At 40.7% G+C, this 72089-nt stretch overlaps 2 protein-coding genes across 2 annotated transcripts in view; one reads left to right on the top strand and one right to left on the bottom strand.

Annotated features, from left to right (window-relative positions):
• Positions 1-30451: 30451 nt before the first annotated feature.
• On the bottom strand, positions 30452-68627 carry LOC117519071 (cytochrome P450 2J6-like). Its single transcript, XM_034180375.1, is given in 10 exon segments — positions 30452-31812; positions 40169-40310; positions 55674-55836; positions 55838-55856; positions 56062-56200; positions 58357-58533; positions 59048-59208; positions 60627-60776; positions 60860-61022; positions 68363-68627. Coding segments are annotated over 10 exon segments (1491 nt in total). The 5' UTR covers positions 68564-68627; the 3' UTR covers positions 30452-31636.
• Positions 68628-71764: 3137 nt separating this feature from the next.
• The window catches only part of LOC117518148 (cytochrome P450 2J2-like), a 13896-nt gene continuing 13571 nt past the window's right edge, over positions 71765-72089 (top strand). Inside the window, exon 1 of the mRNA XM_034179208.1 lies at positions 71765-72021. Within this exon, the coding sequence (XP_034035099.1) occupies positions 71839-72021 (183 nt within the window). The 5' untranslated portion in view covers positions 71765-71838. The remainder of the gene's footprint in view (positions 72022-72089) is intronic.

Genomic DNA, 72089 nt, shown 5'->3' with positions numbered 1-72089 from the left:
TATAATATATATAATATATATATTTAATATTATATATTAATTTTCCGAACGGTGTCCACCTGGAGGTCTCTCACAGTTTCTGGAAAAAAGTGATGCAGCAAAGCTCCAAATTGTTCAGACATTTATTCGCAATAAAATTCTGATGAGAGGGGTGGACCACTGCTCACAGAAAGCCTGCTCACAGGCGAATGATGCAACCGACAGGCGTGAAAAAACCCACGCATGCGCACGAAGGTTCAAGTTTGTCTGATGCAATCACACATGATTCAAATCCATATGGTTTTTGAAAAAAATAAAAAGGTCCGATAAAAAGGTCTCACAGACCTCGTATATATATATATATATATATATATATATATATATATATATATATATATATATATATATATATATATATATATATATATATATATATATTGTATATATTTATGAGTTCAATGGTACAAATATTTCATGAAGTGAAAGCTGGAACCATTCAACGAGGCAAAGCCGAGTTTAATGGTTTGTTCCAACTTTCACCGAATTAAATATTCATTCCATTGAAAGAATGTAAAAACATTCATTATTTGTTTTATATGACGGCTAAAATAGATCCTTGTCATTTGATATTTTATTAATTTAGAAAGAACAGAACAGGGACTTACATTTTGGTGTTCCTCTGTAACATGTAGTCCAGTGATGCTGTGCACTGACTTTGGACTTCCATTAAAAAAATGACTTTGTGTAGTTCCTCAGTCCAGCCAAAAATCACATCAGCGTTTCATGTGAATAGGTCTTCATGCATCCAAGATGGCTTACAGCGGAGTGGAGTTTGTGTGTGTATGTTACAAGCAGCGTCAGTTAGCTCAATCAAATCATCATGTCGTTGTCCCCTGCGCGTGCACACACACACATGTAACCAGGTTGGTCGACAGCTTACATCCTCAGTGCAGCGAAAAAAAAAAATCACATCAGAAATTAGTCCAGCTTTTCTTCTTTCTTCCTGCCAACAGCCTCCAGACAGCACAGTGGATTTATTTTGTGTGTGTGTTGTGCGTGCACACGCGTGTTGTGTGCGTGCGTGATCACATGTGTGCACGTGCATGTGTGTGCAGAGTGCAATGTTACCAAACGTACGGAACCAAATTTGCACTCTAAATGCAATGCAACACAAATGGGATGAATTAATTCATCTCATGTGACATACAAAGCACCAATTAAATTACAAGGATCCACTCAGCTGTTATATAATATGTTCTGGACTTACTTGACCCCATATGGAGCCATCCAGGTAAACAGCTTCAGATATACTTCAACACAGTCTGCAAGTTATGGTCACTGTAATCAAATCGTTTGCCCATCACCAGCTGGCAAATTATGTTGGATACAGCTTTGCTGAAGAAGCGTACGGAGTTGAAAGGTTTTCCTGCAGAACACAATGCCATTGTTTAAACAACACTGTATTACTGAGAATATGTGGTGATTGATCCTATGAGGCCACAATCCTATGTTGTGGTCATTCTAAAGCAATGTTTTCCTTCTCTATCTCCTCTTGCAGGTATCGGACCTCCTCACAGATACTCTGCTCCAGGATGTTCTTGCCCAGACCAAAGTTACGCAAAGTTGACAAGGCAAAACGACGCTGCTTCTTCCATTTTTCACCTTTGCTCAGGAACAGACCACCTCAGAACAAATATAGGTTAGTTAAAAAAAAAGTTAATTTCCACAGGGAGCTTATTTCTGTACAGCGTGACATAGAGATAAATAATGTTTTCCACCTGTATTTCCTTTGAAAAACCTGTCAGCTATTGAACTGTATATGGTCGATCGAATAGACAGAACACAGACAGTATAAATTTTTTTTTCGTAATATAATACATAGTAAACAGTGTCAGCAGCACGACCAATAGTACTGCAGCAATCGCCAAGTGGTATAAATTTAATAATAAGATAATGGAAGGTCTGACTAAAATTACCAGCGCCCCACAAAACCATAAAAAAATTCAAAAGTAAACATGTATATGAAAATACCATCCATCGAGCTATCGCATTCTCTCTCTCTGTATAACACACACACACGTATATGTAAGACTTTGCATGTAATACTTAGTTCTATTTTGTCTTCCCTGAGACCATTCCAACAATCCATGGACACTGTGCACCTTTTAAGTCCTTTAAAGGTGAGCAGCTGATTTTATAGAACACTGATGGACTTTGGGCACACATGAGTGTGTCATTCCCCCCCTTGGCTATTCCTGTTTTCTTATCTGCACACTCCTGTACGTGTCTCTCTACTTTCTCTACTTGTAATAATACCTTTTAACAGAAGTTTTTAACATACTCGAACTGCCAGACCTCTGATCTCTCCAAGACACGTGTTCCAAATGCAGCTGTGCTGCACACCTTGTATTAGAAGTTGCATTTCTATCAGCTCATGAGATCATGACAGAATTAGGCATCGGTAATGCATCATCATGTTGTGAGTGGTCGGCACAATTTATTTATTTATTTTTTCCTGCATGTGCTGGCCAAAATTAACGTAACGTAAAATAGAGAAAATGTTTTACTTACTAGGCTATAAATACACTGAATACAATTAATAAAAAAAAAACTTTGACTGAAAAAACAAACAACAACAAAAAAACAAACAAAATGCGCATGCGCAGTTGCATGTCGAGCGAATTACATCATCTCCCAATGTGCAGTTGCGCGAGGCACATCATCTCAATGGGTGACGTCTTCAAGTCCAGGGTAGAGTGATGTGCGCATGCGCATGCATGCGCAGTAGCGCAACGCACCTCATCTCGAAGTTCACCTCATCTTGACGGGACACCGGGTCTCTTCAAGGAGCAGCGATACCCAACTCCACTCTGAGCCTGATAATGATAATCCACACCTCCTCAGCAAAATAAAGGACAGAGGGTTTTTTTTTTTTAGATTATGTCTCTCACAGTGGACATGCACCTAAGATGAAAATTTCAGACCTCTCCATGATTTCTAAGTGGGAGAACTTGCATATATAGGGGAGCTAAACCTTGAGGTTCCTCCAGGAGTTTGTGTGTCCTTATTTATTTGTAGTTTGATCCACTGGCAATCTACCAAAGGGGTTTGTTCCAGCTGCACAGAAAAGTACCCCTTCATGAATTCTTCATTAACCTCTGGGTGTTATTGAGGAAGGTTCATCATTTCTGCATAAAAGCCAGGCAGGTATCTTGCATAATTCACCCTATTGTATGCAAAACACCATGGACTCAATACCACGCATTGCATTCAGGTGCAGTGGCCAGTTGCCCTCCATTGATGCACAGAGGAGTCCAAGCAAAATGTCCTCCATGAATTCCACATACGACATCCAGTAGCTTGACAAGTCTCGATTATTGTAGTGTAGATGTTCTGGGAAGGCATTCCAGAGTTTTTCCATTGCTTCAAACTCTTGACTATGGAGAACTCTTTCAAGGCTCTGGTTTGTTGTGTTATCAACAAGCTCACTGATAACTTCCTTTGCCTCTTTTAAATTCTTGGGATTACCTTCAAAATTCTTGCTTCATTGTGAATGGAGTGAACCCTGTAAATACAGATGTACTACACACCTTCTAGAGGTGGAAATGCACACCAGAAATGCATGCCCCACTGGAAAAAGAGAATATTTTTCTGGTTGAATGTTCCAGCAGGTCAGCTTACTTTTTGTCTCTGTTAACCGAAACCTGCTGTTGCTCAATACAATTTTCAGTTCCATTCAATTTCAATTTATTTAATTTTTTCAGTGCCAAATCACAACAAAACTGCCTTAAGGTGCTTCAACGAGTAAGGTCTAACCTTATCATAGAGCAAGCACACAATTGACAGTGGTAAATAAAAACTCTGATGATGGTGAGGAAGAGACCTCAAGCAGACCAGACTCATTGGGGTAACCCACTGCTTAGGCCATTCTAACAGATACAAGGTTTTTACAAAGGTTTTACCAAGCTGAAGAAACAGGAAACAGAAAAACCAGAATAGCATCAAAACAAAGTGCATTATTGAAATGACATCATTGGCAGGGGTCGTTCAAAAACAGACTGCAATGTGCTGCATCAGCTTCAGCTAGGGCATCTTGTGGTCAATCCACCGCCCTGTGGTGCACAGCCATCAGCCTTGCTCAATGTCATCAGTGCCACGGACATAAATAAAAAGAGCAGAATCAGTCAGCCGGAAATAACTACATCTAAGGTATGAGTTCACCAGCAGTAAATTGACATGAATAGATGAAGTGAGGCCGAGATTTGTTCCCTTGCTAATAAGATGAATTAAAAGGATAGAAAGTAGGGGTGAGTGAGTACACCACTATCTGTAAGTGTATCTGTATCTGTTCAACCATCTAAATTATCTGTATCCGTATCTGTACTCGTAGTGGGCAGGGAGAATAGCTGTGTCTTCCATCTGGACTTGAATGTTTCTACAGAATCTGACTGTTTTGTCTCCATAGGGAGATCATTCCACAAAAAGAGAAGGCTCTGAGGCCTGCAGACTTTTTATTCACCCTAGAGAAATAAAGTGTTCCTGCGCCCCCAGAATGCATAGTCTGGGCCACTACATAGGGTGTAAGTAGGTCAACTAAGTAGGGAGGTGCTAGTCTGTGAATCTAATATATAAAGCTGACTATGTGTGTGTACGTGTTGGCTATGCACAGCCACAGTAATGAAGCAATCAACACCAAACTTGGAGTGGTGACTGGGGGCACCAAGTGGGAGGTCACTGGGTCCCTTACGTTGAAAGTCTATGTGTGCAAACACACACACACACACACACGGTCAGCCTTATATATTACATCGTGACCCTCTCACTGGAGCCCTTATTTTAGCAGTTCACGTGGTACTCAGGTCAGGTAGCAAGCATTACACTTTACTTACTATGTAGTAGCGGCTGGCTAGGGTGCACTTTAATTACAATCTGAATGGGTCAGTGCGTGCTGCGTGTGAGGTAAGGCAGTGGCTGTTTCAGTTTAAAATGTACCTGCTGTGTACGGCGTGCCAGAGTATTGCAGTGATATGACATGCTATCACCTATTATCATCATTCACTTGAGTCTCATGAATGTCACAAATTGCTCTATGAAAATTAATGATGATACACACAATGCAGTGCAACTTACTACACTTTAAAGTTACATGAAATATACAGTGATATCCCAGACAGCAAATAGATCCGGGCCGGATGTAGTCCAACATCTGGTACCAATCCTGAAAACAGATCCGGTCCAGACAGTTTTTGCACCCTGGCCCAGATCCGGCACGGCTCCGCTTTACAGTTCTGGAACAGATCTGAACTGGGTCCGCAAAACACCAACCGTTTCCTGGACTTATAAAACTTGACTGTTGTAAAGAAACAAAGTGCTTTGCAATAAGCATTTAAAAAAAGCCTCAGTGACGCTGTGATGCGGTCCATATCTGCCCCAGATCTGTGCCAGATATGGACCGCATCACAGCACCGTGGCAGGAACATGGGGCATAATGATAAGCAATTTTATCTGCACTCGGTAGAAACTATCCATTAGCAGTTGTAAACTCTGCACTCTGTAATCGTGATCGTCACTGAGGCTTTTTTTTAAATGCTTATTGCAAAGCGGTTTGTTTCTTTACGACAATCAAGTTTTATAAGTCCAGGAACACTGATCTGTGTGTTATAGATACAAATCAGTTTCCTCGGATCCACGGAACTTACCCCTGTAAAACTTGTTCTGCCACGGTGCTGTGATGCGGTCCACATCTGCCCCAGATCCGTGCCAGATATGGTCTGTAAATGATTGGTATTTTGCGAATCCAGGTCAGATCTGGTCCGGATCTGTTCCAGAACTGTAAAGTGGAGCCATGCCGGATCTGGGACAGGGTGCAAAAACTGTCTGGACCGGATCTGTTTTCAGGATTGGTACCAGATGTTGGACTACAACCGGCCCGGATCTATTTGCTGTCTGGGATGGCTCAAATTAATCTTTATTATCTGTGCATAGAACGTGTAACGAATAGCTCAGCTAGTCTAATATGTAAAGCTGACTCTGTGTGTGTGTGTTCGTGTGTTCACTATGCACAGCCACAGTAATTAAGCAATCCACACCAAACTTGCTATGGTGACTGGGGGCACCAAGGGGGAGGTCACTGGGGCCCTTAGGTTGAATGAGTACGTGCGTGAACACACACATGCACGCACAAACAAACACACACACATGTATACAAATCAAACTGTATGAAAAAGTGGCATGGATGAACTTCAGGCAGATTACAATAGCCAGACAAGGGAAGTTTTGAGGCAGCCTGCTGTAAGGAAATAGAACCAAATATTAAGCATTACAAAGCAAAAGGCTTTGTAATGCTTCAGAAATGCAGTCAGACAAGTTATACAGATACATATAGATGTCTTTTTTTTTCCTTTATATAGCGCCAAATCACAACAGAGTTGCCCCAAGGCGCTTCACACAGGTAAGTTCTAACCTTACAAACCCCCAGAGCAACAGTGGTAAGGAAAAACTCCCTCTGAGGAAGAAACCTCAAGCAGACCAGACTCAAAGGGGTGACCCTCTGCTTGGGCCATGCTACAAACATAAATTACAGAAACAATTCACAGAACAATTCACGGATGAATATACAAGAATTGCTGTTGGTGCACAGGACAGGAGGGTCGCCATCACAAACACAACTGCCATCTCTGGATGGAGCTGCACCTTAAACAGAGAAAAAACAGAATCAGGCATCAGAAAGACAAAAAATACTGTATAATTTGCCAGCATTAATCAACAAGAAAAACAAAAGAAATACTAAGGTGATCGCCAGCTGCTAGCCCTAAGCTTCATTAAAAGACCCAGAATTTAGGTAAAGTTGAGGCCGCGGCCTGCTCCAATTACTAATAACATGAATTAAAAGACTAAAAAGCGTAAAACAAAACTGTACCAGTATGCTAGCCATATGAAAGGGAAAACAAGTGTGTCTTAAGTCTGGACTTGAAAGTCTCCACAGAATCTGATTGTTTTATTGATGCAGGGAGATCATTCCACAGAACAGGGGCACAATAAGAGATAGCTCTGTGACCCGCAGACTTCTTATTCACCCTAGGGACACAAAGTAGTCCTGCACCCTGAGAATGTAAAGCCCAGGCCGGTACGTAAGGTTTAATTAGGTCAGCTAGGTAGGGAGATGCCAATCCATGAATAATTTTATAGGTTAGTAGCAGAACCTTAAAATCTGATCTCACTGGGACAGGAAGCCAGTGAAGAGACGCCAAAATGGGTGTAATGTGGTCAAACTTTCTGCTTCTGGCTGCAGTATTTTGAACCAATTGGAGAGCCCTAATGCTAGACTGCGGTAAACCAGAAAATAGAACATCGCAGTAGTCCAATCTAGAAGAGATAAACGCATGGATCAGGGTCTCAGCATCAGCCATACACAAGATGGGACGAATCTTCACTATACTTCACAGGTGGAAGAAAGCAGTCCGAGTAATGTTTCTAATATGGAGGCCAAAGGACAACAAAGGATCAAAAAATTACCCCAAGGTTCCTCATTTTGTCAGTGTGATGTATGACACACATGCCTAGGCTGAGTGTTAACTGGTCAAATTGATGCCGATGTCTCACTGGACCAAGAACCATCATTTCAGTCTTATCAGAGTTTAAAAGTAGGAAGTTTCTAGACATCCAACTTCTCACTGCTGCAAGGCAATCTTGTAAGGATTTTATGTGAACGAGATTACCAGCAGTTATCGGCATATATAACTGAGTATCATCTGCATAGCAGTGAAAGGTAATCCCAAAATGCCGCAATATGTGCCCAAGGGGTGCTATATAAAGGGAGAAAAGCAGGGGGCCTAAGACAGACCCCTGTGGAACCCCAAATTTCATGTCACTAAGGTTAGAGGTAGTGTTACTGTACAAAACACCATGAGAACGACTGGTCAAGTATGACGTCAGCCATGCAAGGGCACTTCTAGTAATCCCAAAATGATTTTCCAGCCTATCAAGTAGAATATGATGATCCACTGCAGCACTGAGATCTAACAGCAACAGAACCGTAGTAGTGTCCAAATCCATTGTAAGCATTCAGCTATGTGCTAGCAGTGGTGGGCACAGATAACCAAAAAATTAACTTCGATAACAGATAATAAGATAACTTAAAAGTTATCTTTGATAAAGATAAACCGATAAACCACCCAAAAATGTATCGAAAGTTACAGATAATCGATAACCGATAAATTCCGGTGTTGTCTATGGGATATTTGCAGTTACTAAAGAGCTGAAATTGATTTTTAACATGATCGCTTCTGAAAGCATCAAAAGCGGTAAAAGACCTAAAGAATAAGCAAGAATATTTGACCATGCTGCTCCCTGCAGGAAGCAGCTCAGACAAGTCCTGAGCACCCATGAAATCAACTCTTTACTAATTATAATCATTTTTCTTTCAACATTCTGCCCCTGCTGGAAGCTCTTGTTTACAACAGCACTCCCCCCCACAGAGACACACCAAGAGCAGTCATAAGGCCAGCTTCCTATCAATTTCAACACTCCGGTCAGGTGGAGGTCTTGAAAAATAAAGTCATACTAACTTATGTTTTTTCTGAAAATACTGATAGAATAACTCCATTAATGTCAATTCTGTCATTTGTACAAAGTTAAAATATAACATATATCTTTTAATGTTGAATAAGGCACTAATTCTGAGGTTTTGTAACAAACACAGACCGCAAAGCATTCTGGGTAAAAGTGCTAAACAGTGATTGGTTCAGTAATCCATTATGTAAACCAACACGTTAATGTGATGTGTGTCATGTGTTGGTTTAAAGATAAATGTGCTTTTGTAAAATATTCCATTTTTATTTGTAAAAACAGGCATTTTTACGGAGCCCTGGAAGTGTCATCGCAATTGCATGTTTTAAAACTTTTATGATGTTGGAAAATGTGCACTCAATATTAGTAAGTATGTAAGTAAATTTATTTATATAGTGCCTTTCACAGACATAAGGCCATGTACACACGTTGTGTACATGGCCTTATGCCACAGGCCTTTAAGGTGGCAGTAATTAAACCATTACTTTAAAAGCCATCACTTGACCCAGCTATCTTAGCTAATTATAGGCCAATTTCCAACCTTCCTTTTCTCTCAAAGATTCTTGAGAGGGTAGTTGTAAAACAGCTAACTGATCACCTGCAGAGGAATGGTCTATTTGAAGAGTTTCAGTCAGGTTTTAGAATTCATCATAGTACAGAAACAGCATTAGTGAAGGTTACAAATGATCTTCTTATGGCTTCGGACAGTGGACTTATCTCTGTGCTTGTTCTGTTGGACCTCAGTGCTGCTTTTGATACTGTTGACCATAAAATTTTATTACAGAGATTAGAGCATGTCATAGGTATTAAAGGCACTGAGCTGCGGTGGTTTGAATCATATTTGTCTAATAGATTACAGTTTGTTCATGTAAATGGGGAATCTTCTTCACAGACTAAAGTTAATTATGGAGTTCCACAAGGTTCTGTGCTAGGACCAATTTTATTCACTTTATACATGCTTCCCTTAGGCAGTATTATTAGACGGTATTGCTTACATTTTCATTGTTACGCAGATGATACCCAGCTTTATCTATCCATGAAGCCAGAGGATACACACCAATTAGCTAAACTGCAGGATTGTCTTACAGACATAAAGACATGGATGACCTCTAATTTCCTGCTTTTAAACTCAGATAAAACTGAAGTTATTGTACTTGGCCCTACAAATCTTAGAAGCATGGTGTCTAACCAGATCGTTACTCTGGATGGCATTTCCCTGATCTCTAGTAATACTGTGAGAAATCTTGGAGTCATTTTTGATCAGGATATGTCATTCAAAGCGCATATTAAACAAATATGTAGGACTGCCTTTTTGCATTTACGCAATATCTCTAAAATCAGAAAGGTCTTGTCTCAGAGTGATGCTGAAAAACTAATTCATGCATTTATTTCCTCTAGGCTGGACTATTGTAATTCATTATTATCAGGTTGTCCTAAAAGTTCCCTAAAAAGCCTTCAGTTGGTTCAGAATGCTGCAGCTAGAGTACTGACGGGGACTAGCAGGAGAGAGCATATCTCACCCGTGTTGGCCTCTCTTCATTGGCTTCCTGTTAATTCTAGAATAGAATTTAAAATTCTTCTTCTTACTTATAAGGTTTTGAATAATCAGGTCCCATCTTATCTTAGGGACCTCGTAGTACCATATCACCCCAATAGAGCGCTTCGTTCTCAGACTGCAGGCTTACTTGTAGTCCCTAGGGTTTGTAAGAGTAGAATGGGAGGCAGAGCCTTCAGCTTTCAGGCTCCTCTCCTGTGGAACCAGCTCCCAATTCAGATCAGGGAGACAGATACCCTCTCTACTTTTAAGATTAGGCTTAAAACTTTCCTTTTCGCTAAGGCTTATAGTTAGGGCTGGATCGGGTGACCCTGGACCATCCCTTGGTTATGCTGCTTTAGACGTAGATTGTGGGGGGGTTCCCATGATGCACTGTTTCTTTCTCTTTTTGCTCCGTATGCATCACTCTGCATTTAATCATTAGTGATCGATCTCTGCCCCCCTTCACGGCATGTCTTTTTCCTGTTTTTTTCCCTCAGCCCCAACCAGTCTCAGCAGAAGACTGCCCCTCCCTGAGCCTGGTTCTGCTGGAGGTTTCTTCCTGTTAAAAGGGAGTTTTTCCTTCCCACTGTTGCCAAGTGCTTGCTCATAGGGGGTCGTTTTGACCGTTGGGGTTTTTCATAATTATTGTATGGCCTTGCCTTACAATATGGAGCGCCTTGGGGCAACTGTTTGTTGTGATTTGGCGCTATATAAGAAAAAAGTTGAGTTGATTGATTGTTGGGTATTTGTAAAACCGAATATCTTACCCTTTCAGTTTGGGGAAAAAACTTCATCCACACTACGTCGTTTAAAAAAAAAATCCATCCACATCGAACCGTATAAATGTGTTGTAATTAGTCTGCCAAACCTTTGGGTGGCGGTACTTATTAAAATTCTATCCAATCAGGAGCCTTATTCTCTTGTCGTCACTTCCACAAAAACTAAAAACATGGTGCCAACCTCGTTCGTGTGGACCGATAAGGAGTCGGAATTACTTCTAACCGTAGTTTTAGAATACAAAGTTAACAAATATATACACAGAAAAAGCGCCTGGACAATAGACAATACCAACACTTTGAGAGCAGCCATGTACCCAGATGTTTAATAATGCCATGAACACTCCTGGCCAGTAGATGGCAGTAGCGGCCTTGAAAAAATGTCAAACAAAATTCCAGATAATCCGTGTCTGCTACATTTAAGATGCGTGGAATTTAACAAACGCAAATACACTAATGTCTATAAACCCAGAGAATATATTCACGAGAGTTTTAGACACTAGAGTTTAATGCTGTTATCTGTGGACCCTGAACAGAGTGTCTGAAATGCATTTGTCCTGTCATGAACGTCTGAGATTACCTTATGCTACCCATAATGCATTGCTGCCTGGCACAGCATGTGCTCACAAAACCTTAAAAATTAGCACATTACTTTAAAACGAAAACATATATCTGATATTTTCACTTTATAAACTTCAGACATGACAATAATTTAAAATAACTTGTCTAAAATGAGTGGTTAAAATTTGAACTATAAGTTAAACATGTATGCCTCTGGATGACTTGGTGACATTGCGATTATATTAGTATGGTGTTAAAGGAAATGACTTTTTTTTTGTTCACCAGTTCTCCTTTGCTTACAGATGATAGAGTGGTTTCTGTTTGCAGATGGTAGAACAACATGCTTATTAGAAAACTTTTAACAGGTAGGTCTCAACAGTTTTAAAAATGTTTTTCACTGTTCAGCTTAGTTTAGTACGTTATCGGTCTAAAAGGTATCGAATGGTAATTCATCGGAAGATAATTAGTCCGATGATGGTTTTTAAATGTATCTAAAAAGATAATCCGATAATGAAAACATTATCTTTGATAATTATCTGTTATCAGATTATCGGAAGTGTGCCCACCACTGTGTGCTAGCAACCATAGAAAAACAGCAGAGTGCTTACATATACGCAGGACGCGTTATGAATGTCATATTTGCGTCATTATTGGCACATTCCTGACATTCTCAACGTGACACATCTGAATAGGTTTCTTAATAGTGCGTAATATTCATGGAGCATGTTTTTGGCTGTTAAAAAATCTTCCACGAATGTCACGCACCACCCTCATTTTGCTTCATGTCGTGGAGGTCGCAACTGAGCATGTTAATCTGTCTTGATCCTTAATAGAGCGTGACAGCATTCTTCTCTGACGTGCGCACAATTAAGCCCTGCTGCACCGCATTCAGCTTCATTGCTGCAGTATGCTGAAGAAGGACAGTGACGCCAAGTTGTCTAAAAGTTTCATTCCAATGCTCATCAGTAAGCTCCTGCAGGTGTTCCACCTGCTGCTGCTGTGCCTGATGTTTGGGAAAACAAGCGGGATGAGAGCTGTGTGGAGGCACACATCTGGCTTTCTCCATCTCCTCCTCCTCTCTGCTCCACTCCATGGCACAGAGCTCAACTATAGCATGCATTCACAAAGTTCTTCTGTTGTGGATTTTGAGGAGCAAACTGGAGCGATCTGAAATGTTCAGCAGCTGATGGATGAATATGGGTATGTGTGTGTAGAGACAATTCGCCTGATTCACAACATGACAGAACGTAATGATGTGCTGTTACGTGCAATAGCACCGAACAGTGCACAACAGCACAGAATATTATTCTTGACCATGCGTAATGGTTCCTGATAATTCGCCAGCAACACGTCATTAATCATAATGCATGGTAACAGGTTGCAGCAGTTCCTGATGACACCTGACGCCTCTGCCTCAAATCATCACATTCGTGATCAGCAGCCAAGAATATATACTTCGTGGCATTCGTGACTTGTCGTCATTATGTGTAAACGCAGCATTACCTGGAGGGCATTTTCATCCTGGCCTGTGATTTTAATCATGCGAACTTACAGACCGTGTTACCCAGATTTCACTAGCATGTTAAATGTGTAACTCCAAGGAAGAATACACTGGACTGCATCTACTCTAACATCACAAAGGGATACAGATCCTCTGCTCTCGCACATCTGGGCCAATCTGATCATCTGTTGCTACTCCTGATTCCCGCATATCAACCTTTTGTTAAAAGGCAGAAACCTACCATCAGAACTGTTAAGAGGTGGCCTATGGACGCATCTATGCAGCTACAGGACTGTTTTGAACAGACTAACTGGTCTCTGCTTTTTAATGACGACATAAATGACTATACCTTCACTGTGCTGTTATATCAGAACCTGTGCTGAAAATATTGCCATCAATACATGCATCCGGACATTCCCTGACAGGAAACCCTGGATAAGTATGGAGGTCCAGGTTCTACTGCGAGAGCATGATGCAGCTTTTAAATCAGGTGACACAGTATTGTACAGCTCAGCCAGGCACAATTTGAAAAAAGGCATTAGGAAGGCTAAAGCTGTATATAAGGCAAAGATTGAAGACCACTTTATCAACAGAGATCCAACATGCGTGTCGCTGGGCATCCAGCAGATCAAAAATCACAGAGGCAGCTGTGAACCACCTGCGGACATCAATGTCTCCCTGGCTGAGGAGCTCAATCACTTTTATGCCCGTTTTTAAACAAAAGGGCTTAATAACGGGGCTATTCCCCACCCCTCTGCTGACACAGGCTATCCACTCACTGTTTCGGCAAAGGAGCTGAGACACATCTTTAAGTCTGTGAACACCAGAAAGGCAGAGGGACCTGCTGGAATTCCAGTGAGGGTGGTCAAAGACTGCGCCCACCAGCTGGCAGATGTCTTTGTGGATATTTTTAATAGCTCTCTGTCCAAAGCTACCGTACGGACTTGTTTCAAAACAGCCACCATCATTCTAGTGCCCAAGCAAAGCAACATCAACACCCTGAATGACTACAGACCTGTGGCGCTTACTCTTATTGTGGTGAACTGCTTTGCGAGGCTGGTGATGAAGCATTTGAAATATGTCCTTCCACCCAATCTGGACCAGCATCAATATGCCTACAGGGCAAATAGATACACAGAGGATGCTATCATCACGCCTCTCCACACAGCTTTGATGCACAAGTGGGAGAATGCTATTTATAGATTACAGCTCTGCATTCAACATGATTATACCCAGTAAGTCTCCCCCTCTAACTGCCACCTTATCGTGGTGGGGGAGTTTGCGTACCCGGATGACCCTAGGAGCTATGTTGTCCCCTGGTAGGGTCTCCCAAGGCAAACAGGTCCTAGGTGATGGGTCAGACTAAGGGCAGTTCAGAATCTCCCATGGCCAGTACAAAATCAAGGACTGAGATGTTGCCCGGTATGGTGGAGCCGGAGCCCCACCCTGGAGCCAGATATGGGGTTGGGGCTCGCGCACGAGCGCCTGGTGGTCGGGCCTTAGCCCACAGGGCCTGGCCGGGCTCAGCCCGAAAGAGCGACGTGGGCCCGCCCTCCTGTGGGTTCACCACCTGCAGAGGGGGCCATGGGGGCCGGGTACAGAGAGGATTGGGTGGCAGTTGTGGGCCGGTGGTCTGGTGGTCCGGTCCACGCTCATAGTCCCTGGCTGTTGGGATGTGGAATGTCACCTCGCTGGGGGGAAAGGAGCCTGAGCTTGTGCAGGAGGTTGAGAGATACTGACTAGAGATAGTTGAGCTCACCTCCATGTACAGCTTGGGCTCTGGGACCCAACTCCTGGAGAGGGGTTGGACGCTCCACTTTTCTGGTGTTGCCCACGGGGAGAGGCAGAGAGCTAGGGTAGCATTGCTTATTGCTCCCCAGCTCAGTTGCCATGTGTTGGAGTTCACTCCGGTGAACGAGAGGGTCGCATCCCTATGCCTTTGGGTCGGAGACAGGTCTCTCACTGTTGTCTCGGCCTACGGCCTGAGTGGCAGTGCAGAGTACCTGACCTTCTTGGAGTCTCTGGGAGGGGTACTAGATAGTGCTCAGACTGGGGACTCCATTCTTCTCCTGGGAGATTTCAACGCCCATGTGGGTGGCGACAGTGAGACCTGGAGGGGGGGTGATTGGGAAGCACGGCCTTCCTGATCTGAACCCGAGTGGTGTTCAGTTGTTGGACTTCTGTGCTAGTCACAGTTTGTCCATCACAAACACCATGTTTGAGCACAAGGGTGTCCATAAGTGCACGTGGCACCAGGACACCCTGAGCCGGAGGTCGATGATCGACTTCGCAGTCATATCATCTGACCTTCGGCCATGTTTCTCAGACACTCGGGTGAAGAGAGGGGCTGAACTGTTGACCGATCACCACCTGGTTGTGAGTTGGATCCGCTGGGAGGGGTGGAAGCCGGTCAGACCTGGCAGGCCCAAACATATCATGAGGGTCTGCTGGGAACAACTGGCAGAACCCTGTGTCAGCGAGGTCTTCAACTCCCACCTCCGGGAGAGCTTCTCCCAGATCCCAGGGGAGGTTGGAGACATAGAGTCCGAGTGGACCATGTTCTCCACCTCCATTGTCGATGCGGCCGCTCATAGCTGTGGTCACAAGGTCTCTGGTGCCTGTTGTGGCGGCAATCCCTGAACCCAGTAGGGAATGCCAGAAGTAAGGGATGCTGTCAAGCTGAAGAAGGAGTCCTACTTGTCTTTGTTGGTAAATGGGACCCCAGAGGCAGCTAACAGGTACCGGCAGGCCAAGCATGTTGCAGCCCGTGGGGTCACAGAGGGAAAAAAACCCAGGTCTGGGAGGAGTTCGGGAAGGCCATGGAGGAGGACTACTGGTCGGCCTTGAAGAAATTCTGGCAAACCGTCCGATGCCTCAGGAGGCTGAAGCAGCTCTCCACTGGCACTGTCCAATGGTGCGGGTGGGGAGCTGTTGGCCCTGACTTGGGATGTTGTCGGGCGGTAGAAGGAATACTTCGAGGATCTCCTCAATCCCATCATCATGCCTTCCAGGGAAGAAGCGGAGACTGGGGACGCGTGGGTGGACTCGTCCATCACCCAGACCAAAGTCACCGAGGTGGTTAGAAAGCTCCTCGGTCGCAAGGCTCCTGGGGTGGATGGAATCTGTCCTGAGTGCCTTGGGTCTCTGGATGTTGTGGGACTTTCTTGGTTGACACGCCTCTGCAACATCGCATGGCGGTCGGGGACAGTGCCTCTGGATTGGCAGACCGGGGTGGTGGTTCCTCTGTTTAAGAAGGGGGACCAGAGGGTGTGTTCCAACTACAGGGGGATCACACTCCTGAGCCTCCCTGGTAAGGTCTGTTCCAGAGTACTGGAGAGGAGAATTCGACCGATAGTCGAACCTCGGATTTAGGAGGAGCAGTGTGTTTTTTGTCCTGGTCGCGGCACACTGAACCAGCTCTACACACTCCATTGGGTCCTTGAGGGTTCATGGGAGTTCGCCCAACCAGTCCACGTGCTTTGTGGATCTGGAGAAGGCGTTCGACCGTGTCCCTCTGGGGCACCCTGTGGGGGGTGCTCTGGGAGTACGGGGTCCGGGGTCCTTTGCTAAGGGCTATCCAGTCCCTGTACGACCACAGCAGGAGCTTGGTTCGCATTGCCTGTCGTAAGTCAAACCTGTTTCCAGTGCACGTTGGCCTCCGCCAGGGCTGCCCTTTGTCACCGGTTCTGTTCATTATGTTTATGGACAGAATTTGTAGGTGCAGCCAGGGTGTAGAGGGGGTATTTGGAATATGGAAAGGGGTAGTTTGGATAAAAGGCCCCTTTAATTTGATAACAGTCAAGGATTTGAGAGAATTGCATTGGCCCAAAAGACTTCGAACCCTAATAAGACGACGAGTGAAAAAAATTACAAGCAAGAGTTGTACGAATGGATATGACTCCAACTGGAAAGAGTCCGGTAAGCTGGTACAAAGAAGTGGATGTACCAGCTGTCACAGAAGAAAAGATTGAAGAAAGTGATTTCTCTGAAGCAGGGAAAGAAAAATTGAGGGAAATTATCTCCAAAGCTAAAGTAGCACGATTTAAAAATGATTGTGGAGATTTGGGGGCTAAACACATTCATGTCATCGAAGGAGGAGTACATCCACCGGTGCGACAATATCCCTTGAACCCTGGAGCGGTTGAGGAAATGGATAAAATAGTGAAAGAATTGGAAGCTTTGGGGATCATTCGAGTGGAATTGAATCCGATCACTAACAGCCCCATCCAAGCAGTTAAGAAGCCAGAGTTGGCAGGAGGAGGCTGGAGACCAGTAATCAACTTCAAGGCTCTCAATCGAGATTAGCAAAACAGTCACAAGGGAAAACAGCATTCACACATAAGGGGAAAAGTTATGTGTGGCAACAACTCCCGCAGGGATACAGAAATTCACCAAATGTGTTCCAAGCAGCAGTAATGGAAATATTGAAAGATCTGGGAGTAACAGTCTACATCGATGATGTGTTTATCGCAGATGATGATGAAAAAGAACACCTAATGCGGCTGCAAAAGGTGATACAGAAGCTCACAGAAGCTGGATTAAAACTCAACCTGAAGAAATGTCAGTTTGGACAATTCAAGGTTAACTATTTGGGATTCCATGTATCATCAGACCTGGGACTCTCAGAAGTATACCGAGAAAAATTGAGTCAGATTAAACCACCTCAATCTGAGAATGACCTACAGAAAATATTGGGATTGTGTAACTATGTGAGAGATCACGTTCCACACTATCAGAGATACGCAAAGCCCCTTTATGCTCGTCTCAAGAAGAAACCTAATGGACAAGAGCAAAAGCAATGGATTTGGACAGCTACAGATCAGGATTGCTTGGAAAAGCTAAAGAAAGCCATTCAAGACGCTGACTACTCGTCTGCTAGCCGAAATAAGCTGTGAAGAAGAGGATTCGGTGGTAAAAGTGAGCAACGAAGGAGGGGGTATGGTAACATTGTGGAGCTATACTCTGTCTTCGATTGAGAGAAAATATCCACTGGAAGAAAAAGAACTGGCAGTCCTGGCTAGATATTGGAGTGCATTAAAAGAACTTGCACAAGGTCAGGGAATAAAAGTTATCACTCAAAGCCAAGTTCACCGGTTCCTAAGGAAAGGAACTATTGAGAGTACTAAAGCCACAAATGCCAGATGGGGAAGGTGGGAGGACATCCTGCTAGACCCTGAGCTGGAAACTGGGCCAAAACAGTCGGCGACAAAAAAGTTGCCAAAGGAGAGGCAACTCCCTATGGAGCCATATGACTGGACTATGTACACTGATGGGTCGAAGAAGGGTACAGACAATATAGCTTATTGGGGCTATATTCTGAAGTATCAAGAAAAGGAGAAATATCGTCGAAAAGGTCAAACGCCAGGGAGTGCCCAAGCTGGAGAAGTTACAGCAATACTGGAAGGACTCTTGGAGTTAACCAAGAGGAAAGTAAAAAGGGCTAAAGTGGTTACAGACAGTCATTACTGCGCACAAGCCCTGAAAGAGGACTTATCCATTTGGGAAGAAAATGGATTTGAGGGAGCTAAGGGGAAGCCTGTAGCTCATATGGATTTGTGGAGGAAAATAGCCGAGTTGAGGCTAACAATGGACTTAGATGTAGTACATCAGAAGGCCCATGTAAAAGAAGGAGCACACTGGAGCGGGAACGAAGAAGTGGACTGCTATGTGCAGCTGAGAAAAGTCGTCGTTGTCGGGATCGAGAAGTGGGAACAGACACCCAAGGGAAGGGTAGTTCCAAAAGAGTCCGTGAAAGAAGTGGTGCTGGCCGTACATGAAGCGCTTGGCCATGCAGGCACCATTCCCACACGGAAGGAGCTGGAGAAGCTGCAACTTTGGATTCCGAGAAACCAAGTCTGCCGAGTCCTCAAAGACTGTGAAGTATGTGGTCGATACAATGCAGGACGACGAGGACAAAGGGTAGATGGTTTCACCATAAAGAGTACTGTTCCATGGGGATCAGTATGCATGGATGTTGCCGGGCCCATGGGGGTGACCGGTAAGAAAGGAGAAAAATATCTGTTGGTGCTTGTGGACTCTATGTCGAGCTATGTGACTGTTAAGCCAGGGTGTAGAGGGGGTATTTTTGGGAACCACAGAATCTCATTTCTGCTTTTTGCGGACGATGTGGTTCTTTTGGCTTCGTCAAATCAGGACCTTCAGCGTGCACTGGGGTGGTTTGCAGCCGAGTGTGAAGTGTCCGGGATGAAAATCAGTACCTCGAAATCCAAGGCCATGGTTCTCAACTGGAAAAATGTGCCTTGCCTTCTTCAAGTCGGTGGAGTGTCCTTGCCTCAAGTGGAGGAGTTTAAGTATCTCGGGGTCTTGCTCACGAGTGAGGGACGTATGGTGCGTGAGATTGACAGACGGATCGGTGCAGCATCTGCAGTGATGCGGTCGCTGTATCGGACCGTCGTGGTGAAGAGAGAACTGAGTAGGGGGGCAAAGCTCTCGATTTACCGATCGATCTACGTTCCGACCCTTACCTATGGTCATGAGATTTGGCTCATGACCGAAAGAACGAGACTGCAAGTACAAGTAGCCGAAATGAGTTTCCTCCGCAGGGTGGCTGGGCGCTCCCTTAGAGATAGGGTGAGGAGCTCAGTCACTCGGAAGGAGCTTGGCGTTTTGTAAGAGTTTTGGAGCTTGGAGTTTTGTAAGAGTTTGGTGAGAGTTTTGTAATACAGGACGTTCTTGGATTTAAGCGGGAATTTAAGAAGTGGACACTGGTTTATTATAAAACTAGACAAAGAAATGCAGAGAAAAACTACAGTACCCAGAATTCTTGGGGGTGGAGCTTTTAACAATTTAAAAGCATGCGCTTTTAAAGGGTTTGTGACGAGTCCACGTCACAAACCCTGATGTGGACCCTTGTGACGTGGACTCGAGTCACACTTAAGTTGCACAAACAGTGACTTCAGACTTGACCTCAAAGACTTGAAACTTGACTTGGAGTCGAGGTTTGAAACTCTTGAATAAACCCTTTATATAGCACCCCTTGGGTATATATTGCGGCGTTTTGGGATTGCCTTTCACTGCTATGCTGATGATACTCAGTAATACATGCCGATAACTGCTGGTAATCTCGTTCACATAAAATCCTTAGAAGATTGCCTTGCATCAGTGAGAAGTTGGATGTCTAGAAACTTCCTACTTTTAAACTCTGATAAGACTGAAATGATGGTTCTTGGTCCAGTGAGACATCAGCATCAATTTGACCAGTTAACAGTTAGCCTAGGCTTGTGTGTCATACATCACACTGACACTGAAGTGAGGAACCTTGGTGTAGTTTTTGATCCTACATTGTCCTTTGACCCTCCACATTAGAAATACGTATTACTAGGACTGCTTTCTTTCACTTGCGAAATATAGCGAAGATTCATCCCATCTTGTGTATGGCTGATGCTGAGACCCTGATCCATGCATTTATCTCTTCTAGATTGGACTACTGCAATGTTCTATTTTCTGGTTTACCGCAGTCCAGCATTAGGGCTCTCCAATTGGTCCAAAATGCTGCAGCCAGTCTTTTGACATGAAGCAGAACGTTCGACCAAATTACACCCATTTTGGCATCCGTTCACTGGCTTCCTGTCCCAGTGAGATCAGATTTTAAGGTTCTGCTACTAGTCTATAAAACTATTCACAGACTGGCATCTCCCTACCTAGCTGACCTAATTAAACCTTACGTACCGGCCCGGGCTTTGCGTTCTCAGGGTGCAGGACTACTTTGTGTCCCTAGGGTGAATGTGAAGTCTGCAGGTCACAGAGCCTTCTCTTATCGTGCCCCGTTCTGTGGAATGATCTCAATGCGTCAATAAAACAGTCGGATTCTATAGAGACTTTCAAGTCCAGACTTAAGACGCACTTATTTTCCCTTTCATATGGCTAGCATACTGGTATAATTTTGTTTTACGCTTTTTACTCTTTTAATTAATTTTATTAGGAAACAGAGCATGCCGCGGCCTCAACGTTACATAAATTCAGGGTCTTTTAGTGAAGCTTAGGGCTAGTGGCCGGCAATCACCTTAGTATTTCCTGTTTTTCTTGTTGTTTAATGCTGGCAAATTATACTGTATTTCTTATCTTTCTGATGCCTGATTCAGTTTTTTTCTCTCTGTTTAAGTTTCTGTGTAGGCTCTCAGTTGTCCAGGTGGTTTCCATAGTAGAGAAGCTTGAATCTTCGACTGGACTGGGTTGCTTGACGTGAGGACGTTTCGCTGCAAATCACAGAAGCTTCCTCAGCTAAAATTCTTGCTCTGGTAGTCTGACTTCTGTCTTGACTCTTGTAGAGAATCTCTTCTCTACAGAAACAGGAACAGGAGAAGAACCTTGAAGTCAGGCACCAACAAAATATCACAAAGCCACATGATCAAATGGCCCACAATCTGCAGCAGGTCCATCTGAAAACTATTTCTCTTCAGGAGCTTCTCTGCTTTTGCATAATTTAATTATTTTGTGGACACACCCAGTGCTTGTGTTGTCAGAGGTCACCAGAGGAACAAACAGCCAGCCAGAATACAACCCTGCCCCTAACACAAACATCGAGTTTGTGCTAAGGTAAATAATTAATTACTTATACAACATAGTAATAATGGATATGTCTGAGTTGATTTATTTTGGTAAAATAATGAATTGTATATTTGCTATATATACAAATACTGTCATGCCCCGCCCAGTTCCAGGCTTCAGCCCTTATTTTTCCTCTTTATTTGGTTCCGTTCCTTTTGCCCCAGCCTTGTTTTATTAATTGCCTTATTCATCATGTGTTTATTCTATGTTCTATTTTTGCTTTGGCACATTCTTCTGTTACTTTTATACTTCAGCCATGTTCCAGTTCCATTCTAGTTTTGTTCTATCAGTCTGACAGACATCAAAGCGTCAAGACAGAAAACTTAATGCAATATGTCTCAAAAATCGAAAATGCACAACAAAACAAATGAGGAACGAATGGGAGGAAACTGGAGTCAACGTCTGTGACCGAACTGTAAGAAACTGCCTAAAGGAAATGGGATTTACATACAGAAAAGCTAAACGAAAGCCATCATTAACACTTAAACAGAAAAAAACAAGGTTACAATGGGCTAAGGAAAAGCAATCGTGGACTGTGGATGACTGGATGAAAGTCATATTCAGTGATGAATCTTGAATCTGCATTGGGCAAGGTGATGATGCTGGAACTTTTGTTTGGTGCCTTTCCAATGAGATTTATAAAGATGACTGCCTGAAGAGAACATGTAAATTTCCACAGTCATTGATGATATGGGGCTGCATGTCAGGTAAAGGCACTGGGGAGATGGCTGTCATTACATCATCATTAAATGCACAAGTTTACGTTGATATTTTGGACACTTTTCTTATCCCATCAATTGAAAGGATGTTTGGGGATGATGAAATCATTTTTCAAGATGATAATGCATCTTGCCATAGAGCAAAAACTGTGAAAACATTCCTTGCAAAAAGACACATAGGGTCAATGTCATGGCCTGCAAATAGTCCGGATCTTAATCCAATTGAAAATCTTTGGTGAAAGTTGAAGAAAATGGTCCATGACAAGGCTCCAACCTGCAAAGCTGATCTGGCAACAGCAATCAGAGAAAGTTGGAGCCAGATTGATGAAGAGTACTGTTTGTCACTCATTAAGTCCATGCCTCAGAGACTGCAAGCTGTTATAAAAGCCAGAGGTGGTGCAACAAAATACTAGTGATGTGTTGGAGCGTTCTTTTGTTTTTCATGATTCCATATTTTTTTCCTCAGAATTGAGTGATTCCATATTTTTTCCCTCTGCTTGGTCTAAAAAAGTAACCGTTACTGACTGCCACAATTTTTTTTCTTGATTTCTTATAGTGTTTCTTAAAGCCAGAAAGTTGCCATTTGAAATTACTTTAGTTTTGTGTCATGTCTGTGATCTGCTTTTTTTCTACAAAATTAAACAACTGAATGAACATCCTCCGAGGCCGGTGATTCCATAATTTTTGCCAGGGGTTGTACACTTGGCAACTCAACAGCCTCACATCGCCCTCTGCTGGACTCTTATGAGCATAACACCCAAGGACTTATTATATAGACACACAAACATAATAAATCTACGCTACCACATCTCCTCCCCCTGATGTTAACAACTTATATCTGTTCACAAGTAATTATTACTTTTTATAATAACTTATTTTTAATAACATTAAGTATGTTTGATTTAGTTACTGTGCACATTTTTTTTTAAGTATTTTTGATTTTGTAGTTACTACACAATTTGTACTCTTTATATGTTGGGTGTAGGGGGGCCTCTAAGTCCATTTTGCTTGGGGCCCCCAAATCTCTTGAAACAGCCCTGAGGAGGATGTTTGGTGCCATAAATCTCCCAAATAAAATGTGTATCAGGCTGGATGGTCTGGAATTGCAGGACACAAATGCTCGGTCAGACAAACAGCTCTGGTTTTTAGAAGGTTTTACTATTGAGGATAGCTGTGGTCGGTACACAAGTAAGCAGTCCAGAAAAAGCAGCAGTACAAAAAACATCAGGCAAACAGGCGTGGTTGAAGCAACAGGCTGGAGGTCAGGTACACACAAAGAGGCAGGTAGGACTATGGAACGCATGAACAGAGCTGGAATGAAGGCACAAGGCACGACAAACTGGTGGGGAACAAACACACCCAGTGAGCTTAAATAACTGCAGGTGGTAATCAGCAAATCAGGAACAGGTGTGCATGGAAAGCACCAGAACTAGGGCATGGCCAGAGAGAGAGAGACACCCATCACCAAGATCCAAGGGAGAGAGACAAGAGAAAGAAAGACAGGTAGACCCAAGCAGAAAAACACCAGCAAGAGAAGAAACCAACCAAAGCCAATGAAATGCAAAAATAAGAAACAGAACAAAAGAACAAAATAAAACAGAACACCTAGCAAAACTCAAACCTTGACAATGTGTGGCTCTTTCACGGTATTGTGTGCTTTTATTCCAACATCACAGAACACAGCTCAGACATTTTTGTCAGGAAATGATGGACATGAATTATGTGCACTGCGTGAAGGCACCTCTGTGAAAATTTGCAATTGATTTTTCTCACCACCAGATGGCGGACCGTGGCCTGTTGATGTTTGCACTGGGGACATAATAAGATTCCTACAAAATTCTAAACATTCTTCTGGTTGGTTTACATACTGACAGGTGTTATATGAGACAACCTAACTGTGACTGCTGTCAGGATTGTGGATTTTGGTATGTTTTGATGTAATTTTGTCTGTTACTTTTCTGTTTGGGTTTTGTATTCCTGCTTTCTCTTGTCTGTCACTTGGGTTTTGAGAATTTTGCTAATTTATATATATTTAAAAACTAAGAAATCATCATAAGTATTCACAGCCTTTGCCATGAAGCTTAAAATTGAGCTCAGGTGCATCCTGTTTCGACTGATCATCTTTGAGATGTTTCTACAGCCTGATTGGAGTCCACCTGGAGTTTGCCAAAAGGCACTTGAAGGACTCTCAGACCATAAGAAACAAAATTCTCTGGTCTGATAAGACAAAGATAGAACTAATGGTTCCAGGCACCATCCTTACAGTGAAGCATGGTGTTGGCAGCACAACCCAGTCTCACAGAAAGTCGTGAGTCAGCAGCACAAAATATACATTAATCTATTGGTTTGTGCTATTGTGATGAAAACACCTCATTTGGCTGCACACAATTAAAGGTGAAGCGGGGGGTCAGGGTGGTTATGCTTAGGGTGGGGGGGGAAGGAGTAGGATTAGGTTATGGTGAAGGTTAGGGTTGTGGGTAGGATTAGGGTTAGTAATAGTGAGTTAAAGAAAAACTCACAAAAATTTGACTAATTTTGTGACCGGAGGACGAAAAACAAAACTGCTGTGGGGATGTTTTTAAGCAGCAGGAACTGGGAGACTCATCAGGATTGAGAAAAAGATGAATGCAGCAATTTACAGAGACATCCTGGATGAAAACCTGCTCCAGAGCGCTCTTGACCTCAGACTGGGGCAACAGTTCATCTTTCAGCAGGACAATGACCCAAAGCACACAGCCAAGATATCAAAGGAGTGGCTTCAGAACAACTCTGTGAATGTCCTCGAGTGGCCCAGCCAGAGGTCAGACCTGAATCTGATTGAACATCTCTGGAGAGATCTGAAAATGGCTGTGCACCAACGCTCCCCATCCAACCTGAGGGAACTTGAGAGGTGCTGCAAAGAGAAATGGGCAAAGCTGCCCAAAGATGGGTGCACGAAGCGTGAGGCATCATATTCAAGAAAACTTGAGGCTGCCAAAGGTGCATCAACAAAGTATTGAGCAAAGGGTGTGAATGAATGAATGAATGAATGAAAACTGTTTATTTCGAACATTTGATACAACAACAATTACAAGATAGATCAGTAAAGACAACAACAAAAAAGTTCCTACTGTGTACCCAACATGTCCGAAAAGGGGTAGGGTGAAGCATCAGCTTATTTATCCCTACCCCTTCTTCCACACAACCAGTAATACCCTTTGCCACATATACACATAGATTCCTACACACCTAAACCGATATCAATATATATATATATACATATATATACACATACATATATACATACACACATCAACATACATACACATATACACATATATATACACAAACATAAATATACACCTACAAATACCTACTTACATACAAAATACTATATATTTACAAGCCGAAGCAAAAAACAAAAACACCCTAACCCTCATTACCCTTCCTCCTCCCTATACCCAGAAAAAAACATATTTTTGTACCGCTGTTTGAACTGGTTCATGCTTGGACATTGCTTGAGCCCCACTCCCAATCTGTTCCACATCCTCACCCCACAGACAGAAATACAGAAACCTTTTAATGTTGTTCGTGCCCACTGATGCTTTAAATTAAATTTCCCCCTCAGACTGTAATCCCCTGATCTGTTAAAAAACATATTTTTAATATTTGCTGGAAGTAAATTGTTTATTGCTTTATACACAATTTGTACTGTTTGAAAATGAATCAAGTCTGTGAATTTTAAGAATTTGGATTGTAAAAATAGTGGATTTGTATGATCTCTATAGCCAGTATTATGAATAATTCTTATAGCTCTTTTCTGCATTACTGATAGTGATTGTGTTGTACCTTTATAAGTATTACCCCATACCTCTGCACAGTACTGTAAATATGGTAAAACCAGTGAGCAGTAAAGAATGCGGAGTGAGTTGTGGTCCAGAATATGTTTCGCTTTGTTTAGAACTGAAATGCTTCTTGACAGTTTACTTTGTATATGTTTTATATGAGTCTTCCAGTTTATCTTATCATCTATTATCACCCCCAGAAACTTATTTTCATGTACCCTTTCAATATCTACCCCCTCGACTTGTAACTGAACCTGTATGTCTGTATTACAATAGCCAAATAACATGTATTTTGTTTTACTTAAGTTTAATGATAATTTGTTTCTGTCAAACCATATTTTCAATTTTCCCATTTCTATACTGATCCTCCTCAGTAACTCCTGCAAATCCCCCCCTGAACAAAAAATGCTTGTGTCATCTGCAAATAATACTAATTTTAATATTTTGGAAACATTGACAATATCATTTATATAAATTAGAAACAGTTTTGGACCCAATACTGACCCCTGTGGGACGCCACAAGCATTGTCCAAGCATGATGATGTATATTCCCCCAACTTCACAAACTGTTTTCTGTTACTTAGGTAGCTTCTCACCCAGTGCAACACCAACCCCCTAATCCCATACTGTTCAAGTTTATTGATTAATATGTCATGATTAATTGTATCAAAAGCCTTTTTAAGGTCTATAAATATTCCAACTGAATGTAATTTGTGGTCTATGGCGTTTGTAATCTCCTCAACTGATTCTATTAATGCAAGTGATGTTGAACTATGTGCTCTGAATCCATATTGACTATCAGTAAGTAATTTATGTTTATTTATGAATTTGTCTAATCTATTATTGAATAACTTTTCTAATAATTTGGAAAATTGTGGAAGCAAAGAAACAGGTCTATAATTTGTGAAGTGGTGTCTATCCCCAGTCTTATACAGCGGCACAACCTTAGCTATTTTCATTTGATTGGGAAATTTACCGGTTTGAAATGATAAGTTACAGATGTATGTTAATGGTTCTACAATCCATTCAATGACCTGTTTTACCACCACCATATCAATTTCATTTAAATCGGTAGATGTTTTATATTTACAATTATTCACAATGTCTATAATTTCTTTTCCATCCACTGCTGTGAGGAACATTGAACAGGGATTTCTTTCTATGAGATTATTATCCCAATCCTCAGGTTGGGAATCGGGAATTTTTTCTGCCAAGCTTGGTCCAATATTTACAAAAAAATTATTAAAACAGTTGACTACCTCATCCTTATTTTCCTTCTTGACATTATTATCAATTAAATACTGAGGGTAACTCTGTTTTTTATTACCATTTTTGATAATGCTATTTAATATATCCCATATTCCTTTAATATTGTTTTTGTTATTATATAATATGTTACTATAATATTCCTTCCTACATACCCGTATAATATTAGTTAATCTATTTTTGTATTTCTTATATCTATTTTCTGCCTCTTTAGTCTTTAGTTTTATGAATTCTCTATACAGTGTATTTTTCTTATTACATGCATTTCGTAACCCTTTCGTCATCCATGGTCGAGCTTGGATTTTTTGTTTTCTGTAGTCTTGTTTAATTGGACAATTTTTATCATATAATGATGTAAATATTTGTAAAAAAGTTTCATATGCACTATCAACATCACTTTCACTGCATACCTTTTCCCAGTTTTGCTCCTGTAAATCCTTCTTTAGTGTGTTCATGTTTTCCTCTGTCCACACTCGCCTGTATTTTATTTTCTCCTCTGGCTGATTCCGCCGATGGTTTCTATTATAAATGATGAAAACTGGTAAATGATCACTAATGTCATTGATTAATAATCCACTCACAGTGTTATTCTCAATATCATTGCTGAATATATTATCAATTAAGGTGGCACTATGGGATGTAATTCTGCTTGGCCTGGTGATTTTTGGATATAAACTCATACTGTACATTATACTGATAAATTCATCTGTTATTTTATGCTTATTTGGATTGAGCAGATCAATATTTAAGTCACCACAAATGAACACAGTTTTTTGATTAGTTTTTGAGAACATTTTTCCCATACAGTCAGTGAATGTTTCAATACTAGATCCTGGTGCTCTATATATACAGCTGACTAATACATTTTTGCTTTTTTCTTCACATATTTCAATAGTTATACATTCTAATAAGTTATCAATCACAGTTGTCATATTGTCTACTATTTTATAATCCATGTTCTTATCCACATACACAGCCACTCCTCCTCCACTCTTATTCTTTCTGTTTACACAATTAAATTCATATCCATCCAGTTCAAAATCCATTCCTTTATCTTCATTGATCCATGTTTCTGATATAGCAATTATGTTAAATATTTTTTTAAACTGACTTAAATATTCTTTAATGTTGTTAAAGTTTGCATATAGACTTCTGCTGTTGAAATGGATTATTGATAATTTGTTATCCGTTTTAATGATCCGATTAAACTGTTCATCTGTATAATAGCAACAACTGTCATTGATATTTGAGAAGAAATTATTGTCCGGGTCTATATCGTGCTCCAAGTCCAGTACATTGTGGTCTGTGTATTTAAATGTTCTCAGTTCTACTTTTCCATGATCAGCAATCCTTTGAGTTATATCCTTCTTGTCTCCAGATGTAGATGAATAGGTAGTAGATGAATAGGTTCCTCTGGTCTGTGTCATGGTGTTGTGATGTGTTTGTGTCCTCATACCTTATTGGTCATATTTGTCCAGATCCTCGCTTTAAGAAACACTATTGTTCATATTTGTCCAGCTCCTCGATGTTCCTTATTGCCATGACTTTTGCTTGTTCTGGTGATCTGTTCAGTTTGATGAATATTTTACAGTTTGAAGTCCATGTGTGCTGGATTTTTCCCTGTTTCTTTAAGAAGTGTGCTTTCCTGGCGATGTCGGCATTCCGTTTGGTGAGATGTTCATTGATGAATACGTTTGTCCCTTTCAGTTTTCTTCCTTGTTTTAACAGTGCTGTTTTGTGTTTTCTGATGATGAATCTCATGATGACGGTTCGTTTATCACCGTCATTTCTCCGGGGCAGAGGGTGGCACGCTTCAATGTTATTTAAATCCATTTCTATACCTTTAGATAGGAGGAAATCAGCAACCTGTTTTTCCACAGAGCTGACCTCCTGTTCACTGGGCTCCCCTCCGCTCTCATCTGTTACCGCCCGTGCGTAGGACCGTGGTTTGATATGAAGACCTGTGATGATGACGTCGTTAATTCTGGTGTACTGCTCCAATTCAGCCACTCTATTTTCCAGCTGCACCAGATGCCGGTCTTTCTCGGCGTTCTGGAGCCGTAATGCCTTCACCTCCTCCACCAGATCCATGATTGATTTCTGTTGCTGCTTCACAACAGAGATCTCCTCTGATAGAAAGTCCAGAGATTTTTTAATATCGTCACCTTCCTCCGCTGTCAGAACCTTCTTAGGCCCCATGGTCGGCTTATGAGCAGCTTGTCGATCGCCGATGTTAACAGCCTGCGTTGTTTGTCACCGGGATGGATCTGCACTGCGCTGGTGCCGCGCGGCCTCGGTGTTTCCGCGCTGATGGATCCGCGGTGGCTGCACGAGGCCTCGGGGAAGCGGTACTCGTGACGCGCGGCTTTAATGACGCAGCGCGCGGCCTCAGTGAATTCACCACGTTGGGCCTCGGACGTTGCTGCTGTCCAGTCGCGGGGCTAAGTTGCCGGTTGAGGTGGTATTCCCACTGTCCGGGTTGGCAAACACCGGCGTGGCAGATGGCAACTACAAACACCACCTCTGAAAACTCAGGTACAAACTTTTTGCAGCTCGCTCTGACGACACGCAGCTCTGACTGACTGTGACTGACGCAGCTCTGTTCACAGCTGACTGTCCAAAGATGGGAACACCTATGTATGAGTCATTTCTTATTTTTTTATTTTTGTAAAATTATCAAAAAAACCTTTTTCATGTTGTCATTGTCATTATTTAGAATAAGGCTGTAACATAACAAAATGTGGACAAAGTGAAGCACTGTGAATACTTCCCAGATGTACTGCATAAGTTTATTCAGATGTATACACATAGACTGTCTTTGCTGATTGTTTCTTTGTCCAAGGCCAGAAATGTCACTCACTCACTCAGTAATAAAGAACTGAATGGCGTGCGAGTCCAGAATGTTTTTAGAACCTTATACCTCAAAAAAGAACTCAGCCCTTTTATTTCCTGTTATATACATATTTTTAAATGTTAATTTACAGTCTTAATGTATTTATTAAATTGTTTGTTCTTGTTATCATATACACTATAATTATTTTATTCATACTTCTATTTTGTCATTTAATTTTTAAGTGGACCACAAAGTAAATAAGTGTTTTCACTTTCTTGTGTCATCCATGCATTTTTAACGTATTTACAATTATATTATGTACTTACATTGAACTTAAAATCACTCACCAAACTCACGTTTTTAATATAAAGATGACTTACTGCCCCCTGCTGGAATGGTGTGAGTTAAGAAAGTAGTTAACAACAGGTACACACGCACAGCTGCTGTAAGCAGGTGGTAATAGCAACATGAGACTCATCTAAACTAACTAAACCAATTGAGCTACAAAAACACAATAAATCAATGACACTAACAGCACGTTTAAACTAACATAAACCATAATAACAATATTTACAAAAATATGTACATTTTACAGTGTAAACCTGTTGTAATTTTATTGTCTATTTAGAAGACAAAATCTCTGCAAAACAGTCACCTTATGTTTAAATATCCTCATAATGTAGTTTAAGATTAAACAGACACATCACCTCTTTTTTCAAACCCTTAATTATTAGTGTTTTGCCGTACGTATATGTGAAAATTCTAATCTGTAAAGTCAAAATGTATTGTGCAGTTTTTGGTGTTACGGTTTTTCTGTGTTTAAACTACAGTCATTGTAAATTCCACAATGTTATATGATTATTTTAACATACGAGTATTTGTACTGTTAAATTCACAGTTCAGTTTCCTTCCACATTTTACACATTGTTGTTGTAAATTAAACACTACTCCATTGTTTTCCTTTTTGCAGGTTTTTTTATGTCGTGATTGGTAAGGTTGGTAAGGTTAGGCCTTACTTGTGTGAAGCACCTTGAGGCAACTTTTTTTGTGATTTGGCGCTATATAAAAGAAAATAAATAAAAACATTTTGATTGCAAATTAACACTAGAAAAATTCTATGTATAAGCTCTTTTGTGTGTTAAATTAAGGCTGTTGAAAGCCTCAGTTTAACACTATTTGTGTTAAAGGCACACTTGTACAATAATTATGCTGTTGAATCAGCATCCTGATATGCCACACCTGTGAGGTGGGATGGATTATCTTGGCAAAGGAGAAGCGCTCCCTAACACACATTTAGACCGATTTGTGAAGGATATTTGAGAGGAATCCAGAGGTCTTTTTTGTATGTAGAAAATGTTTTAGATCTTTGTGTTAAGTTCATGAAAAATGGGAGCAAAAACAAAAGTGTTGCGTTTATATTTTTCTTCAGAGTAATTTAACACTGAAAAGACTGGATACATATAGACAGGTGTTAATTTAACACTGGGGATTTTGCTGTGTTGCTTTAGCGCAGTGTGGCACAGAGGCGGTAAGGTTTGGGGCAGAGAGTTACTCCTAAATTGTAGTCCAGGCTGGGCTCCTCTCCCGCAGGTGCAAAGAACAAGAACCTCTGGAGGAGGGAGGTAAAGAAGAGGAATAACTCCATCTTAGCCAGCTGTTCTCCAAGACACACACGTTTGCCTGAGGACACACAAAATAAATCATGAAATGGACCGCAGGACCACCTGGAGCTGACAGTAACATATTGGCAAATATCTTCTCTTAGTTCTGTGACCAATCAATCATAACAAGACATATTACTTGTGGTTCGGCCAACACATATTTTTGGCCAGTGACAGTGTTTTGTCTATTTTAGGTCTCTGTCATGTCAAAGTAAAATAAAAACGAAACAATGAGTATTTTCTAGTGCTTTAATATTTTCTTTTTTTGTGCTTTATCTCTGCAGTACTAGTTACGTGCATATACACTCACCGGCCACTTTATTAGGTACACATTGTTAGTACTAGGTTTGACTCCCTTTTTTGCCTTTAGAACTGCCTTAATTGTTCGAGGCATACATTCAACAAGTTGTTGTTGGAAACAGTCCTCAGAGATGTTGGTCCATATCCGTCACACAGTCGCCCATCGAACCAGTCTGCCTTTTCTCCTCTGGCCTCTGACATCAACAAGGCATTTTTGTCCACACAATTGCCACTTACTGGATATTTTCTCTTTTTTGGACCATTCTATGTAAACCCTAGAGGTGATTGTGGATGATAATCCCAGTAGATCAGCAGTTTCTGAAATATTCAGGCCAGCCTGTCTGGCATCCGCTTTCTTTCCCATTCTGGTGTTCAGTTTGAACTTCAGCAAATCATCTTCACCACGTGAAATTGTTGCCATGTTGTTGGATTAGCTATTTGTATTAAGCTATTAAACAGGTGTACCTAATAAAGTGGCCGTTGAGTGGTAATAAATCATTTGCTATTGAGTACCAAAGTGATCAGACTTTTTACTGAAGAGCTCTAAAGGTCTGTTGACATGTTATTGACAAATATGATGTCTTAAGAAAAAGTCCAATGAGCCTCCCTTTGAAAAAAGACTTTGGACCACAATTGGTGCATGCATTCATATGGTGCGCTACCACTGTGTGATATTTCATTGGAATACATAAAACAGTTGAACGAGAGTTCAAAGACTCTCTCTCTCTCTCTCTCTCTCTCTCTCTCTCACACACACACACACACACACACACACACACACACACACACACACACACACACACACACACACACACACACACACACAGGTGAGAAGTGGACATCCTACTTAGCCTTTTCTGGTTCCTGGGGACTTCAACACTGAAGTGCCTGTGTGCTGGATCATGCCAAGAGACATTCACCCCATAACCGTATTATATCATAGCTGATATTCCCTCATGATGCAAGTGATACGCCTAATCTTAGTATCCCTAAGTGACAGCAGGACCTAAGGATCGTCCAAAGCGACAAAGTGCCAAGAAATATCCAGTAGACACCTTAAGTCACTGGTTAGTGTTCTTTTCTCACAACGATACACAAAGACAGAAAGCAGCAGGACCCTAAAGACTTGGACCTGCATTCTCCTCCAAACCTATTGCCATCACTAAACAACTCTGTCAAGTGATCTCAAGATTCCACAAGCTGTTCCCCAGCATCAATCAAGCTCAATGGTCGAGGACCCAGAGACATGAATGACTCTACAGAGACAAGAGAAACTCTCAACCAGTTTGACATTTTCACTGAATACAGATACACTTCTGATGGAAGACTCCAGGAGGTCATAGAATATCTGGATCTTAAGCTGGGTTTACTTTACAGATTTGCACAAATATTTGTCAATATTTTCAGAATGACAGCGTTTGTAGTAAGTGATAGAATGAGACTGCTCGGTTATTCTAGCAAGGCTACTGTGAGACTTGTCAATCAAATAGTCGTTGTGACTGAACAATAAGTCTCACCAAATGCTGCAGTTTTTTCTTTTTATCCAATATTGTAACAAGGTCATCTTTTGTAACAATGAATAAGACCAGCTTCTTAAGCAGGGTACACACTGATTCTGTAAAGATAACAGCATTGTTTGCAAAGTTGCAGTCAGTAAACCTTTCCTCACTGGTTTCTGCAGCCCTGCCTAACACCCAGTCCATGCAAGCATTAAATAGTCACAACACATTCCTAATACCCCTGCACACTAGAGCACGAATGGCATGAATGCTGTACAAACTGACATTCGAACACCATTCATACAATTCCTGCTGCATTTGAACTGCACTCGAATACCTCGTACAGCATTCCTACAGCAGTCGGCACATTCGTGTGTTGGTCATGCCGGAAAACATCTGAATGGCAGTGGAGTTGCACTCACACTGCATTCTTACTACCATAGGAATGGAATGTCGAACTTCATTTGAGTAATTTGACTTGCAGTCGAACTGCATTCGAATTCCTCAGACAGCATTCGTGTAGCACTTAGGGAAATACAACAAATTGGCACAGCCAACACGAATGTAGAGAACAGGCACACTACTGTTGTGTTCCATTTGAACTGGGGAATATTTGTACGGTGGTAGCACTGCCGTGGGACTGCTAGCTTGAATGGCATTCGAACTGCCATTCAAAATGGCAACCCACCGACATTTGGAGCAGTCGGATTGCGTTGGCACATCCTGATTGTGCTCCGATGAGCCGGACCCCCCCCCCCCCCCCCCCCCGTATTGCATCCTGTTCACAATGCGCAAAGGAAATAGTGTTACGTGCAAAGTCTGTGGCACGCAATCATGTGCACTAGATGTCAACAGTGCACAATCACACCGAATACCCCATGTGTCACAGCGAGTCTCCGTGACGTGCGTCAGCTGTCTGGATAAGGTCTAACAGCCATGATAACAAGATAATACAGATAAATCCTCGGACACATGAGGTGGACTGACAATAGATCTGTGATTACATGCTAATTATGGGAATAAGTGGCATACTACGCAGAGCCTTTGACTCGCCATGGGGCAGGGCGCTGCGCAGCTGCATGTAATGTTACAGCTAAAATGATGATCATAATTTACATACATTATGTAACCCATGAGAGGGCATGACCATGTATCTGTAACAGCCCGGTCAGGTGAGCTGCGCAGCGAGTCAGTGCATCTGTCTCAGAACCGGCTCACCAGGCTGTTACTGTGACGCTTAGCATCACGTGCTGTGTTTGACTATGACATAAAACAAGTTTTAAAAGACAAGGAGATACAAGATGACAGGTTGAATCTGCACCCCCGCTGAGGAAGAGGAGACTGTGGAGGGTGAAAAGGGGGTCAGCTGTGCTCTAAACTCCTAACACGCTCATGCTGACGCACACACACATACACACAGATCTGCTCCTGCTGGAGTGGAGCACACAATCAGTGTTAACACACACTTAAGGGGAAGACTTCAGTCCTGACAAAACTGACCGGCGTGGCCATTTTGTTTTATTTATTTTATTTGAAATTTTTGTGGAGACGTGATGCACAAAAGCAGCTGCGTGTTTTGGATTTGAGAGTGCAAAGGGTGCCACATTTGATTGCTTTGCAGTGGTTGGTGGTGGTGATGCTTGCAAAGTTGTTTATTTTACTTTTTCCCCCTTAAATTTGGCCCAATCATGTAGCTATAAATAAGTAACTGTTCTCCACCCTTCCCTGTTGGCCAACTGGATATCTGCACCAAATGTCGCCAGCAGTTTTACCAGCTCCAGGTTCCCATCATTAACTCCTTCAGCCCCTTCTGATTCACAGTTTGTCATGTTCTGCAGCAAAGAGTGCACCTCCTTGGTGTTGCCTTTCTTCACCTCTTCTTGGAAAACCCTCTGCGGTGCTGAACATGTCGACATGTCTGCCTGGCTCATGATTGCGGCTCGGCTGGATGGTGCTGGACAAAGTAATCCTGCCTATCTTCTAAAGCTGAAAACAATCGTCTTCCTCTGTTGAGCGTCAATGCCACAGGTGGGTTAAGAGCAGTCTTTAATATCTTTAATATGATACGAGTTGTGATACCCAGCAGTATGACATGGCAGGTCTTCAAAGGAGTGGACCACAGCACTCGGCCTACCATGCCCCCCCCCGGCTTGCTTTCCACCCAGACCTCGGGTGCTGGCATTGCGGGGTTTCGTGCTGTGTTGCTTTTATTCTTTATCTTTTTTAGCTTATTCTGTTTTTAGTTTTCGTGGGGGAAGGTTTATGTTCACATTCAACCTTCACTCCGGGAAGTCGACCTGGATGTGGGTGTTGCTGCACTCCAAATTGCAGGAATCATTCGAGCCGACTTGTACCATATTCTGGGTATTCGTGCGGCATTTGTACATGACTGTATGGTTGTCTGTCCCATGTGAATGCAGATCAAATTCTGCTTGTTTTTCCAGTTTGTGTGATTCATATGGCAGAGTTCTTGCATGTGAAGCCAGACTGAATATTGTTAAAAATAATGCTCGCAAGTACCTTTCCCAAGACAGACACCAGCGTAGTTAATCCACTAATTACACTATGTAACACAATTTTTGTTCCTGGCTTCTAAGTGTTATATTTCAACTGCTTATGTCTAAAGTCTATGGAAAAATGACTACATTCAGCACAAACTTTTATTTTTTTTTTACGTTCTAGAAAGTTCTAAAAGTTTCTTGAAATTTCTAGATAATTCTGGAAACGTCTAGACAATTCTGGACAGTTCTAGCAGTTAAAGAATATTCTAGAAGACTACTCAGTAGTAGTGAAGGCGAATCGAGAATATTCTTGAAAACAGACAAATTTCAAAATATCATTGTCCTGATCACAGAAGCAAAGTTTCTGTGGAATAACAGCTATTTTCTATTTATTTAAGGCATAACAGGTTGGGAAAACACACTGTGTACCCAGGAACAAAACAAAAATAAGTTACATAGTGTTATCGAGGATAACAGGTGATTGGTTGCAAGGAAAACCTGCAGTGTCTCGGCCCTCGTTGCCCACCCCTGTTCTAGAAGAAACCACTCTATCCTCTGCAAGCAAAGGGGAGCTCATTTCTTTTGACCCCATACTGATATGCTGGCAATATCACCCAAGTCATTCAGAGGCATACAGTTTTAACTTATAATTAAAATTTTAACCAAAATAATTTCGGACAAGTTATTTAAATTAACGTCACGTCTGAAGTTTTATAAAGTGAAAATATCAGATATATGTTTTAGTTTTAAAGTAATGCACCAATTTTGAAGGTTTTAGTGTGGACATGCTGTGCACAGTGCATTATGGGTAATCTCAGTACATTCACGACAGAAGAAATGCATTTGAAACGCTCTGATCAGACTCCGCACGGACAACAGCATTAAACCCTTTGTGTTTTGTGCCTAAAACTCTCGTGAATATATTCTCTGGGTTTATAGACATTGTTATTGTGTTTGTTTTATGTAAAAATGCCAGAAGAAGCCCAGGTTGCTTCTCCATTATTTTCAACTGGAATCATTGCAATTGATTACTGTTGACGCTTTAGAGTCCTGCTTGTGTCAAACACTGTCTGCCGTCTTTGTTCCAGAATAATATATATAAGATGTCTGAAATTCAGTTTGCGTTTATTAAATTCCATGCATCTTAAACATAGTAGACATGGATTATCTGGAATTTTGTTTTGGCAAGTTTTCACAGTCTCTACTGCCACTTACTGGCCAGTAGTGTTCATGGCAGTATTCGCCCTAAGTACTGAGCGTCTGGGCACCAGTAGATGGCAGTGTTCTATTTATTTGACACCAGTTATATCAGACGGTTATCTAATTATAACTTTTTTTTTTTTTACAAATGCCTTTTTTTTTAACAAATAAAAAATGGCATATTTTACAAAACCAAATTTATAACTAAATACCAACACACACCTCGCATTAATGTGATGGTTTTTACATAGAATGAAGTCATACCAATCATAAGTCAACCAATCAGTGTTAATGGAGGCACATTTTACCCATAATTCCTTTGGCATCTGTCTGTGTTTGTTACAAAACTTCAGAATTAGTGCATTATTTAACATTAAAAGATATGTTATATTTTAACTTTGTACAAATGACAGAATTGACATTAATGGAGTTATTCTATCGGTATTAATTTTATTTATAAATCAAAACCATAAGTCACTGCTTTATTTTCCAAGACCTCTGCCTCACGTGGCATTGTTATTGAGTACAGAATTGAGCTTTGCTGCTGGAAGCTATGTAGTAAACAGGAGCTTCCAGCAGTGGGTAGGGTGCTCAAAGACAGAAGTGCTGACTCATTGTTTGGGTCTGTGGTTGCCTTTGATGCTACCAGAAATGATTGTGATGTTAAAACTCAAAATTAGCTTGTTATTAGTTGCAAGTGTTCCAGAGACAATACTGGAAGTTATCGGTTAGCTATAGCTTCTGACAAATTTTTGGGTGGTTTATTGGTTTAGCTTTACTAAAGATAACTTTTCAGTTAGCTGATTCTGTTATCGAAGCTAACTTTTTGGTTAGCTGTGCCCACCACTGAATACCTTATACAACCCCTGGCAAAAATTATGGAATCACCGGCCTCGGAGGATGTTCATTCAGTTGTTTAATTTTGTAGAAAAAAAGCAGATCACAGACATGACACAAAACTAAAGTCATTCCAAATGGCAACTTTCTGGCTTTAAGAAACACTATAAGAAATCAGGAAAAAAAAATTGTGGCAGTCAGTAACGGTTACTTTTTTAGACCAAGCAGAGGGAAAAAAAATATGGACTCACTCAATTCTGAGGAAAAAATTATGGAATCACCCTGTAAATTTTCATCCCCAAAACTAACACCTGCATCAAATCAGATCTGCTCGTTAGTCTGCATCTAAAAAGGAGTGATCACACCTTGGAGAGCTGTTGCACCAAGTGGACTGACATGAATCATGGCTCCAACACGAGAGATGTCAATTGAAACAAAGGAGAGGATTATCAAACTCTTAAAAGAGGGTAAATCATCATGCAGTGTTGCAAAAGATGTTGGTTGTTCACAGTCAGCTGTGTCTAAACTCTGGACCAAATACAAACAACATGGGAAGGTTGTTAAAGGCAAACATACTGGTAGACAAAGGAAGACATCAAAGCGTCAAGACAGAAAACTTAAAGCAATATGTCTCAAAAATCGAAAATGCACAACAAAACAAATGAGGAACGAATGGGAGGAAACTGGAGTCAACTTCTGTGACCGAACTGTAAGAAACCACCTAAAGGAAATGGGATTTACATACAGAAAAGCTAAACGAAAGCCATCATTAACACCTAAACAGAAAAAAACAAGGTTACAATGGGCTAAGGAAAAGCAATCGTGGACTGTGGATGACTGGATGAAAGTCATATTCAGCGATGAATCTTGAAACTGCATTGGGCAAGGTGATGATGCTGGAACTTTTGTTTGGTGCCGTTCCAATGAGATTTATAAAGATGACTGCCTGAAGAGAACATGTAAATTTCCACAGTCATTAATGATATGGGGCATAAAGGCACTGGAGAGATGGCTGTCATTACATCATCAATAAATGCACAAGTTTACATTGATATTTTGGACACTTTTCTTATCCCATCAATTGAAAGGATGTTTGGGGATGATGAAATCATTTTTCAAGATGATAATGCATCTTGCCATAGAGCAAAAACTGTGAAAACATTCCTTGCAAAAAGACACATAGGGTCAATGTCATGGCCTGCAAATAGTCCGGATCTTAATCCAATTGAAAATCTTTGGTGGAAGTTGAAGAAAATGGTCCATGACAAGGCTCCAACCTGCAAAGCTGATCTGGCAACAGCAATCAGAGAAAGTTGGAGCCAGATTGATGAAGAGTACTGTTTGTCACTCATTAAGTCCGTGCCTCAGAGACTGCAAGCTGTTATAAAAGCCAGAGGTGGTGCAACAAAATACTAGTGATGTGTTGGAGCTTTCTTTTGTTTTTCATGATTCCATAATTTTTTCCTCAGAATTGAGTGATTCCATATTTTTTTCCCTCTGCTTGGTCTAAAAAAGTAACCGTTACTGACTGCCACAATTTTTTTTCCTGATTTCTTATAGTGTTTCTTAAAGCCAGAAAGTTGCCATTTGAAATGACTTTAGTTTTGTGTCATGTCTGTGATCTGCTTTTTATCTACAAAATTAAACAACTGAATGAACATCCTCCGAGGCCGGTGATTCCATAATTTTTGCCAGGGGTTGTAGTTGCTACAGTTCAGGGGATTTTCTTTCCAGAATGGGATTACAAGTCTTTCCTTCCAGTCAGTAGAGATGATACCCAGATTCAAACAAATACTGTTTGCAACACCAGGAAAAAAAACATCCCCACTCACCCGGAATTGTTCAGCTGCAGCTGGAAGGCCAAACAGGTGTATGTCCCAAGTTCTCACACATATTACATAAATAATATGATTTGGACAAACAATCCAGCAAGGAGTAAAAGTAATGTGCTCTATACAAATTAGTATCCACAAAGTGAATGTTATTTTGAAAATCATATTTTTAATATTATTAAAGAAGTGTGCTGCTGTGCTTTAACCTGCTGAAAAAGGAAGAAAGGCCTCTCTCTTCCTAAATTTGCCATCCTGGTCCAGAAAGTGTTCAGGGTTGAAGGCGTGTGGAGTCTCCCACATGGACTCATCGTTCAGAACCGAGTGCAGCATGGGCAAAATAATGGTACCCTGAGAAACATGGGCAATGGTAAAAGTCCAGCAAAACAAGCTCTACTTTTCTTTAGTAGTTCAAGCAGTTGACGTGTTTTGTTATTATAAACCTAACTAGTGTGTTGCTCATGGGGATCCATGGGTTCTAGAGTGGGTAGTGTTTATAAAATAGGTAGCTGACATTTTTCAAGGGTGGAAATAAATTATGCAAAGTTTCTATAATGAGTTGGAATTGCGTGTGAGCCCAGAATGCTTTGAGATCCTTAGAACTCACCAGTTTTTAGAAGAAGAACTCAACCCTTTTATTTCCTGTTAATTATGTAATTTTTTAACATTAATTTACTTCTCTCCAGAGCATATCTCCACTGCTACAGGCTAGACTCAGTGTGCTTTCTACTCTCACTACAGGTCACAATGTCATCTGAAAACACCATAGTCCATGGAAACTCCTGTATGATGTCATCTGTCAACCTGTCCATCACTATTGTGAACAAGAAAGGACTCAGAGCTGATCCTTGGTGTAATTCGACCTCCACGTTGAATGAGTCTGTCATTCCTACCGCACATCTCAGTGCTGTCACACGATCCTTGTCCATGTACTGTACTACCTAACATACTTCTCTGCCATTCCAGACTTCATCATACAATACCACAGCTCTTCTCTTGGCACCCTGTCATAAGCTTTTTGTAAATCCACACAATGTAACTCCTTCTGTAACAGTGTAACAGTGTTCTCAGAGCAAACATTGCATCTGTAGTGCTCTTTCTTGACATGAAACCATATCGCTGCTCACAGATCTTCACCTGTTTTCTAAACCTAGCTTCTACTACTGTTTCCCATAGCTTCATGCTGTGGCTGATCAACTTTATACCTCTATAATTACTACATCTCTGCACATCACCTTTGTTCTTAAAAATAGGAATCAGCACACTTTGTCCCCACTCCTCAGGCATCGTCTCACTTTCCAAGATTTTATTAAACAATCTGGTGAGAAACTCCATTGCCATCTCTCCTAGACATTTCCATGACTCCACTGGAATGTCATCTGGACCAACTGCCTTTCCATTCTCCATCCTCTTCATAGCTGCCCTCACTTCATCCTTACTAATCTCTTGTACTTCCTGATTTACTCTCACCACATCATCCAGCCTTTTCTCTTTCTCATTTTCTTCATTCATCAGCTCCTCAAAATATTCCCTCCACCTTCTCAACACACACTCCTTGTTTGTCAGCACATTTCTATGTACATCTTTTACCACCCTAACCTGCTGCACATCTTTTCCAGCTCTGTCCTGTTGCCTGGCCAATTGGTACAGGTCCTTTTCTCCTTCCTTACTATTCAACTTCTTGTACAGCTCACAATATGCCGTTTCCTTAGTGTTTGCCACTTCTCTTTTCGCTTTATGCCACATCTCCTTGTACTCCTGTCCACTTTCTTCATCTCTCTGACTATCCCAAAACCTTTTCACCATCCTCTTTCTCTTTAAGCTTTCCTAGACATCTTTGTTCCACCACCAAGTCTCCTTGTCTTCTCTCCACTGTCAATATGTCACACCCAGTACCTTCCTAGCTGTCTCCCTCACCACATCTGCAGTACATTTCCAGTTGCCCAAAATCACTTCCCCTCTATCTCATTCCTCTCTCACCTGCTCACTGAATTTCATGCAATAGTCTTCCTCCTTCAGCTTCCACCATCTGATAATTTATTGAGCTCTCACTCTCCTCTTCTTCTTTATTTCTAAAGTCATCCTACAAACCACCATCCTATGCTGTCTAGCTACACTGTCTCCTGCCACCACCTTTCAGTTTCCGATTTCTTTCAGCTTGCATCTCCTACAAAGAATGTAGTCCACCTGTGTGCACCTTCCTCCACTCTTATATGTTACCCTGTGCTCCTGCTTTTTCCTAAAGTAGGTATTCATCACAGCCATTTCCATCCTTTTTGCAAAATCAACTGCCACATTCCTGTCCTTAATGCCATATCTACCCATAACTTCCTCATTACCTCTGTTGCCTTTGCCAACATGCCCATTGAAGTCCACGCCTATCACCACTCTTTCATGCTTGGGCACACTCTCCACAACCTCATCTAACTCACTATAGAAAATCTTTGTTCTCCTTCATCTCACAACATACCTGTGGGGCATATGCACTGATGATATTCATCATCACCCCTTTAATTTCCAACTTCACATCATCTTCTCTTGCTGTCTGTGGGCACGTCTTCCTCCACTACTTCTTCAAACATCAGAACTGCTAATTAATACACAGCAGTTTTCTGAAGAAAATCCCTACAAATGTTTTTTTTTTCCTGTCAAGATTAATTTCTGATTACTGTACATTTTGAAGTTAATAAATGTTTCTTACATCAGAAAACTTGTAATTAAAATAGTTTTAAATAAAAAAAAAGATTCTTTAGAAAGCTTTGTTCACCTGTAAATTAAAACCTCAACTTGTCCGTTGTTTCAGAGAAGATGATTTCTTGATTAACATGACTAGAAGCACTCGGAGAGCGCAAACCTCCACCAAGGCCATAGGGTCACTCTGACATCACATGGAATACCCTTTGGCAAAGACACTTATTCCACAACATTTCACACATTTCCTGTCATGTTTCAGATTCAGTGGTTAACCCTCTGGGGTCCGAGGGCATTTTTTGGACAGTTCACTCGCCTGGCATAAATGTTTTATTATTGCTGTTAACAGCTCTCCCTGCATCCCACAATCAAGTTTTATTTCTCTTTTTTTTTCAGGACACCCTGTACTTTCAAAATATATATGCTATAGTTGTGTTTTATAAGTGTAATAAAGGTTACAATCAGAAATAAGAAAGGAAAAAGTAAAGTGGCAAATACTTTTCCACACACATTTATTCAAAACACATAGCAAACTATAATAAACAACTGTTTTGACACTTTAGAATGGTAATTTGGGCTCGTGTGTGAAAGACTGTACAACAAAAAGGTTCAAACAAAAAACACAAATGCACCTTTTGAACAATATACACAAAATGGTCTATGAGTTTTGTTTGTCTTAATCTCAAAGCAATTTCTGTCTGCTATTACACAAAGGTCACATCACAAACTTCTACTATGAAGTTGACTGTGTGTTTGTTCTCACCTGCTCTGAAAGCAACATTCACACTTCAAGGCTCATTCAGTTTGAGGAGCGGCCCCTCCACCAACGCCCCATTGATATGGTAAACAGTGCTTTACGCCGGAGTGAGACAGCTTGCCACAGGTGTATCCAGTAACATTCACAGTAAACCTAGTCGAGCAATCCTGATACTCACACACTGTTTGAGCATGTGAGATTGTATGAGAGGCTCTCGTCTGCTCCGTCTTCTTTCACTTTCGCTGTGCGTAATGGCGCAGGGCGCATTGGAGCAGCCAGGGGGCTACTCAAATGGGCCAACTTGTAACACATCACTCCTAAAAACAATCTTTGGTGTGTCATGGGAGGTGAATCTGCCCTACGATTGGATTTTGGAAAACCATGTGACAGTGAACCAATTCCGATTGGACACTCACATTGCTCATGTCATCACACAGCTTCTATGAGGAGTACAAAGATGGTGGATGGTGGCTCGAAAGTCCGCGGAGTTAACTTTTCAGCAAAAAAAAATCAAGTTTCTATCTCATATCATTAAAAACCTATTCATAATTTAGTAAAGCTTAGTCTCAGCTGTCGTATACGACAGAGTCGGCCCCAGAGGATTAAACTCTTAGATCTTCAGCAAATGTATTTATAAAGAGAAACTGCATGAACTACACAAGCTTTTTATTTTCTAATAACAACTTCATTCAATGAGGAGAACCAAATGCTAAATTATTGTTGTGTCTTAACTTGATTTTTGTTCAGCCTTTGTGACTCGTCTTCATGAAGTTAGATGCAAAATGTTGAAACTGGCCCTATCCTGCAATGATAAAGAATCCTTAAATAAATTACTGGATCCAGATCGTGTTCTGGATCATTACCAAAATTTAATGACTTCTACATTAGGCCAAGATACACCCCTGGTAAAAATTTCATTGAAATCCGTTGAGGATTTTTTGAGTAATCCTGCTAACAATCCAACCAACAAGCAAACAAACGGACACGACCGAAAACATAACCTCCTTGGCTGAGGTAATAATGAACCTTGTACATTTTTTAGACAAATAAAATAGCATGAAAAGTAATGTGTACATTTAAGTCTGGTAGATTCATTCATTCATATCTGCATTTCAACCAGAAAAATACACTGTAAACAAATACAAATATTTATTATAAACACAACAGGAGATAATGCAACAATGACTGCGGTGTGTCTGTTAGTTAGGTTTTCTCAGTGATTATGAATGCTTAATTATGCACAATAGGGCAGGTCTTCTTCTACCTGTGCAAGTGTGTTATTGACTGAACTTTGACTTCATGGACATGTTTAATAATTCATTCATTTAATGTTAAAATATAAAAGGAAACAGCTTTTTCAAATAATAATATAGTTGCGCTTTAAGGGCTTTTGTTTCATTTAGAAGCATAGCAGCGGGTGTTGGGCCAGCCCCTTCAGCTCCACCCGGCTACTTCAGCTCCACGCGGCCTCACTCTGAACAGTTGTTGAAAAAAAGCTCCTCCCAGCAGGGAGATGCCCGTCACACATTCTTTTGCTTTTTTCTCTTAATATTGTGGTTATGACTTGCAGACTGAGTATTTCCCTTTTTCCCGTCACAAATCCATGATGGCAATTGTTAAGGTTGTCAAATCGGACCCTCAAAAAGCCAGAGAGTGACGTTGAAATCTCCTCCCCCATCCAGAAGCATTGTTGCCGCATCCAACACAAGCAGATGCCGCAAAAAATTGCCCAACATGCCCAGTGTGAAAGCCACTTAAGTATCTCATGAGTCACATTTTGGCATTTAGTTTTAATTTTGCTTCTGGTATTATTCTCCCGGCTGGCAACATTTTCCCGAACAGACTGCCTCCTCGGTTACCAGATTGTATGACACTCTTCTAATTAATACAAGGTTGTAATCATTTTATATTTCTGCTACCTGACTAACACTTGTTAGTTTATAAGTGCAACAGCTATGAATTTTAGATCACTCCTGTGTGAATCCTAGGAGTTGTTAGTGTTTGCTCCATGTTTGGACTCTCTGATGCACAACTTAAATTATACAGTGGGGAAAAGAAGTATTTGACCCCCTGTCAGTTTTGCAGGTTGTCCCACCTACAAAGAATGGAGAGGTTTGTAATTTTTATCATAGGTACACTTCAACTGTGAGAGACAGAATCTAAAAAAAAATAAAAAAAAAAAATCCAGAAAATCACATTGTATGATTTTTAAATAATTCATTTGCATTTTATTGTATAAAATAAGTATTTGACCCTCTACCAACCAGCAAGAATTCTGGCTCTCACAAACCTGTTAATTTTTCTTTAAGAAGCCCTCTTATTCTGCACTCTTTACCTGTATTAATTGCACCTGTTTGAATGTGTTACCTGTGTAAAAGACACCTGTTCACACACTCAATCAATCACACTCCAACCTGTCCACCATAGCCAAGACCAAAGAGCTGTCTGAGGACACCAGGGACAAAACTGTAGACCTGCACAAGGCTGGGATGGACTACAGGACAACAGGCAAGCAGCTTGGTAGAAGACAACAACTGTTATGATTATTTATTAGAAAGTGGAAGAAACACAAGATGACTGTCAGCCTCCTGGCCCATATTCTGAATTCTTAGATGAATTTGGTGCATTCATCTCTAACTTGTCAACTAGTGTAGATAACATTCTAATCATTGGTGACTTTAACATTCATATAAATAAGCCTTCTGATCCCCTCTGCAAATCATTTATGGAAATTGTGGATGCATTAGGATTTCGACAATGCATTTGGGTTTCGACGCACATTAGTGGAAATACCCTGGATCTGGTTCTCACACGTGGTATTGCTGTCACGAATATTGACATCATGCCTCTTACATCAGTGGTGTCTGATCACTCACTTATTAAGTTTACAGTTTCGCTGCCGTGTTTAGTGGAACAACAACCTTATATATCTTTACGGCGATGCATCAACTCCTCAACTAAGACTGAACTCGAAGCTAGACTGCCTGATGTCTTAGCTTCACATTTGACAAATACCCAGTCAGTAGATAGACTTGTGGATAGTTTAAACTCAGTGCTCAAAACTACACTTGACATGATTGCACCACCTGTGTTAAAATCGCACTCCCCCAAATCACAGTCACCTTGGTTCAATGATTATCTGCGTGACCTCAAGCATAAAGCAAGAGGTCTAGAATGGAAATGGCGTTGTTCAAAATTAGAAGTATTTCACCTTGCGTGGCGTGATGCTATCTTAGACTATAAGCATGCATTATTGGCTACAAAGCGGACTTACTACTCTGATTTGATCAACAAAAACAAGCATAACTCAAAGTTCTTGTTCGACACGGTGGTAACACTTTTGCATGGACAACCACCTGTAGTTCGCTCTCCTTTTACAGCACAAGTTTTCCTGGATTACTTTGGGAAGAAAATAGAAGACATGAGGTTAAACATATCCCGGCATGCCTTAATCCAGCCACTGCACCCTGCTATTGATGTGGGCACCACTACTGAGGTATTACCAAGATTTACAGAATTTGACAGTATCTCACTAGGCATGCTGACAAAACTCGTAATGTCAACAAAAAGCACAACCTGTTTATTTGATCCTATACCAACAAAACTGTTTAAGGACCTGTGGCCCACTCCTGGGCTGACTATGCTGGAAATTATTAATCTTTCTTTAACTTCTGGATCTGTTCCTAAATGTTTCAAATCTGCAGTGATTAAACCATTACTTAAGAAACCTAATCTTGACCCTAGTGTATTGACAAACTATCGGCCGATATCAAATCTATCATTTTTCTCTAAAATTCTGGAAAAAGTAGTGTCACGGCAGGTCGTAGACTATCTGACTGAGAATAATCTCTTTGAGCCACTGCAGTCTGCTTTTAGAAAATATCATTCCACAGAGACGGCTCTCACTAAAGTGGTGAATGATCTTCTGCTTACAATGGATTCAGACACTACTATGGTTCTGTTGCTGTTAGATCTCAGTGCTGCATTTGATACATTGGATCATCATATTCTACTTGATAGGCTGGAAAATCATTTTGGGATTACTGGGAGTGCCCTTGCATGGCTGATGTCATACTTGACCAGTCGTTCTCACTGTCTTTTGTACAGTAACACTACCTGTAACCTTATTGACATGAAATTTGGGGTTCCACAGGGGTCTGTCTTAGGCCCCCTGCTTTTCTCCCTTTATATAGCACCCCTTGGGCACATATTGCTGCGTTTTTGGATTACCTTTCACTGCTATGCAGATGATCCTCATTTATACATGCCAATAACTGCTGGTAATCTCTAACCCTAACCCACTGTTGCTTTGGGGGTTGGTAAGGTTAGACCTTACCTGTGTGAAGCGCATTGAGGTAACTCTGTTGTGATTTGGCGCTATATAAATGAAAATATATTGAAAATTGAAATTGAAAACCATCCCAACCGTGAAGCATGGGGGTGGAAACATCATACTCTGGGGGTGCTCTTCTGCAAAGGGAACAGGATGACTGCACCGTATTAAAGGGAGGATGGATGGGGTCATGTATTGCGAGATTTTGGCAAACAACCTCCTTCCCTCAGTAAGAGCATTGAAGATGGATCATGGCTGGGTCTTCCAGTATGACAATGACCCCAAACACACAACTAGGGCAACTAAGGAGGGGCTCCGTAAGAAGCATGTCAAGGTCCTGGAGTGGCCTGGCCAGTCTCCAGACCTGAACTCAATAGAAAATATTTGGATGGAGCTGAAACTCCAAACCTGAAAGATTTGGAGAAGATCTGTATGGAGGAGTGGACCAAAATCCCTGTTGCAGTTTGTGAAAACTTGGTCAAGAACTACAGGAAACATGTGACCTCTGTAATGGCAGACAAATGTTTCTGTACCAATTATTAAGCTCTGTTTTTCTAGGGGTCAAATACTTATTTTATGCATTAAAATGCAAATTAATTATTTAAAAATCATACAATGTGATATTCTGGACTTTTTTTTAAGATTCTGTCTCTCACAGTTGAAGTGTACCTACGATAAAAATTACAGACCTCTGCATTCTTTGTAGGTGGGAACACCTGCAAAACTGACAGGGGGTCAAATACTTATTTTCCTCACTGTACTACACTTTACATTGATCTTGCATGATGCTGACAGAAAGGGTGGCCCTCTTAGAGAGCCATACCCATAAGTTAGAGCAGTTTCTGAGTTCAGTGGAATTAGACAAAATGGGCACACCACACAAGCTTAGTGTCGGGTCAGCTAGCGCATCCATTAGCACTAGCTTAGCTCCACTGGCTAAACCGTTTTTCAGCCTTGGGCATGCCTGTTGATAGCCCTCCAAGCCCATGGATGACTTCTACCCTCAAACGCTTCGCATTCATGATCCAGGATTCTATCACCTGCAAAGTTAGATTACAGATGCCAGCTGACAAATGTACCACCCAAGATTGCCTCTATTGTGCTGATGTTGCACAAGAATAGTCCACCAAAGGAACATGACACTAGATACAGTCACATAGTTATTCATGTCGGCACCAATGATGAGACATTCAAAGGTCGCAAAAATAGACATAGAGAGGACTTGTGACCTCACCAGAAAGATTTGTCTGCATCAATTAATAATCTCTGGTCTTCTCCCCTCTTAGGGTAATGATGAGGCATTTAGCAGTGTGAAATAATTGAATAAGTGGCTGGCGCAATTTTGTAGACAGCAAGGCTTTAGTTTTATTGATAACTGGCCCTCTTTCTGGGGTCATACTAGCTTGGTGATGCCAGACGGCCTGCACCCTACTGGGGAAGGCACCACCATCTTCTCTGCGAACATAGAGTTCTACAGGTAAGTTTGGGGGAAGCACCCCCAAATCCAAATAGTCCAAATGTCAATCCCACTGAGGTCCTTGGTTTGGGTCTCATTAACATGAGGTTACTGTCCTCAAAATCACTGTTGATAAATGATCTAATTCTGGAACGGAAAGGGACGAGAGGGTGCAGGTTTTCTTTGCAACCACCCACTCCACCAGGTGATTTCACTGATTAACATCACTTTGAGTAGATGGAATCAGTTAATCTGTGAAATCACCTGGTGGAGTGGGTGGTTGCAAAAAAAACCCTGCACCCTCTCGGCACTTTCCGGAATGATTTGAATACCCCTGGTATTGAGGTCTAAAACAAAAATGGCGTGGTTCAAAAGTAGAAATATTCCATCTCGTGTGGAGTCATGCCATTCTAGACTATAACCATGCACTAGGAGGTGCAATGCGGGCCTACACTCATAATTCAAAGCTCCTGTTTGAGGCAGCAGCAACACTTATTCATGGACCATCACCTGTAAGTTGCTCTCCATTAACAGCCCAAGAATTCTTAGATTATTTCAAGAAGAAAATAGGTGACATTCAAATAAATATATCCAAGTATGCCTTAGTCCGGCCACTACACCCTGTTGAGGTGAGTGCCATCACTGATACATTACCTACATCTAACAAATTTGATATTATTTCACTGGGCGTGCTTATGAAACTTGCAACTTCTGCTAAAAGCACAACCTGTCTGTTTGACCCTATACCAACAAAACTGTTTAAGGACCTGTGGCCCACTCTTGGGATTATTGCATTGGAAATTATTAATCTGTCACTAACCTTGGGATCTGTTCCGAAATGTTTCAAATCTGCAGTGATTTAGAGCCCCGTCACACTTAGCAAGAATGAGTACGAATGAAGCCGAATCAGGCCAGATGGGAAAAAACACATTTTGTGCCACATCTGGGAGGGAATAAGAAATGTGTCAGAAAGCCATTCGAATACTCAGATTGTTTCCCCACCTCAAATGATCACTGCACATGCCATGCACAATAATAGCTCCTGAACACAGTTCAAATATAGGTTGCACACAGTATGAATAGCAAAACGCTGTCAGAATGCAATAAGAATAACACCCCAATCACACCAGTCAATCAATCAATCAATTTTTTTATATAGCGCCAAATCACAACAAACAGTTGCCCCAAGGCGCTTTATATTGTAAGGCAAGGCCATACAATAATTATGTAAAACCCCAACGGTCAAAACGACCCCCTGTGAGCAAGCACTTGGCTACAGTGGGAAGGAAAAACTCCCTTTAAACAGGAAGAAACCTCCAGCAGAACCAGGCTCAGGGAGGGGCAGTCTTCTGCTGGGACTGGTTGGGGCTGAGGGAGAGAACCAGGAAAAAGACATGCTGTGGAGGGGAGCAGAGATCGATCACTAATGATTAAATGCAGAGTGGTGCATACAGAGCAAAAAGAGAAAGAAACAGTGCATCATGGGAACCCCCCAGCAGTCTACGTCTATAGCAGCATAACTAAGGGATGGTTCAGGGTCACCTGATCCAGCCCTAACTATAAGCTTTAGCATAAAGGAAAGTTTTAAGCCTAATCTTAAAAGTAGAGAGGGTGTCTGTCTCCCTGATCTGAATTGGGAGCTGGTTCCACAGGAGAGGAGCCTGAAAGCTGAAGGCTCTGCCTCCCATTCTACTCTTACAAACCCTAGGAACTACAAGTAAGCCTGCAGTCTGGGAGCGAAGCGCTCTATTGGGGTGATATGGTACTACGAGGTCCCTAACATAAGATGGGACCTGATTATTCAAAACCTTATAAGTAAGAAGAAGAATTTTAAATTCTATTCTAGAATTAACAGGAAGCCAATGAAGAGAGGCCAATATGGGTGAGATATGCTCTCTCCTTCTAGTCCCCGTCAGTACTCTAGCTGCAGCATTTTGAATTAACTGAAGGCTTTTTAGGGAACTTTTAGGACAACCTGATAATAATGAATTACAATAGTCCAGCCTAGAGGAAATAAATGCATGAATTAGTTTTTCAGCATCACTCTGAGACAAGACCTTTCTGATTTTAGAGATATTGCGTAAATGCAAAAAAGCAGTCCTACATATTTGTTTAATATGCGCTTTGAATGACATATCCTGATCAAAAATGACTCCAAGATTTCTCACAGTATTACTAGAGGTCAGGGTAATGCCATCCAGAGTAAGGATCTGGTTAGACACCATGTTTCTAAGATTTGTGGGGCCAAGTACAATAACTTCAGTTTTATCTGAGTTTAAAAGCAGGAAATTTGAGGTCATCCATGTCTTTATGTCTGTAAGACAATCCTGCAGTTTAGCTAATTGGTGTGTGTCCTCTGGCTTCATGGATAGATAAAGCTGGGTATCATCTGCGTAACAATGAAAATTTAAGCAATACCGTCTAATAATACTGCCTAAGGGAAGCATGTATAAAGTGAATAAAATTGGTCCTAGCACAGAACCTTGTGGAACTCCATAATTAACTTTAGTCTGTGAAGAAGATTCCCCATTTACATGAACAAATTGTAATCTATTAGACAAATATGATTCAAACCACCGCAGCGCAGTGCCTTTAATACCTATGGCATGCTCTAATCTCTATAATAAAATTTTATGGTCAACAGTATCAAAAGCAGCACTGAGGTCTAACAGAACAAGCACAGAGATGAGTCCACTGTCCGAGGCCATAAGAAGATCATTTGTAACCTTCACTAATGCTGTTTCTGTACTATGATGAATTCTAAAAACCTGACTGAAACTCTTCAAATAGACCATTCCTCTGCAGATGATCAGTTAGCTGTTTTACAACTACCCTTTCAAGAATTTTTGAGAGAAAAGGAAGGTTGGAGATTGGCCTATAATTAGCTAAGATAGCTGGGTCAAGTGATGGCTTTTTAAGTAATGGTTTAATTACTGCCACCTTAAAAGCCTGTGGTACATAGCCAACTAACAAAGATAGATTGATCATATTTAAGATCGAAGCATTAAATAATGGTAGGGCTTCCTTGAGCAGCCTGGTAGGAATGGGGTCTAATAAACATGTTGATGGTTTGGATGAAGTAACTAATGAAAATAACTCAGACAGAACAATCGGAGAGAAAGAGTCTAACCAAATACCGGCATCACTGAAAGCAGCCAAAGATAACGGTAAGTCTTTGGGATGGTTATGAGTAATTTTTTCTCTAATAGTTAAAATTTTGTTAGCAAAGAAAGTCATGAAGTCATTACTAGTTAAAGTTAATGGAATACTCAGCTCAATAGAGCTCTGACTCTTTGTCAGCCTGGCTACAGTGCTGAAAAGAAACCTGGGGTTGTTCTTATTTTCTTCAATTAGTGATGAGTAGAAAGATGTCCTAGCTTTACGGAGGGCTTTTTTATAGAGCAACAGACTCTTTTTCCAGGCTAAGTGAAGATCTTCTAAATTAGTGAGACGCCATTTCCTCTCCAACTTACGGGTTATCTGCTTTAAGCTACGAGTTTGTGAGTTATACCACGGAGTCAGGCACTTCTGATTTAAAGCTCTCTTTTTTAGAGGAGCTACAGCATCCAAAGTTGTCTTCAATGAGGATGTAAAACTATTGACGAGATACTCTATCTCACTTACAGAGTTTAGGTAGCTACTCTGCACTGTGTTGGTATATGGCATTAGAGAACATAAAGAAGGAATCATATCCTTAAACCTAGTTACAGCGCTTTCTGAAAGACTTCTAGTGTAATGAAACTTATTCCCCACTGCTGGGTAGTCCATCAGAGTAAATGTAAATGTTATTAAGAAATGATCAGACAGAAGGGAGTTTTCAGGGAATACTGTTAAGTCTTCTATTTCCATACCATAAGTCAGAACAAGATCTAAGATATGATTAAAGTGGTGGGTGGACTCATTTACTTTTTGAGCAAAGCCAATAGAGTCTAATAATAGATTAAATGCAGTGTTGAGGCTGTCATTCTCAGCATCTGTGTGGATGTTAAAATCGCCCACTATAATTATCTTATCTGAGCTAAGCACTAAGTCAGACAAAAGGTCTGAAAATTCACAGAGAAACTCACAGTAACGACCAGGTGGACGATAGATAATAACAATAAAACTGGTTTTTGGGACTTCCAATTTGGATGGACAAGACTAAGAGTCAAGCTTTCAAATGAATTAAAGCTCTGTCTGGGTTTTTGATTAATTAATAAGCTGGAATGGAAGATTGCTGCTAATCCTCCGCCCCGGCCCGTGCTACGAGCATTCTGACAGTTATTGTGACTCGGGGGTGTTGACTCATTTAAACTAACATATTCATCCTGCTGTAACCAGGTTTCTGTAAGGCAGAATAAATCAATATGTTGATCAATTATTATATCATTTACCAACAGGGACTTAGAAAAGAGAGACCTAATGTTTAATAGACCACATTTAACTGTTTTAGTCTGTGGTGCAGTTGAAGGTGCTATATTATTTTTTCTTTTTGAATTTTTATGCTTAAATAGATTTTTGCTGGTTATTGGTAGTCTGGGAGCAGGCACCGTCTCTACGGGGATGGGGTAATGAGGGGATGGCAGGGGGAGAGAAGCTGCAGAGAGGTGTGTAAGACTACAACTCTGCTTCCTGGTCCCAACCCTGGATAGTCACGGTTTGGAGGATTTAAGAAAATTGGCCAGATTTCTAGAAATGATAGCTGCTCCATCCAAAGTGGGATGGATGCCGTCTCTCCTAACAAGACCAGGTTTTCCCCAGAAGCTTTGCCAATTATCTATGAAGCCCACCTCATTTTCTGGACACCACTCAGACAGCCAGCAATTCAAGGAGAACATGCGGCTAAACATGTCACTCCCGGTCTGATTGGGGAGGGGCCCAGAGAAAACTACAGAGTCCGACATTGTTTTTGCAAAGTTACACACCGATTTAATGTTAATTTTAGTGACCTCCGATTGGCGTAACCGGGTGTCATTACTGCCGACGTGAATTACAATCTTACCAAATTTATGCTTAGCCTTAGCCAGCAGTTTCAAATTTACTTCAATGTCGCCTGCTCTGGCCCCCGGAAGACAATTGACTATGGTTGCTGGTGTCGCTAACTTCACATTTCGCAAAACAGAGTCACCAGTAACCAGAGTTTGATCCTCGGCAGGTGTGTCGTCGAGTGGGGAAAAACGGTTAGAGATGTGAACGGGTTGGCGGTGTACACGGGGCTTCTGTTTAGGGCTACGCTTCCTCCTCACAGTCACCCAGTCAGCCTGCTTTCCCGGCTGCTCGGGATCTGCCAGGGGGTAACTAACGGCGGCTAAGCTACCTTGGTCCGCACCGACTACAGGGGCCTGGCTAGCTGTAGAATTTTCCACGGTGCGGAGCCGAGTCTCCAATTCGCCCAGCCTGGCCTCCAAAGCTACGAATAAGCTACACTTATTACAAGTACCGTTACTGCTAAAGGAGGCCGAGGAATAACTAAACATTTCACACCCAGAGCAGAAAAGTGCGGGAGAGACAGGAGAAGCCACCATGCTAAATCGGCTAAGAGCTAGTAGCTACGCTAAGCTAGCGGATTCCTAAAAACACGCAAAGTGAATAATGTGTAAATAATTTAGAGGTGATTCAGCAGAAGGAGTGCTTTAGTTAAGGCACGTAAAGATTACACTGGGAAACAAATCGTAATCTAGATAACTAGATCAATCTAACTGCGCAGATTAAACAGCTAACAGATACAGAAAAACACCGCTGTGCTCCGGAACAGGAAGTGATACAATACCGCAGTGAGAGCCAACCACCAGTGAGCCCGATGCCATCTGAATGGCAATTCGACCCACATTCGGGAAGTGTAAAGGTGCTCTTGAAGACGTTGGACAGCATTGTAAGAGCAGTCTAAACAGTCGGGCAAAGTCGTGTGGCCAGCCCGAATGTAGTGCACATGTTTACTTTTGAGGTGCATTCGAGGTGGAAAAACGTTGAACGCCGGTGAACTGCAGTCTGACTGCATCAAAATATTTGAGATGGCACCCCAACAGCATTCGAAACAATCTGATTGCGATTGGGGGTGAAGTGGAAGTGGGCCATGTCACATCCAGCCATAATGGTCCTGCGGAGTTCTGCAACAGCTACAGCCACAACATCATTATAAATGCCATAATTTACTGGCTGTATATCAGCTGGTGACACAGTATGTATTTTGAGGAATATATCATATGTTCAGATCCATATATGTGAGATAGGACTAAATCCGCCTCTCTCTGAAATCAGCTGTTCAGCGGACAGCTGGACACTCCACTGTCCAGACAAGCTCATACAGGAGTGGGCTTACCACCCACAAGCACACCCTGGTGTGCTGTTCTACAGCCAGTAGATGGAGCAAAAGCCCTCACGAACTGACATTCTGTTATGTTTAAAAGCAATTTTTCAAAATTTGGATTGATACATGAGCCAACACCCCAAAATGAAAATACCCATATTAAGCATTTTTCTCACATTAGGAACATGTACCTTTGGAATTATGTATTTGTCCAGTGCGGTGTCCTTGACTGTCATGTGACCCACGCTAAGGGGCAGAATGTTGCCTTTTCTCTGGATCTCATGGATAACTGCATTGGTGTACGGCATATTTTCTCTGTCACTCACAGACGGTGGTCTGCATGAACCAATTATCTATCTCAGCCTGGACCTTCTCTGCACACAGAAGAACATGAAAGACAAGTTTGACTGAAGACAGCTTTTGTTACCAAATCTGAAAAGTCTCAACAACCACATACAAACAATCCACAGGTATAGTTTATATATATATATATATATATATATATATATATATATATATATATATATATATATATATATATATATATATATATATATATATATATATATATATGTACACCTTGTATGTGAGGGTAGTACATCATGTACAGCAGTCCCCAGAGTATAGAAGTGGCAGTAGTCTCTGTTCCAGCAGCAAACAGGTCCAAGGTACTAACACACAAATTTTTGAGATCAAAACCAGATTCTTCATCTTCTTCCTGGTGATAACACAAAAAAACAGTTGTCAGCACTCTGCCAAGGATACTGTCATCCCCAAAGCCTGTTTGTTTGTTTGTTTGTTTGTTTGTTAGCAAGATTATTCAAATTCTAAACAAATACTCAAACGTAGTTAATATAAAATATGTCATGAAGTACCTTAAAACCAAACATTAAAAACTGTACACTAAGGTGAGACATTCTTTTGGGCCCCTTCACACGTAACATGTAGTTCGGCAGAAACAGGCAGAAACCATCTGAAAAAGGGCAAAAAAACAAACAAAACAACAAATTGGCGAACCGCGAAAATTTCCAGCCGCTATCGGGAGGGACACACGGTCAGAGAGGCATGAACAATCCCGTGGCAGCGGTTATGTGCACACTTGTAAGCACATGCATGAACACAGTGGAGCACGTGACAGGTATGATACCAGCTGAGAGAGTGAGTCTGAGATGGACACGCCCCAGTGTCTGGCGCGCAAAGCAAAGCCATCACACATGAATGAGCTCACACTGTTGTCCTCATTGTATGTACTTTTTTATTTTACCGTTCGTGTTATCATCTGACAGCGTCTGTGCTCCTGTGCTGACATGATCTGAGTGACACGCCGCCTTGACTCACAGCTGGCTCTCACTCAAAGGCCCACGTTGCGATCGCGTGTCATATGGCTGTCTGCTCGATTGCCATGCTGTCTGCTCGATTGCCATGCTGGCTGCGGACGGCCACACCATATGGGGTTTATATGAGATCTGCGTGAGTCATATGGGACGGCGCATGTTTTAACTCTGTAGTGTTAGCAGAGAGATATGCTGAATATGTCATGATGGGTGGTCCACAGTTCTGACATGCTGGTCAGAGCTATGTGCGCTGAGCCTGTCACATGCATCGACTCGTAGGCATGCACCTGCGTGCACCTGCATGCACGCCTGGTACTTCAGCTGTAATGATCATAATGTCCCATATACATTGTATAATGGGAGGGAACGGCAATGCATGTGTTACATGACATCCATCATGGGTATAACAGGCCGTCCAGATGTGCACACTGGACTGAACAGCAAAGGCACTGCACTCCGGCCACCATGAGAGCATTTTCCACCTCAACCGCACCTCAGCAATGTTGGATTGTGGTTTGGGGGGGGGGCGACACATGACACACCATTGAAATTGCTGGGGGGGCACCGCACACTCGAATGCGATTTCATTTGTGTGCCTTGTGGGGGGGGGACACTCGCACACCATATGTGTTGCTCGGGGGGAGGGGGAGACACACTACATACTCACATGCCATTTGTGTGAGGGAAACGGCACACTCACGGGGCACTTAGAAAATGTGAGGCCATTCGCACAGCCAGCTTGAAAGTGGTTGCCTGCTCTCTACTTTCATGCTGGCAGTGTGAATGGCCCCACATTTTCTAACTCCCCTGCAAGTGGTGTTGGATGTTTGTGGGTGGCACCTGGACTCTGGCCAACTCTCGCCGAGAGTGGGTCGAATGGGCACTCACACACCATTCACCATCACTCAGCGGCTGGTGTGAAGGCTGCCTTGATCGTGCCATTCGTCCAGGGTTCAATGTGGCCGATGATTTCAAAAAGCCCCTCGGCCGTGGCACTACTTGTCCGACATGTGTACAACATGCCATGTGACATGCCATGCAAGGATTTGCAAGAAAATCCTTGCATTCCATGAATACATGCTCACATCAGATTGCACCATTTGCAAGGTCCTCTAATGCAGCCATTGTTAGTGCCATTTTACGCATCACTCTGCGCATGCTTTTATATTCACTCATATAATTGCAAATACCTGGGCGTGTTAATTGTTCATAAGTGGTGTTCACATGACTCTAATGACTTCATGTTTTCACACTATTAATGGTTACCTGCATCACTTCTACGTGTCGGCAGTGGAACAATAGCTGTAGAATCATGCATACGCCAGCCAGAATTTTTGTGTGAGGCACCACACATTTCCACAGTCATTCCACTTTTGATACATCTGAATGTTGGCGTTGAGACGGACGTACGCCACATTTTTGTGCATATGCACACTTTGTGCATGAGACCCCAGGTGATTTCTATATACTTCCCTCCCCCACCCCAAACTGTTAATTTGAAGGGGTGCAATTAAAGTTGCTTAGTGTAGCTAACTCTTACCTCTCCCATTTCTTTTAGGAAACAGTCGATATAATCTCTTGGAGATGAAGGATCATAATTTTCTTTGTGCTCATTGATCTTGAGCCGTATATCATCCAGCAGCTGTCGTGTCAGAGTGAAAATCTTCTGGTGTTTTCCAGGTAGCCATTTCATCAGCCAGGGCATCGTGTTTTAATTCTACACAGCATCATGACAGTTAGAAGGTTGTCTAACTGAATGGCTACAAATATAATACAGAATAAGGCTGAAATGCATTAGCTTTCTGTCCACATTGGAAAGCATTTGGACTTTTCAAACAGTAAGTTTAACTGAAAATATTAATACGGGCTTGATTTCTTTTAGACACATCTGTGTTAAAGTCATACTGTTGTCTCACAGATATAAAACAGTGTCATCAACATGCTATATGCACTTATGCTCATTCTAAATAACGTTATTAACTGTGAAAAATCAAATTGTGATGCCTGTGCATCAGATATTCACAGTAGTGAATATAAGGACAATGTCTCACTGTAAATATTGGAAGATGTCTCTGCAACCAGCATCAGATATTCAAATAGAGATCAATCAATCATTTGATCAATCGATTGATCAATCAATCAATTCACTGTGATCACTTGATCCACTGGGGCATCCCTGAACAACTGGAAGCAGCTGAAATACAAACAACAGCAATGTTGTAGAGTCTTACCAGCGCCCATAAAGTTCCTTCTAGGTAAAGTATTTCACTGAGGTTAGTTAGCATAGATTTGTGTTGTTTGTTGCTGTACTCAAAGCGTTTTCCAAACACCAAACAGCAAATGATGTTCGACACAGCGTTGTGCATCAGTTCCTTAGGTGTGAAAGGCTGGCCTACAGAACAAAGAAATAATGTAAATAGGATAAGTTTTAAAACATACCCAGCCAATACAAATTAATGAATGTTCTGTGGCAGTGTTTTGTAAACCATTAAAGGACATGTCACACCAAAATCATAACAATATAGATTTAGGCTGTTAGTGATTACTTTGTGCACTTCTGTGACCGATTTCAAAGTATGTGGCATCTGTAGCAAAGAACTTCAGAGGCTTCCAAAAACAAAGTACTTGTTAGTACTTGGGTGTTTCCGACAGGTGACATAGCTATTAGAAGTGTCCTAGCGTGCGCCTCAATGGAATGTCGCTGCTAACGTTAAGAACTGAGGCACAGATTCATTCCAAAGTTGACATAAGTGTGATGTTGTGTTATGACGATCCATTTTTAAGTGAAAACTGTTCATTTGGATTTAGCCACAGTCAAAGCAACAGTTTAGTGCATCTGCGGCCATGAGCCATCAACGCAGCCTGTCAATAAAAATCTGTTGTTGTGTTGTGTTGTGTGCAAGAAAATCTAAAAAAATACATCTGCTGCCAGGGAAAAACATCATGGAGACATTCATGATCACAGTGACAGGAGCTGCTGCCATCTCATCAGCTGCACAATGCACACACACATTCCAGCTCCAAATTCACACTCAAAGTAAAAAAAACAAAAAAAACAGCTTGCCACAAAACACAAAAGGGGAAAATCCTGAACATGCCAGACTCACCCAGTAGAACATTTATCCAAATGTAAACTCCACATGATCAAAGCCCCCATGTACATACGCTCACATGCATGATCACTGGCTGCAGTTCCGCCTTTAGTTCTCTCATGATTGTGGCACGTTCAATAAAGTCCATTAACTCCTGGAAATAATGTTTCTGACATTTCCAATGTAACAACTCCATCTCCGTGTCAGGAAGTCTGTTAAAAATAGCATCATTGAGATGTCCCGACGTTCATGTCCACAGCTTCAGTAAACCAGCATCCACACAAACAGACATCCGATACTCTGAAAAAGTTAAGAGTTTCTGGGTGAAGTGTGTCATCTCCTGTCTGTAAATCCTCTGTAAATCCGAGCCATCACTTTCCAATGAAAGCTCAAAAGTCTTGTTTTCAGTCGGAGCAGATTCATTTCCCTCTGCCTGTCAATCATCGGGATGTTTCTGCTCATTCTAAAATGTATGTCCCACAACGCAAAATGCCAAGAACTACCGAGTGAGACGTTTTCCGAAAATGCACCTGCTAATGCTCAGAGTGAGAGCAATAAGCGATCAGTAATTATTAGCACATGTGTGTGCGTGAGACTTACAATCATGAGTACTTTTATGTTGTCTTGCTAACTGGGACGTTAAAAAAGTGTGATATGTCCTTTAAGAAATATGAGCTGAAAAGCAGCTGCTTGTTCAAAGTCTAAATTTATGCAGTGCCTTGGAAGAGGGCAAAGGCCTCAGTGAGATAGTTGCACTCCTGTTGGATAGATAACTCCAGAGCTTTCTTGCCCAATCCAAAGTTCCTGAGTGTATGTAGAGCAAATCTCCTTTGCCGTTTCCACAGGTAGCCATTTGATACCAAAATACCTTTTAGGAACAAGAAACAACATTAGACTGTAAAGAGCTGATACAAGTGTGTCTTACAAAAAAAAAAAAAAAATCAACACTACCTCTGTTCCCAATTGTGTCCATAAAGAGTGGGATGCTGGGGCGATCTACATAGTCATCTCCTTTCTCCACCAAGGCTTCTCTCACAAGTTTGTACCCACTAATTACCACAGCTCTTTCCCCAAAGATATGAATGCTGAAAATGTTCCCATATTTCTTTGCAAACTGAACAGAAAGAGCAGAATGACATATCGGAATCCTTCATAACTGCAGAGTACAACAGCTTTTTTACAGTCACAGATGGAGATTGATAACAAAAGGATGTGTGTGTATTTTTTTTCTCAATGAAAAACAGATCACAAAATGCCAATATGGGTGATGTTCGCTTTTCATATCAACTGGCCTGTTCGGGTTAAGTTACGGTGACCTTGGCCGACCGGGGTACGTGTATTCATATGTATGTGTAGGTACTGTATTTTATATGTGCATAGTATGGGTATATAGATAAGGTATAAACATTGGGAAAATATTCATTTAATTTACTATTGATTATCTTTATTTATCTTATGTGTAAATGTCTATTCACAAAAAGAAAAAAATGACAAAAGAAAAGGGGAGGAAAAATCACTTGAAATGGGTTATATATGGAAGTAAATCTGTGCCCTCAGTGTTTGAAGTTGAATTTCTAAGGCTGAACTTGTTTAGCATCAAAATATTCAGTCTCAAAAATTTCAGCCTAATAAAAATTCAACGTTAAAAAAAAATTCAACCTCAAAAAATTCAACCTCTCAATCATCCAACATCACAGATTAACTTCCATAAATGTTGGAAGATTGGGGCAGGGATCAATTGTTTCTCCCTGCTTTTCTATTTTTTTTTTTAGGTTAAATTTTTTTAGGTTGATTTTCTTAGGTTTTAATTTTTGAGGTTAATGGGGTTTTTTTTTTAGGTTGAATTTTTTTTAGGTTGAAGTTTTTGAGGCTGAATATTTTGATGCTAAACAAATTCAACCTTAAAAATTCAAATTCAAACTCTGATGGCACAAATTTACTTCCATATTTATATGTAAATGCTTAAACAAATGTGTATGTACATATATGAGAAGGTATATGAGTATGTGTATATGTAAATATATTTATATGTAGGTATGTAAGTGTATATATAGAGATATACAGTTGTATGCAAAAGTTTGGGCACCCCTGATGATTTCCATGATTTTCCTTTATAAATCATGGATTTGGATCAGCAGTTTCAGTTAAATATATTATATAGCAGACAAACAGTGATATTTGAGAAGTGAAATGAAGTTTATAGGATTTACAGAAAGTGTGCAATAATTCTTTAAACAAAATTAGGCAGGTCCATAAATTTGGGCACTCCAACAGAAAAAAATACATCAATATTTAGTAGATCCTCCTCTTGCAGAAATAACTGCGTCTAAACGCTTCCTATAGCTTCCAATGGATGGATTATTGTTGAAGGTATTTTGGACCATTTTTCTTTACAAAACATCTCCAGTTCAGTCAGGTTTGTTGATTTCCAAGCACGGACAGCCCGCTTAAAATCACACCACAGATTTTCAATAATATTCAGGTCTGGGGACTGAGATGGCCACTCTAGAACATTGTACTTGTTCCTCTGCATGAATGCCTTAGTAGATTTTGAGTGGTGTTTAGGGTGGTTGTCTTGTTGAAAGATCCAGCCCTGGCGCAACTTCAACTTTGTCACTGATTCATGAACATTGTTCTCAAGAATCTGCTGATATTGACTAGAATCTATGTGATCCTTAACTTTAACAAGATTCCCAGTACCTGCACTGGCCACACAGCCACATAACGTGATGGAACCACCTCCAAATTTTACTGTCGGTAGCACGTGTTTTTCTTGGAATGCTGTGTTCTTTTTCAGCCATGCATGCCGCCCCTTGCTATATCCAAATAACTCCATTTTAGTTTCATCAGTCCACAGCACATTATTCCAAAATGAAGCTGGCTTGTCCAAATGTGCTTTAGCATACCTCAGGCGACTCTGTTTGTGGCGTGTATGCAGAAAAGGCTTCCTTTGTGTAGCATGAGGAAGAATATATGTGTTTTGAGATGAGATGAGATGAGATATACTTTATTGATCTCACAGTGGAGAAATTATGTTTACACTCCAGTTACGTCAGACAGCAATTAGTTCACAATTATTACTTGTTTACTGTAATAATGGCACACATCAGAATTAAAGACAGCACATACACATTTGACATTGTTTATGTGCACTAAATTTGAAGAAGTCCGCTATCCGAATTGAGGCTAGTGGGTGAAGGTCGCGCAGTGTGTTGTCCAACTATAGACGATCTCTAAATTGCCATTTGTGTCTAAAGTTTTAGAGAAAGCTGTCTATCTGGATCTTAATGAAATAGGGGAGAAGTTTCAATCTGGTTTTAAATTAAGACACAGCACTGGAACAGCCCTTTCGAAAGTTTTTAATGACCTTCTTTTAACTGTTGATGCTGGGAACTCTGCGGTTCTTCTGCTTTTAGATTTATCTGCAGTCTTTGACACAGTGGACCACAGTGTCCCTGTGACTCGCCTCGAGATGCACATAGGTATTAAGGGTTCAGCGCTAAATTGGTTTCGGTCCTATCTTTCCAACAGAAGTTTTTCTGTTAATGTAAGACAGTACTCTTCCTCTGTGTCTCCTCTTGAATATGGCGTGCCCCAGGGCTAAATTTTAGCACCACTTCTCTTTGCTTTGTACATTATCCCTCTTGGGTCTGTTTTTAAAAAGCACAAAGTCTGCTTTCATTGTTTTGCAGACGACATTCAGATTAACCTTCCTGTAATTTCCTGTGATACCCAGGCTGCTGTAAAAATACTACAGGACTGCCTGAATGATGTACACATCATTATGTGTTATGTCACATCAGTGTTAGCGGAGGCACATTTTACCCAGAATGCCGTCTGTCTGTGTTTGTTACAAAACTTCAGAATTAGTGCATTATTCAACATTAAAAGATATATGAAAATTCAGTAAGGTATATCTTATATATTCCAATTCTAAGGTGGAACTATGCTCATATATAAAGGTATATCTAAATATCTAAAAAGGAAGCGTAAAATAGGAGAGTAGAAAGAGTAGAGTAGAGCCACTTAGGTGCCTGGTCTTGAGAAGCGGGGATGGTAGATTGAAAAGCTTTTATATCCCATGGGAACTCTCCCTACCCACCCAAGCAGCTCAAGAAAAAGGTATATATAATTTAGTAAATAATAAGACATAAGAAGAATTAGACATCACAGGAGAAGATTGTAGTATAGGTAATTTAGTATGTAGGCTAGTAGTAAAATTAAATATAGTTAGTAGGCTAAGCTATAAATCTGGTATTTTATTATAGAAACAGAAGCTATGAGTATGTGAGTGTACTGGTATCTATCTAAAGTAACTCTGTTAGCATACTATAGGAAAATAAAAAGTATAATCATTATGCTATCAAATGGAAACCTAAGAACTTAGGTACTATATGTTGATATCTTTAAAGGAACACATAAACTGATGAATCATTAAAAATCTACACCATGTAAAATAAAATTGTAAATAGCGAAAATAAGCTAGTTATAGTAGAAGAGCTAAATTAGCCGTTAATAAGCCAACCATACCCAGCAAGCTAACACGATAAACAAAAACGGTAATTAGTGTATAAAGTATAATAGTGTAGTTAAACCTACAGTAATGGTATTAACAAATATATAAAAAATAAATGTGGACAAAAGTATGAATTAATGTGTGTTACCGAACACAAAAGAACCAACTATTTTGTAAGCTACAATGAATGTTGCTTCAGCCTGCTAGATAATTTAATGTTACCTGTTAGGTATAAGTAATTGTACTCCACTCCTCCAATATTTACTTAAATATAATAATATTAAAAAGGGGGAACAAAAAAAAGTAAAGTGTGTAGAAATGTATATGGAGACATAAGTACATATATTTGCAGAAAAGAGGAAAAACGGCGGCCGTTTTAATCACCAAACATGTCACAGAATCCAATGGATGTCGACATTGTTTAACCTTTACTTTGCAAACCAAGCACTAAACACAGTCAAAACTATTCCATTTATTAATCCTATTAGCTCAACCAGTAATTTGCACCACTTTTTACCAAAATTGGAGCAACTTTAACTTTTGACCCCTGTACAAACTGAAACTGACCTTTCTCACTTTTTTTTTTGCTGTTTTTACTCCATAACTCCATAACATTCATTCACAGAAAGTCCAAACTATACCTTTTTGGAATCTTTATGATCAGAGTACGTGTGCCATATTTGGTGTTTGCATCACCATTTGAAGCATTTTTTTCCGCTGCACTATTTCTCATGATTGGATTCACCCGTTTAAGGAGGTCAAGGGTCAATGAGCTTACCCAACCAATTTAGTGTTCCAATAAGTAGTGCTAAATGTATTCAAATCAATAAAATAGCAAGGGTGTCCAAATTTATGCACCTGCCCAATTTTGTTTAAATAATTATTGCACACTTTCTGTAAATAGAAACTTCATTTCACTTCTCAAATATCAGTGTGCTCATCTGCTATATGATATATTTAACTGAACTTTCTGACCAGGACAACCAATGATTTATAAAGGAAAATCATGAAAATGATCAGGGGTGCACAAACCTTTACATACAGCTATATTTAAATCTATTTGGTGATAAAGATATGTAGATGTGGGTGTATTTAAAATATTTTGTTCATGTGGTTTCTGACATCTCTGGAATAAATTAATCTGAATACTGAATACCTCTGGTGTTCCTGTCTCATTCTCATCCAGGTTGCAGCTTATTTGTCTATCCCAATCTCATTACAAGCTGGAATATACACTTTGATAATGCGCAGAACACACTCATCCACTCCCAAAACATGGCAAAATATCTGGGTGGCACAGGCCCCTCCTGCTGCAGCCTTCACCCACTTTGCCTCAATTCAGATGACAGACTGCTTCAAGTTTAGTGCCCATAAACAATGTCAAATGTATATGTGTTGTCTTTAATTCTGATGTGTGGCATTATTACGGTAAACAAGTAATGATTGTGGATTAATTGCTGTATCTTGTCTGAGGTAATTGGAGTGTAAACGTAATTTCGTTGTTGTTGCACTTGTGTAATGACAATGACAATAAATCTCATCTCATCATCTCAATGCCTTTCTGTATGTTATATCTCCAGTATTGTTTGTTTTATTCACATGACCAATATTACAGAGGTATTACATATAAAAATTGTAAAAAAAAACAAAAAAACAAAACAAAACAAATAGTACATTCAGGAGCAGGTTGGATTGAACTTGTTTTTCTTTATCCAGAGCAGAGCTGTTAATTTGTCAAGCATGTACATTAGACTGACTTTCAGTGTACTTTGTGCTCATGCAATAGCTCGGAAAATACTAGTATCAGATCGGGACTCAGTATTGCCAGATACTCAATATTAAATGACTTTGATTGGGATCAAGGATTAAAATAAACTGATCAGGACATCGCTAATACCCGATAATGCACAACATTGTTGAATTAAACAATGGGAGATGTTTATACACTGCAAAAACAAAAAACAAACAAACAAACAAAAAAACCCCTGAAAATTCTGTTGTTTTTTGTGGAAAAACAACCTGTGGTTGCAAAAATTATTCTGTGAAAAAGGAAATACCTTTATCAGAAATCACAAATTTTTACAGCATAAAAACATGTAGGGATGGCAAAACAGACCTTGTGAAAAAAGCTGGTGTTTTTCTGAGCCCACTACATGGCAGTGTTCACTCAAAAAGGGGCTGACCATGACAGGAACTCCACAGCACCCCTGGTATGTGGTCAGATATGGAACTACAGCAAGCCCTAATATACTGTAGTTGGGCACAAAATAAAAACTACCTCTTCTAGTGTCAATGTCATGCTGGACAACTTGACGGGTCAAATCAAAGGAAGGGTTGATTAACTACATGGGAAAAAAAATGGCAATTCTACTTTCAAAACTGATGGAGGAGAAATGAACAGTACCAGTGTCAAAGTGATACAAACTAATATTTAATGTAGATCGTATCCTGGATATTTATTCATCAAAGAAACAATACACATGCAGGCAAACTAGTAAATTGTAGAAACGATGAAATCTAGAGAATGAGTACTTTCTTGGCAAAATAAATAACTACCGTAATTTCCAGACTATAGAGTGCACCTGAATATTAGCCGCACCCACCAATTTTAAAAAGAAAAAAGAAATTGTACATAAATAAGCCACACTTGTCTATAAGCCGCGGGTCTCCACATTGTAACATGAGATACTTCTACAGAAAGACGTTAGACAGAAAGATTTTTTAACTTTTAATTAAATACATACTGTAAATGCTTCTTTTCTTGAAGAGTTACATGTAAATATTGATGCACGTCATCCAGTGCGCACACGATGTCTCTGCTCCACACGGAGAACTGAGTAATTTTAACTTTTTCTAACTTTCATTGCGCGCAGCCAGGATCAGATGGAGTCTGTGGTAAATGAGACGTTAATGAGGCGCTGTGGGTTTTTCAACTTGTTGCGCTGACAGAGAACCAGTTTTGAAGGGTGGGGGGAGAAGGATCCGCTCTGCTAACTGATCTGACAGAACAACTGTGGCGGAGAGGGACTTTTCTTCACTAAAACGAAGGGGTAAGACCTTATATTGACAGTGTGTGTGAATTTACAATGCATGAGGAGCGCAGCTTTCAGGAAATCAATTGACAGCATCAATTGAGGAATTTGACTTAAGAAAAAGCCTGTAAAAATCCATAAATTAGCCGCATCATTGTAAAAGCCCAGTGTTCAAAGCATGTGAAAAAAGTAGCAGCTTATAGTCTGGAAATTACAGTAAATAAATAAAATAAAATAAAAAATAGTATGTTACACTCAACATGCTTCAGCAAAATCTCTCTCTCTCTCTCTCTTTTTTTTTTTACATAAACAACAAGACAGTTTTGTAATAATTAAGCCCAGTAATACCGACAACAACTTATGGCTGTGGCCCTTAATAAGAATAACGGGCTGCAGAAAATTAATGGATGAATGTTTTTTTATTTTATTTTATTTTATATTACTTATTTTTAAAAAATGAAAATTCTGTCTCTATGTTGTCCAGTAGGGGGCGGCACAGCACCAGTCAAGTATTATTTTTTGGTGCAGTGAAGGACAGCAAAGTCTGGACAGTCAACATTCCAGTCACACCTTAGATTCTGGGCATTTTATAGACAAAGACTTTTACTACGTCAAAGCAAATGAAGCAAGAAAAAAAAATGAACAGGAAAAAATATTACATTGTATAATAATATTAATAAGTGAAGCCACACCAAAGTTTCAAAGACATTAAAAACTACATACATGAGATATTTGGGTAAGTAATTATTTCATTTCCAAATGCGATCAGTAGTTGCTCTGAATCTTTGGTGCTGTTTAAAATGTTGCAGAAACTGAAATAAATTAACGTACAACAACGAAGCAGTCAAGACATACAAAGTACTAAATCATTCATAGTATTTTTGCCGTCTGACTTTTGTTACACACCTCTGTGAACTGCAGATGAATTTCTCGAGGTTTTATGCGAAGCAGGTCTCCAAGAAATGGAAGAGGCCAGGGACCAGGAGGATATGTTTTCGGAACTCTGTTCTTCAAAACCTCAGCCAACAACAGAAAAACAAACAGAAATATCAGAAAACCCCTGCCGTCCAAACAGTCCAGGGTTAGTTCAGAGAACAGTGATTCCATTGTCCAGGCTTTTCTTTTCTCTCTGGCTCTCTCTTTTGTGCTCTGCCAAATGAAGGTGCACCGTAAAATGAAGGTACTGAATGCTGGAGTGAGATCAAAGAGCACAGTTACATAAAGACGACACTTCCTCTTGACAAATCCTGTTTTTTTTTATTTGTATCAAAATGCTCCAACCCTACAAAAAACACATTTCTCTTTACACCATACTGACTTGCCGGCATATCAACCAAGTCATCTGCAGGCATACAGTTTTAACTTATGGCTAAAATTTTAACCAAACTAATTCTGGACAAGTTATTTAAATTAATGCCACGTCTGGCATTTTATAAAGTGAAAATATCACCTATAGTTTTAGTTTTAAAGTAATGCACTAATTTTGAAGCTTTTAGTGTTTTGGACACACATGCTGCAGTGCATTATGAGTAAAGATTCACAACAGGAGAAATGCATCATTGAGACGCTCTGATCAGACAGACTGAAATGAACATTACGACATCTGAGCACGAAACTACTGACCGTTCATACACTTCAACCAAAACTTCAACCTTCAACCAAAACTCTTTTAATTTTTTTCCCATGACTGCATTGCAATGAACACAGATACCATTTCAAAAATAAGTCGTCATCATACGATATCACACTTTTGTAAACATTAAAATTAATCCACGTCACCGCTGTCAGCAGCAGTTTGCTTACATGCTTTGGCAAATCGGCAGCAGTGTTTTACTGAAACCTGACTCAGTGAACATATATCTCACAGCACTCTGCACCTGCCCAGCTTCCAGCTGTTGCTGGCGGACTGTGTAATGGAGCTCTCGAAGATGAAAGGAGGCAGAACATGCATTTATATCAACGGAGTCTGGTGTACAGATGTCATAGTGTTGAAGAGGACGTGCAGCCCTCAAACGAAACGTTTTTCTTAAACTGTAGCCCGTTCTATTCATTGTGGGAGGTCTCCACATTCGTGCTGCTCGGTGTGTATATTCCACCACAGGCGTCCATAATGGAGGTGCAGCAGCAGCTCGCTGATGAGATCACAGACATGGAAAAGAAGTATCCAGACTCCCTGCTCATCATTCTGGGGGATTTAAACAGAGCAAATCTCAGCCATGACCTCCGCAAATACAGACAGCACATCACATGTCCCACCAGGGATGTGAACATTCTTGACCACTGCTACACCACATTAATGGCGCCTTCATACATAACACGAAGTTGGGTAAAAGAAGCAGGAACTGGCTGAAAAGGAACAATAAAAACTGAATTGCTGATCCGTGAAGTGCTTGTAGTTCAAGAGATTGTTCAGAAGAACAGCATAGTTTGATTAAAAAGTTGATTTGAGAGGGGTAACTTATACGCAGGTGCAAAAAAAATTATAGGCTGTTCATCTACAATGATCTCCAATGCTTTAAAATGGACAAAAAAACCAAAAAAAAACCAGAGACGCGTGGAAGAAAACGGAAAACAACCATCAAAATGGATAGAAGAATAACCTGAATGGCCTGATGAGGACGCAGAACACAATGCGCTGTTAAAAAAAAGAAGCTTGCAAAATTGCACTAAAAAAAAATCTGCGAAACAGCGAGGCCGTGAAAGGTGAACCGCGATATAGTGAGGGACCACCGTACAACTAAATACCAGTTTAGTGATTCACAGGATTGCTAAAAAAGCAGTTTGAACATAATAATTTTGAGTTTGTAGCATCAACAGCAGATGCTACTATTATTGTGAACACCCCCTTTTCTACTTTTTTGTATTAATACCTCAATTTCATAGCCTTAAGAGTGTGCATATCATGAATGCTTGGTCTTGTTGGATTTGTTAGATTCTACTGAATCTACTGGTACCTTGTTTCCCATGTAACAATAAGAAATATACTCAAAACCTGGATTAATCTTTTTAGTCACATAGCACTACTATTATACTGAACACTACTGTATGTTAGTGTGATTCTATTTCAGATTATTTATTTCATTTTATGTTGTTTTTTGGCAGCACAGCGGCTTAGTGGTTAGCAGTGTTGACCCACAGCGATAAGGTTTGATTCTGACTTGATTCTTTCTGTGTGGAGTTTCCGTGTTGTTTGTATGTTCCTGTTTGTTCCTTCCAGGTGCTCCTGTTTCCTCCCACTAGAGGTGTGAATGTGTTTGTCTGTCTACATGTGGCCCTGTGACAGCCCCCCATGGCACTTAATTGGAATTAAGAGGTATAGAATATGAATGAATGAATAAATATTTATGGTTGCTTATCAGTCTGCTTTCTGTAAATGAGTCAGTTCTGTATGAGTTGAGCACAAATAATGTTGGTATTTGTGTGTTTGTGTAAAAGCAGGTTTGTGCTTTTCAACATCATTATTACAAAATGTGGTCTTTGCACTGTTATATTCAGGAGTGAAGTGCGCGCTGCGAGATCTCAGTAACATTGAAGACTGCATTGATACTCTCTGATCACGCTTCACTTTAACCGCTGCACACGGACAACACAATTAACATAGCAACATAAAACTATTTTTATATTGTGCCTAAAACTCTCATTAATATATTCTCTGGGTTTTTAGACGTTGTTATTGCGTTTGTTTTATGTAAACATGCGAGAATCACAGGCTGTCTCTCCGTTATTTTCAATGGGAGCTGCTGTGAGCTACAATCGCTTCCTGATCATGTCGTTCTGGGGGAAAGTCAAGTTTGCTCTTTAACGTCTTGATTATTGTTCTTTACAACACTGTTTGTCCTCTTTGTTCCAGACTAATATACGTATATAATATGTCTGAAATTTGGTTTGCGTTTATTAAATTCCACGCCGATTAAACGTAGCAGACACGGCTTTTTTGTTATAATTGTTTTAGCACGTTTTCAGGGTATCATGCAGCAGTCTCTTACTAACGTGATGAAAAGCATAAAAAATGACATTTTTGTAGTATAATATTCATTTACAACTGTCATCATGTGGATTTTCTATGCTGTTTTGACTGCAGCGATTCTGTGGCACGCAAGGGATTATGGGATACGTGAAAACCCCAAATGCCTTTAAAATCCAACACACTCACAAGCATAAAGTCTGAAGGGCCAGCTGGAAGAGTTCATGTTCCAGTGTTGTTTACTTTTGCAAAGAATTCCAAGAATCTCCTGGTATTACATAACATTTCCTGGATTGGACATCTGGTTCAAATCTCTCCCACTTCACCAGAGCCTTTGAGGCACACCCCAACTCCATCTGCAGGCTCGAATGATGTTGTTTTTTTTTTCTACACAGAGGAACTGAACAATAACATTAGAATGATTTTTCAAACGCTGTTTGAGTGTATGGACTTCACCGGCTGGCTGTTGTTGATCTTTGCAGTGTTACTGTTAACTGATGTGGTAAAAAACTGGACTCCAAGCAAATTTCCACCTGGACCCTTGGCTTTACCTTTTGTTGGAAATGTCTTCACTGGGATTGACTTCAAAACCATTAACAAGGTCGGACAGACAACACTGTGCATGGCTTTGATTCAGTTCACATCAAACTGGAGCTAAAATGTGTATTG

Source organism: Thalassophryne amazonica, chromosome 10, assembly GCF_902500255.1.
Source record: "Thalassophryne amazonica chromosome 10, fThaAma1.1, whole genome shotgun sequence".
NCBI classification, from domain to species: domain Eukaryota; kingdom Metazoa; phylum Chordata; class Actinopteri; order Batrachoidiformes; family Batrachoididae; genus Thalassophryne; species Thalassophryne amazonica.
This window is presented reverse-complemented; position numbering and strand designations above follow the sequence as displayed.